Here is a 63,194-nt window from a genome sequence, read left to right on the forward strand (position 1 = left end):
GTGTGTATGTGTATATATATATATAAATAAATAAATATATATATGTAAGTATATGTATATAAAAGTATTAAGAATTTAAATATATTCTTCGTTTATTTAAATATTTGTAATGCATAAGAGTTTATTAATATGCAATATTTTATTTAAGTTGTACATTTTTGTACATACTAGCAAACTGATTATACCTAACCAATAAATGCGCACGTGGCTATTTAGAAATATACTTATCAAGGGTTAAATTATTTCGTCATAAAATAGTCAATGGCAGTTTTTTAATAAGTGCGTTCTGAGACAAGTTGTGCACATCCCAAACTGAAGCGAACTCGTTGATGGAGACTTCAACACTCAGCAGTTTCAGGAAATGTTGTATTTTCTGACAACAGGAAGCAACTTCCTGAAAATCATTAGCTTGGACAAACAAGTGGTCAATAGCCGGTACATACAATTGATGAGAATGGCTAAAAGTAAATTTGAATATGTAAAAGAATTTGAACGTGATGACTGTTGTTTGCCAAATTGTTGGATTGTGGTTAGAATAGATGGAAGAAATTTTTCGAAGTTTAGTGAAGCGCATCAATTTACAAAACCGAATGATGTAGCTGCTTTGCAATTAATGAATCGCGCGGCTATTACGGTTATGGAAGATTTTAAAGAGATCATTTTAGGATTTGGTCAAAGTGATGAATATTCTTTCGTCTTTCGGAAAGACACTGAACTTTACAAACGGAGAGGTATATATATCTTAAAAAATAATTTATAATTTGATAAATTTAAAATAATAAATAAATAATATGTGAACAAAGAATGCATTAGTTTATATAGAATTATTAATATTTACATATTTGATATTATTTATTTTCTATGATGTCTAACAATATGGATATATTATTTATAACATTTTCATAATATTTTAGCTTCAAAATTGATGACAAATGTGAATTCTCTGTTTGCTTCATCGTATGTTTATCATTGGCCTCGTTTCTTCCAAAATAAAGAATTGTATTATCCACCATCTTTTGATGCCCGTGTTGTATTGTATCCCACAGATAAAAATTTAAGGGATTATTTAGCATGGCGACAAGCTGATGTTCATGTAAACAATTTATATAACACTTGCTTTTGGAATCTTGTATTAAAAGGAAAACTAACTCCAACCCAGGTAAACTTAGGTTCTTTTAATTTTGTCTATATCAAAAATGTACTACAAATAATATATATCATGAATAAAAACAATAACTATATAAGTACATAAACAGTTATACATATGTATATTTTGTATTAATTTTTTAACACAAGTAATTTTTAATTTTTTTTTTTTTTTAATTATTGTTATTTATTTATTTTAATTTTTAGGCAGAAGCAAAGCTTAGAGGTACATTGGCATCACATAAGAATGAATTACTTTTTCAAGAGTTTGGTATAAATTACAATAATGAGCCACCACTTTTCCGAAAGGGTACTACTCTTATAAGAAAATTAGTACCTGATGGGACAGGTAGACTAAAACCTGCAGTGGTTCCATTGGTAGATGATATTATTGGAGATCGTTTTTGGAAAGAAAATCCAGAAGTACTTGGATTAAAAAGTTTAGCAACTTATCAACCTCCAAATTTAGTTAATAATGTTACAACAAATCCAATTAGAACAACAAAACCACCATCACCAACTGCTAACATGAAACATATTAATAACACTCCACCACCTTCAGTTGCTAATGTAAATTCTATGAATGAAGAAGTACATCCAGCAAGAAGTCGAGAATCAGATGGAGAAAGAATGCAGTGTGAAAATGAAAGAATTTGTAGAAGATAAGCAGTGTTTTACATCTTTTCTTTTATAATAAATTTGAAAAACATCCTAACGGAAAATAATGAAAGTTTATTTCCAGTAATACTAAGAATATTTTAATCTCGTTTTATCTGAAGCAGTAGTATCATAAAACATTAATTATTGGTGAAAGAATTACAAAGTTCAGAGTTAATAATTCTGATCATTGTAATAATTTCTTTGTAAATTTTTCACTTGAAAATTAAGTTTTATTTTACTACTTTTTTAGAAATTATATTATATATTTTTATATGATAAATTGCATACTTATGTATATACGTGTACTTTCACATATATGCATATGTACATGTATATATATGTTATAAAAGTATTTTACAGAAACAAATATGTATACATATATATTTGACAAATATTTTTCGTTAGGATTTTATATTTTGAAACTCATTCAACTTCAGTATCGCATTTTCTAATAGAAAAAAATTGTATTGAATAATATTAAATTATTTATGAACTGAAAGGCTGCTCTAGAGTAAATGTACTAAGATTTTTATAAGAAATCTTGTTCATAAACCTGAATGGTATAGACTGTAGGCATGTTTCATGTACTACAAAAATTTGTATTCACTTCTGTAGTTTACTGAAGCATTTTGAATTAATTTCGGTTATAAAATTTTATAATTTTGCATGTGTATGTTTAGTAATAATCGGTTAGTTTGAATATTATGATATGATGAATTAATTTGAATATTATTACATGATTTATGAAATTAAATAATGCTTTGTTAATAGAAGGAACATCATGCAAAATGTAAGTATTTTATAAACAAAAACATTGTAAGTATTTTTCTGAGGTATTTATCTTCTTTGTTATTTGGACACCCTTATTTACTCAACTGATTAATTAAATTTCATTTTTGGAATATGATTGATCATAAAAATGACATGTACATGCATAATGTAAAACTTTTAATTTGTTCTTTGGATAAGAATGAAGAAGAATGAAAAAGTTCAATTTAACATAAGATATTATTATTTGGATTGAATGTTTTAAATTTATGGAATGCATTATATATTATTTTATATTACAATAGAATCAATAATTACAACATCGGATAATATCAAACATAATATATACTGGTCTACAATAAAATACACTATGTACATCTATATGATATAAACTCTTGTTATGTATGACAATAATACTAAATAATAATTTTCAATATCATTTGTTTAGTTTGGCTAGACACATAGTCATCTTTTTACTTTAATTATTAATTAAATAATTATATTTTATTTTCACGCTTTCCTTTTTTCCATGATGCGAGATACTATAGAATTATTAATTATTTGTGGTTAAGAAATAAAAATTAGGAGGAAAATTTACTTTTTCGTGTGATACTGTTGCATAGTTAAATATAAATGATCAACAAAACATCGCGAAACTTATTAAAAGATTGGAATGTAATTATCTATTTTAGCACGATGTTTTTGTGCAACACATTCCGCTATCCATACGATATTACGACATTCTTGTTCCTTTAATTTAAGGTAACTGTAAAATACTCCAAAGTGGAATTGTTGAAGAAAAGCATGAACGTTTAAGCGAACCTGTGGTAATAACATTAAAATTAATAAGATTTAAAGATATTTTACTACATTAATTTTTGTGATAGTATTAAATTTACCTCATGCTCAAAGAATTTATCTTCTAAAGTTTTATCACCAGGATTGTTACCTGCACCTTCAAACAAGGCACTATATTCCTACAGAAATGATTGAAATGTAAAATAATACACTCATATAAATGTATGTTGTATATGAATTTGGAGATATAAATTTCTTAAAAAGTATAAGTTCTTATTTTTGAAATACACTTACAGCAAAATATTCTGCTACAGCTTTAACCTGTTCATAATCATCAGCTCTTGCTAGTGCAGCTAATCCATCAGGATTCAATTTTCCACAGCGTGGATACAATTTTGCTCTATCATCTTTACCCAATTCAGTTCCAAATGAATTGATAGTTATAATAATTGCTCGCCTATCAGCTTCAAACTATATAAATAATTTATATTTAGTAAACTGATTCATCAATTATTTTATGAACTCTATGAAATTTAATACCGCAAGTATTTCACACATAGTATCTGCAGTTGTTCCACCAATTTCTTTACAGAATTTATAAAATGCTTCTAAATAAGCTTTGTATAATGTATTCCTGATTATTTCAATGTTCATTTCGTCTAAATCTTGTTCAGAAATGCAATCCACAAAGAAAGGTGCTATAATATTTAATATTATAAAAATACAATAAAACAATATAGCCTATTTTATGATTTTAATACTTTGTAGAAAGAGTTTAAAATACTTTTTATTGTATTTTATACCTAAAGGAGTAAAATTAATAAGATGATATTATCAATCATATAGCTGTAAGTAATAAAATCCAAAAATTGTGATAAAGGTTCTACAGAATGATTACGCATATGTTGAAATTCTACAACAAGCTTTTCTCTCAATTTATCATCGATTACACTGACAGAGAGTGGTGATGGCTCATTAGCTAAGAAACTACCATAATCTGTACCAGCTAAATGTAGTTTCAAATCTGTAAAAGTAAAATGACATTAATAGCATTACTAAAGAATAATAAATAAAAAGGTAAGTACTTTTTAAAATATAGATAACTTCTATTGTTTTTAAAAATGTAATGTAGGTATTGAGCGAAGTTTACCTTCAAGAGTTTCGCATTGTACAAGATTAAGATAATCACTTTGTTGAAGAATTCCACATTTAAGTCCACGACAAAGACCTTCTAGATATCCTCCATCAATATTAAATATACAACCCTTCATTTTGCAAGATCGTTTATTGAAATGCCTTTACTTCAAATACGGATCCGTCAAAGTTGAAATCGGACTCGCCCTTTTTCGAGTCGATCATATGACTATCTAGTGAGAAGTTTGCTGCATGCCATGAAAAAGTAACTAAAGTTCCAAGTAATATCGATCTTGAATAACCATCGAATATTTGATTAAACTGTTTTATTCAAATTTGATTTTATTAAAGCTTTAATTATTTTCTAATATAAATTATTGTTTATTTTCTAATATATGGTAATAACAAATATGTATTTACTATAAATTAAAGATTGTTGAAATAATTGTTATCGTAGGTAAATAAGAAAATGCTTTTTATGTTTTTTAATATTTTTATAAATTATTCTAAATTTAAGATAACACTTTAATATAGTAATAATATTAAAATACTGTTAGTAGATTATTAAATAATTTATGAAAGATTAGGTACACTTTAGCATTCAAAAAATGATATATTTAATATACTTTAAAGATTAATTTGAAATAATAAGTCGAATTAAAAATTGTATACGTAAGAACGTTCAGAATAATTCTGTAATTGTGCAGTTGAGAACAATAACATTTCTTAACTGTTCTCTCTCTTTCTCTCTCTCTCTCTCTCTCTCTCTCTCTCTCTCTCTCTCTCTCTCTCCCTCTGTGTATATATATACATATATATATTTAAGATATGAAAATCGTTTGCATCATCAGGAAATATATGTACATCCTACGTGAAAACAACATACTGAAGTGTATGAACTAGCTTTTCTGTATTGCAGGGTAAATGACGCATATTGATATAGAATGCTGTTCTACTGCGATACGCTCTATACCTATGATTCATAATATTTTAATATTTTAATTGATTTGTGATAGTATATATTTCGTAAATTAACATGTTTGCAAAGAAAGAGAACTCAAAACGACAAACACGAGCTGCTGATAGTCTTATACAGGTATTATTTCGTAGTATTATTAACCTTACTTTTTTAATCAGTTACATATTTTTAAACAATATTTCTTAATAGTATGGAATTTTCGATGTACCAGAAAATTTGGATGATATAAGTAATAATTTTATGAATGATGAAGATGATGATGATTTAGAAGCTGAGCTAGCAGCTTTAACTAGTGATAATAATAATGGCAACTCTAGACGTGATAGTAAATAAATATCATTTATATGTCTACTGTTGATTAATATTACAATTAATTAAATTTTAAATACATTAATGATATATTTTATTTGTACAGCATCGCGTAAACAAGTTCCTAAAGAAGATTTAGATACAATGATAGCTGAAAGTATGAAAGATATAAGCCCTGAAGAGTTATCTGATGGAGAAGATGATCCAGAATTATTAGTATAAATATTACTATTTATATTTTTATTTTTAATAATTATGTAGTAGTACATAGTAACATAATTTTTGATATTTTATATGTTAGAATGAACTTAAGATGATCACAAATGAGGAATCTTCTGAGCAAATATCTTTAGAAAGAAATGAAACTTCAGTAACTGAAAGAACAGAACAACCGGAGATACAAACTCATGATATATCTATGAGATCTATGATAACATTATTGCAAGAAAGATTACAGCTTTATCAAATAGCTGAGAAGAAAGCAAAACAAGAAAATGAACTAAGTCGAGCAAGAAGATTTAATAGAGGTATTAGAACACTTAAGGAATTGTTGAATAATGCTCAAGCAGGGAAACCTATTAATGAAAATGAGATTCCACCACAGTTGTCATCGTATTCTACAGCTGAAACAAATGAAAAAGCACCAGAAACTAGTATAACACAATCTACAGGTATTGTATAAGAAATAATTATCTGTTTTATAAATATTTTTTTGTAGCCATTAAATATTATATTTTTTAGATCAAATTACTACTGTAGCTGAGGTTGATACTACTTTAACCCTGGAAAATGATACTGCTGAAGAACTTGCTCTTACAAAGGGTATAGATGAAGAAGCATTAAAATTATTAAAAGATAGACAACAAGAATATAAAATAGCAGCAATAGCATGGAAAAGGGCTGGTAACATGAAAGAGGCCCTTCAATATTTAAATATAGCGAAACATTTTGACATAGTTATTTCAGCAGTAAATGCAGGGGAGACCGTCGATTTATCAGATATGCCACCCTCTCCAAATATTCCAGAATCAAATAGTACCACATCACCAACAGAGAAACCAGAAAAAATAGAAAACGAAACACAGAAAAAATGTTCCATAGATACAACTCCAACTGGTATATTTTGACAATAATTCAATCGATATTAACTAAATTTGGTAATAGTAATCATATTTTTAATATTTTGAAAATAGAAGTGAAACCATCAGATCCAGAAAATTTAGAAACTGCTTTAAAAGAACGTCTTGAAGCATGTAAAAGGATAAAAGCAACTGCAGAAAGTGAAGGAAACTCATCTAAAGCTCGTAGATATGGTCGTATTTGTAAACAATTTGAAAATGCTATTGAATTACATTCATCTGGGAAACCCATTCCTCTTGATGACTTACCAACCCTACCTGGTTTTGAACCTCTTACAGTTACTACACAATCTAATGCATCTGATTCAACGATAGAAACAAACGAAAAATCGTCAGAATCACTACTCCCATCTGAAAATAAAATTTCTTCAGACCCGAAAACTCCTGTTTCTCCTCCAAGAAATCAAACAGGTAACAGGTTTTATGAAGAAACATCATAATTTATATAATAATGTATTATCGTTATAACACCTAACTGACAATTTATTCTAAATCATAGGGAAAAAACAAAGACAAAAAATGTCACATGCAGAGAAACAGTTAGCTTTATTACAGCAGCGTCAGCATGAATTAAAACAAGCTGCTCTTAATGCAAAAAAAGATGGAGATATAGAATTAGCTCGTACTTATCTAAGACAAGCAAAGGGAATTGATCCATTAATTGAAGCTAGTAGAGGTGGCTTACCAGTTGATATGAATTCTATTCCATTATCTCCTGGAGCTAAAAAAGAACTTAATGTAGATAGTATTATAAGTCTATTGGATGATAATTTTACAGTAGTTAACACTGAAGATTGTTTAGAAGAAGCAACTGGGACAGATGAACAAATTTATGAAAATCTTGAATCTCAGTTAATGAAACAAATTAAGGTAAATAGAAAACTTATATAAACTAAATTGTATTATAAATTTCCATTAAAAATTGTACAATTTTATCATAGTGGTGTTTATGTACGAGAGATCATTGTAAAGCATTAGGGGATGTACCTGGATATAATAAATGGGAACGATTTGCATTGAATTATAAACGAGATTTAGATATGCTAACAGTTCGAAAACGAGACGCACTGCCACCACCACAACATCACTATGAGGTGAAAACACACACCATAGTCCAGTTAGTATAACAATATTTTTCTTTTTATTATTTAAAAAAATTATTACTTTATAATTGTAAATATGTTATTTTGTAGGAGTTGTACAGATTTAAATGATAGTGATATAGAAATTTCAATAATTAGGGGAGTAAGTTACTCGAAAGAAGCAGATACTTATGTTATATTTGAATTTCCTTATCCTTCGGATAACCCTCCAACAGATAGAACAGCAACTATTAAAGGAACATGTAATCCAGAATATCAAGCAATATTTTCACTGACTGGAATAGATCGTGTATCAAGACAGTGCCAACGAGTATTTAAAAGACATGCATTAAAATGTCAAATTTGGGCTAAAGGGTAATGAAAAAAAAACGATGTAATTGTAGTATTGTAGTATGATCTTATGTTTTCATAATATTGTGTCATAATCATTCTTATGATTATACGTTTTTGAATATATAACGTTAAATGTTTTTTATTGTCAATTTTTAAATATTAATTTGTAATAAGTTGCTTTCCTGCAACACAGTTCATTACAGTTGAAGACATTGATAATAATATTATATTATTATCTATTCCTCGTAAATAATATTTTTAATATGTTGGATAAAATATTCTGTTAGATATATAACTGATATCATCACGATACCAAAAATAGTAAATAGATTAGTACGTTGCTTGCAGATGCTCGCTGAATCCCATCCAGTGTTGCACTAATCCAAGGTATGAAAATTTCGAATTTTTGTAAAGCACTCAACTATTAAATTATAAGTGATAATGTGCTTTTATCTTAATTTATCTATCCAGCTGCTGATTTTTTATCTATTTATTTTTATTTATTTCTTTTTTCTTCTTTGAAAAGTATTTATTATAAAGCAAAGAAAAATTAGTTGTTCGTAAATGTTATCGCGATTATTTATTGTGACTTGAAACTTTATTTCTCTTTTTAAGAATATATTTAGGGATCAAATGATTAAATACGTGATTTATAAAGCCTTCATATTTGCACGAGCAGACTGTAGCAACGTAAATTTTGTTTTTACTGATTTTAGCTTTAAATTATAATAATTGTTTCTTTTCCTTTTTAATTTTATGTAATTTGTGTGTTTTGGTTTGTAGAGGATTCTTCAGAAGCGATAATCTCCTAGGTACAGTAACAGCAAAATTACAACCTTTGGAAACTCAGTGTGTACTTCATGATTCATTTCCGGTAAATAATAAAGACTATTTGTTAAATATTATTTTCTACTTCATAAAGGTAAAGATAAAAATAATTTGTATTATTTTAGTTAATGGACGGGAGAAAAGCAACGGGTGGGAAACTTGAGTTAAAAATACGATTGAGAAATCCGATTCTTACAAAACAAATAGAGAATATTACAGATAAGTGGTTAATTATTGATTATTGATTATTGATGTAATATAATGAAATTTCGATTTTGAATTTACTTTGCCAGTGATTACATCATTGAGTCCTTGGAAATGTATCTTGCTAATCGTGATGTGACAGAAACATTTATTTTGCTTTATCCATAACTTTAATCAAATTAATGTGAATGTGGATATCAACAAAATAATCTAAAGTACATAATATGAACGTTCAGTCATTACAAAAGTATATGCGAGGATAATTGCATAAAATATGTACAGAAGCATAATTTAATATGTAAATATTGGTACACAATATACAGAAAATATATCAACATTGTGTATACAATAGCTGATAATTACTTTTTTAATCTTAATATATTAGAAAAGAAGAGTGCATTTCTCTTCTTTGTTTTTGTATCTAAAATTATCACCTATTACAAATTGTAATAAATAATTTAAATTAATTCATGAATAATTTTAAAAATATTTTTTATCGTTTATTGTTTAAAGAAAGAAGCTGAAAATTAACCGAAGTAGTAATTAATACTACCTAAATTTATTAAAATAAAAAAATTATGAATTATATCATTAAGTTACTGAAGTAATTAAAAATTTTAATATTCTTATAATATATTAGGTAGTTAATTAATTAGTTAATTAAACAAATAAGCTTTAACTAAACTATGTGTAATTAGCATGCACGTAAGAGACTATCGGTTGTACATATTGAATGATTTAAACGTGGAGAAGGAACGATTGCGGGCTAAAGCTGAATCCACATTTCCAGAGAACAATGCAGCAGGTGAACCCCACTAACAAACTATTGTCTGATAATCGTTCAACTCTGTCTCCTCCCAGTTCGTCATCCTACTGTTTCAATCTGGTGCAAGTGATTCTAACCACCAAATCCTTATAAGCTACATAATATTTGCGAAATATACATACATTTATTAGAATGTAGAAACATCTATTCGATTTTATAAAATAAATATGAAACATAACTTTTAATGTTAAAATTATTATATTCAATTTAAATATTTTTTAATTATATTAACTGTATTTTATTTTAACCACATATTTATTTTTATGCAGAAATAAACAAAATTTTGTCTGCAAAATGTAAAATCGAAAATATATGGAAAATTATGAAATTATTATAAATAAACTAAAAAAATTTTTTTAAATATTTATCCTTTATTCGTAGTAATTATTAGTCTTTTATAATTATTGAAGTTTTATTTCTAAACAAATGGATTATTATTGAAAAAATTGATACTAATTTTCTTTCAATTCTTTTTTTTTCCGTAATGCGATTTAGTTTAAATAGTCCGTTCTTGACTATAATTTTTCACAGAACTGAATAAAAAAGATCTTTATAGCACGTCGATCTTTTGTAGTCTATACTGGTAAGGGTCATATAGGCACTATAAGGGGATGCTTTAAAAGATTGGTACATAAAAGCGGTTGACACCCACCGTGTCAAACACTGGTGTCTAGTGGTTCCCGAAAAACTGCTCGATTATATCGCCGGTCGATTTACATCGGCTAGACACAAAAGTCTTGTGGTGCGCATATCGATCTCGCTATTGGAAAACAATGGGATTTATTTGCCAATTAGTCAATTAGGTCGGCTGAAAGGGCGCAGGGTAGCACAGACAACCTAAACTTCGACGTACCGCGAATCTGGATTATACGGTCCAGTGCAGAGTGTTTGACGAGCATATACATACCGCGGTTAATGTTGACCTTTCGGCCTCAGCCAGCGGGATTCTGCGTGCAAATTAACGATGTTTGTTCTCAACCCTTTGGCTTGCCTTGATTCACCAATCTCGTTGCTTTGCCCTCCCCGATTGTTAGCTACGCTAGTTCTTTTGTGCACAATTTAATTTTAACCTTTAAACGTTTGCAAAATGTTGAAAAATTGATAGGTTATTTGTGTATTTTTTAGTTCATTTTATTCATGTTCGTGGTTCTTGGTGTATGTACATGTTTGAAATATCTGTTTGGGGTTATGAATTAGGTTAGTGATTTATGTGGCGTGTAATATGTTAAGAAGAGAGAGAAAGAAATAACTGATAGAATGATCGAATATGTGATATATTTAGATATATCATTTTGTATAATAGAAATTAATGATTAAAAAATATATGAACACGAATGTTTCCGAGTGTTAAAATTTTCGAATTGTGGTTTTTAAGATTTGTGTATATGAAGTGAAAACATCTTCTAAAAACCATACATTTTTAATAGTTAGATAAAGGAATAACAGGAAAAACGAGTAAAAAATAGGCGTAAAAGTTATAACCAGAATAGTGTAATTGTATTGTATACATACAAAGTATATAAATATATTTTAAGTGAGGTAAAATACAATTTATCACTTAAAGAGCATGTTGTACATGAATAATAATTACTATTACTATTTTCAAATGTAAAATCACTTGTGTAGATGCATAAAATAATTTAACTCGTTGGTTTGTGATTTTGGTTAGTTTACGAAGTTATGCCACGCCTCTGTTCGTTTCGCGGGATACGTGCTTTATGTCGACGGGGCTCCTTCTTTTTCGAAATCGTTTCTTGCAGATAGAGTCCGGTTACACGGTTTCTGCTTATTCGGCAGATGGCCGGACGTGACGTCACTGGAACCATGCGAGTGTTGATTGCAGATGCCATATGCGATCCGATACCCAGCTTCTTCTGCCTTCCTTCGTCTCGCAAATCCACCTCGAGCACCGCGCCGCGGCTTCGCGTTACGCTTTAGTTTGGTCGTCTTTCGTGTCAAAATCTACGGCGTATAATTTTATGTTGGTATACTTTGGACCCTAGGCTAGTTAGAAATCTGCGTTCACACTGAGTCTTGAATCGAATTTTTTTTCTTAAATTTAACGTTTCTTGTGATTGAAATCTTGAACAAGTTGAAATTATGTTAAATAAATGAAATATGAATATTCATTATTACGTATAGGTTAATATTAATTTGTTTTCTATCTTCTTTGATGATTCTATTATTAACATTTATTATGTATCAATATGTAACAATAACGAAGTGATTAAAATTAAAACATCAGTTTCGAATCTATTAAAATAATACGAAAAAGATTCAAAGAATATTATCGATATCAAACAATATCGATTATTTCAGTTCCTAATGATCGAAATAATTTCTAATGTGAACTTTGTTAGTTAACCTCTATTACATCGTATGTCTCTTGTCACAGATTGTTATATGATTGATAAAATATCTGTTAAATCATATCTTATTACATTATTACTTTTCATTTCAGATGCAATTTTTTACAATAATTCACTTAGATAAGCTTATAGCATTTAATCAACGACTTCCACGAATATATATTTTTTTTTTCTATAACGGTAACATTTATATTATCAACTTAATTTTTGTTCATAAACAATTAAATAAAAGAAATAATTACTACAACTTACTAACACAAACTGTTCCAAACCTTTCCAGTGCTCTATCACACATCAATTTCCAACCTTCAACCACTTCGTCAAGCCTAATTCAAGATTAGGAATGAATGAGCAATATTCGTTCTTGATCACTCTCAAGGAAAAGAAACCTCCTTTTCCTTGAAATTTCCAAGTTTGTACGTACAAAGTTATATAATCCTAAAAATTACTTCGCACCTATTCTTTGATTAACCAATTTTCTCGTTACTGAATGTGATCGAGTTTCTCGGCTATCAAACTCGAAATTAACTGGATGCCGTTATCGCTTTATAGTCCGAGGGAACAGAAATATCGATGAAATTGCGTAGACAATCGACGAAGTACGAAGGTCGTCGTTTTGAAGTCAAGGCGACAAACATCTCGCAGTTTATGGATCGCGCGATGCAACACGATCAGTGTACGACTTCGTTGGTCAGCTAAACGAAGACAAGGGGCCTCGTGGTGAATCGTTTTATTAATAAGACGTTACCTGGAACTACGTCTGATTTCGAGATGTACAAACCGAGCCGTGAGTGATTTCTTCGTGATCTCCGTATCGGTGTCTTGTACAGGATGTTGTTACAATCTTTCTTCGTTGTTCTACACGCTGCGATATCTCACGGCCCGATGACGGTACACTGAGATGTCATTTAATGACTATGTTCTAATGATGGGTTATGAAATGATTGTATTCTGTTAAGGTATTTCATTTAAATGCTTTATTTTTCTTTCCTCTTTTTTCCATATCCTCTTCAGGGGTATTAACACGTTTAGTTTCTTTGTTTTCTAAATTCGAGTATGATTCTAATAGATTGTTTCAAAATAATCTTGGTTATTATTTATAACTATATTTTAAAAGAATACAAGCGGAAGGTAAAGAGTAATTTGCATTTTTTAGTTTTTATTTATTATTAAGTTTATCCCTGAAGAGGTTAACATAATTTCAATACAATATTAATATATAATCTTTCTGTTTATTATAATTTATTGTTTATGGGGTATTATTGAATTACCATGCTAACATTGGAAAGTGATATTTTGGTGGATTTCATTGAAGAATTAAGTATCTAAAACACAAGTCAATGTGTTTATTACAACAAATGTTCAATGATAATTCCATTGTAGATATTTTATAATTAATTTTTACATATTCTTTCCATAATTTGTCCACTCGAAACATTGGTCTGTTTCTTTTAGTAAACTATAAGGTTAAAATTTTATTAAGTTATAAGGTTAAAATAAAATTCTGAATTCATAGGTTCGTTGACGGAAAATAAAAAAAGGAGTCTCTTTAAAAAGGATGTCGGGGATATAGCAAGGATCAACAAATTAGGAAGGATTGATGAAACTAGTCGTTAGAGAGAATCAGACAAATCAATGTTTACTTATCTTGAAAGAATCGCAAGGAGATAAAGCGCATAAAAAGTGCTAGCAATAGGGGAGATATTGGCTATTAAATTTAATAGCCAGGGAAGAGAAGCGATAGTTCTTCTGCTCTCTTCTTCGTTCGCTCTCCCCATCGACTTCGTTAAAACAATAAAAACCTGCCATTAATAATGGCGTGGTGACAAATATGACGGAACTTCCGACGTGGTCCGGAAGTCGCTAAATGTGCCAGCAGTTAGTTTCATCCCCTTGCGCGGACCTCGACCCCTGGACTCTTGGTTTCAACCGGCTGCACGTTTTCCCCGATAAATTTCGTTTTATTTCTTCTCTTCAATGGACTGCTTAACAAAAAATCAAATTTCAAAACGTTACAAAAATTGTCCACGATGAAGACTTTAGGAGCGAGTAAATTACTTTGATATTTCTTCACAATTTTAACATTACAAAGTTCGATCGGATTATACATTTGGAAATAATCATTCGACTATGGGAGAAAGTAATATATATATATATATATATATATACGAACAACGTAAGAGAGTCGTGTGGCAGATGCACTCTACATGTTCGACACAGTACCCCTCTATTTCCGGAGAGCGACTTATCGCTCTGCGAAACGGAACATTATGTTTTTAATCACGGCGACACAAATACCGCGATTCGATTGTTCCCAGGCCGATACACAGCGATGATCCGAGAATAATTGAGGCACGAACGGCAAACAGATCTGCATCCTAACTACCGTAGGCGGGGTGCTCTTTTCCCCCTTTCTCCACCGCCACCGACCCAGGCTCTATGACCGTGGCACGATCTCTACTTCATTGTCATCTGTCATCGCGCCGCGAACAAATGAGCGTCTCAACAGCCGGCAGACAAATGACTCCAAGGATTATCCGGCGAACGTTCTTCGTCTTTTTCCCTCCACCCTCTCTTCGTCCCACCATGGAAACTTCCTCTTTCACCCTTCCCAATTCGTCTCTCTTTTCTATCGTCGCTACTATTTCTTTCTTGCTTTGTACCCTCTCCACCTCTTCTTCGCTCTTCTCCACCCTTCATTTCGTTTCGTTTTTTTTCATCCTCTCATTGTCTACCCTCTTTGTCGTTATCGTCGGTCGGAACGTTCGTTCCTCTCGTTTTCTTCCTATGAATGAATCCAGAGATATTCTGGGATACCGTGGGCGACTCTACCGACCATCGTGGATCAGTTTGTTTCGCGATGCTTGAAATATCCTCACGAATGGATCCCTGGATCCTTCAGGAATTGATATTAGCATGGAACGGGGTTGGTTTCGACGGTGCAGCGGGCTACGAACGATTTCGTTGTAGGTTCCTCTGTTTCTCTGTTCCATTCGGTCGGCCGAGTTCCACTGGATGACTGATTGCGGTGATTGAAGCCGTGCACGGATAATTAAAAGTTCGATAACGCGCTGATTGTTTTGTAATTGTGTCGCGACCTGGCACTGGCGAATTGTGCGCGCTTGTCCGCGCTGGAAAATTCATTTTGTTCTATTGGTAGTTGTAACGTAATCGTCGTGAAAAAGTAAGCCTGGCTGCCGGCTTTTTCAGATAGAAGAGTGCTTCGTGAAAATTTAACGATGAGTGTTTTAAGCAATTTTATAAATTCGTATCATAATTGGTTTAATAATTCTCGATAGTTTAGATAATTTACAGGTTTATCAAACTTAAGAGGATATAATATTGATAACGAAAACTGATCCGAATTAGTTATAAATAATTGTGGGAAATTGTACAATCATACTTTACTGCTAAGCTAGATGTTGAAAACTGTATTTAAATTTGGTTCATAGGTATATGCTTTATTTAGACTGTATTAATTATAATTTATTATTGGACAAGATGTAGAAAAATATATTTCAATTTGTTCGCTAGCGATAAGTCCCAGTTGGCGAGTGCGTCTGCTCAAGATGCGCTGCTTTCACTGTAAGATTAGTGGTACTGAAAACCACTATTTGCGTCGTAGCATTCTTCCACCTGTATCACTTCGATAACAGTCCAAGCGAAACTGCAGTGTTCCACAAAACTTGTTACATCTCAGAAACGACCACACGGTCAGTCAGAATTAATTTTATTTTTATCGTTCAAGGTAAACATCGAGTAGAACGACATTCGAAGAAACAGTACTATCAGCTTTCACTTTTACTATGCTATTATACCTCTTTCCACGTGAAGAATCGATCCCTATTCCTCGATATTACTATTACATTAACATATCAAATAAAAATCACTCGTTCAGTGAAATAATACAACCAAAATTCAATTTTCCAAAGTTATGGCTTAATACCAATCGACTAAGTCGCATATAGTGAAGACACCATCCTCGAAAAAATCACTTTCTAAGCATAATAAAATCAAAATTTAATTTTCCAAAGTTTAATACTGCCATAATTAAGTATAATAATAGGAATATTCGTATGTGACTTGAAATCACATATAATACAGATATCGTTACTACTATACTACTAATATTAAAGCAAACTCTTGATAGCACCAGGTCACTTAAGAGGTATACATCTGCAAGTATCAATCAGAGTGCAGCGATTTCGAAAATCTGGAAAATTTTCAATTTGCCTGGAATTATCGCATATGTAACGTTTCCTCGTAAGAAAAACCTTTCTATCGACTGTAGGTGGGTTCATTGGTAGGTTGGCTTGCTGGCTGACTGGTTGGTATCGATGTGCAGGCTGGCAAGCCGGCTATGCTGGCTCAGCACTCTCCCTCGTTCCTCCTCTTCTCTCCGGTGCCAGCCACCTTTACTCTTGCTCCTCTCTCGTAGTCTTAGCCCCGGTCTCATCCTGAAACGCGTTCATAAACTTAACCTCCTTAATGCCACGGAGTCCGTGGCTGATGACTTTTAATTTGCATCCGGAAAGATTAGCGCCTGCCAGACCGTTAGAGTTGCCCTCCAATCGCATCATTATACTCGAAATGCATCGAGAACGGAATTAAGATCGATCGACCGGTGCTTCTGATTTTATTGTGGGCTGGAGGAGAGGATAACGGAGGGAACGGAGAATGGTAGAGGTGAAAATTCGAGGGAAAATTGAGAAACTTTTCTGGTACACTCGGTGAGGCTTCTTCAACTGGAGTAGGATGGATCTGTTCCAATTATGAGTTATGATGGAAGCACGATTTTATGCTTCGTGTTTCGGGTGTATTTCATAAACGGTTTTCGAGTTGAGAGTGTGGATAGAAATGGACACCAATATCTTCTGCATCTTTTAACAGCTAGATAGATTTAATAGTTAGATACGTAGGATCTTTTGCTGAATGAAGCCTATGCGGACAGAGATCTGCGTTAATAATCTAATAAACAACTCCTTTTTAATAGCAAAACAGGTTTATTTAACTAAAATATTACACCAAGTTCCTCTCAATTCTAACTCTCAAACACACGATCCTCTATTCACTGCGTCTCGACTACGCACACTCTGCCTTCTGCCTTCTCTGCACCCTTGCACCCTTATTTAACACTAGAACTACCGATCTTTAATGGGTACCTAACTATAACGTGCATAGATTGTAGTAATTTCAGCGATACGATGAATACGAGTGAATATATTGATTACAGTTCTTTCTTAATACGAGTTGATACCAATTTTATTCTTAAAGCAGATGTATGTGTTCGGGGATTGCAAAAAGGAAAATTCTGGGACCAGTTATTTTGACTGGGTTGGTAGTTCTAGTGTTAGTCTAACACTCTCTGTTTTCATACACAAGTTCTTTTCGTTGATCACTCATTTCTCACGCAACATCGCCTTTAGTGGATCAGGTACTTCAGACTTTCCTAGACTTTCGTTCATTCCTAGACTTTCGTTCATTGCTTGCACTCGACCCAGTCATAAATATCTCATCCGTGCAATCTTCGCACGTGGTCACTCATTCGTCCGCGCGCATCGGACGATCCCCAGGCATCGTCCTAAACGCCTAAGTCGAAGCCGATTCCAATAGTTAGACGTAAGATTCACACAATCGTGAAACTGGTATTATAAAAAAAAATATTATTCCAGAATTATAATACAAGAAAAATTGACTGGTTCTGTAGAAACAAATTAAATCAGATAGACTATTTTAGTATTTCCCTATCTTCTTTAAAAATCGATAAAATTGGCAATTTTATCACACCTATCAGAATCGATGATAAGCAATTATCCACAACATTTTATCCACTCGTTATAAGACAGTTCTGGATAAGCATCCTTCGCAAAATCTTCAAAATTAATCGACTTATCAGAGTCGAATCGATAAAATCGAATTATTTATTATCCACCCAGCGATAATATTTTTTGATCGATTAAATTGATCTATCGATCGAGTCCGATCATTTCCATCGCACGTTTGTATACTCACCGTTTGCGGAAACTTATAGCGCACTTTGCATTAGCGAAATAGATCGGAGGACCCAATGTCCGAGTCGATACACCGTATTAAAAGTTCCGGAAACGCGGTGGTACCGTTTTGGCAAGGTCCTCATCTCTCGTGAATCATTCGGTTACTATACGTTCCATCGGGCAAAGAGATTCGCCTAAATTGAATCGAAACTCGACGCTCGAATATTCCTGCCATTCGCGCCGAACGATCTCTTATCGACGCACTTCCGGTGGGTTACTTCGTTAACCGTCGCGGTGATAAACGGGATCAGAAGACGAGACTCCAGGAGGACCAAGTATAAACGATAACACGGAAATCACTATAAATGAAGAAAAAGAATGGAAGAAAAAAAGAAAAAGGAAAAAGGAAAAAGAGAACGCATGCTTATGCGACACCTGAAAATCGCATAATTGCAATAAAATTGCTTTACTTCGCACAATCGAGGAGTTAGGCTCGTCATCATAAATTAGTTCTAATTATACTTCTAAATTAATTATAATTTTTATTTACTTTTATTAAGTATTATTTAGTAATATTTATATATTATAGTTCTAATTAGTATATGTTTTAATAATTATAATATTATAATAATTATAATATCTAATATTCGAAGAATTTCTAAAATTATTTGTCCAATTTTACCCTGGATTGGGTACCATAAACGTATGATGGTTAACTGACAATGAGATTAAATATCTCTGCAATGTATAATTTTTCATAATTAAAACACAGTGCAGGGGTACTAGAATTACCAAATTTGTTAAAATTACAGGTTTCAAATTTGTTGGAATTTGAATTAGGGGAAATATACAGATGTTTTTGAAATTTCTTGATTTTGATTTTTGCTGTAAGGTAGGAGCACAATTGTATACACTTATTTTTATATTTTATTTATTGAATGCAATTGTTGCAGGGTTTTTATTAACATAAAATATTCAGAACTGCACGATTTTCTTGCAAAGTCATCAAATTTATCAAAATGACAGGTTTCAAATTTGTTGGAATTTGAATTAGGGGAAATATACAGGTGTTTTTGAAATTTATGGTGATTTTTGCTGTAAGGTAGGAGCACAATTGTATACACTTATTTTTATATTTTATTTATTGAATGCAATTGTTGCAGGGTTTTTATTAACATAAAATATTCAGAGCTGCACGATTTTCTTGCAAAGTCATCAAAGTCAGTGACCTTGTCTTTGGAGTAAAAAATAATGATGAACAATTTCCATAAAAATTGTTAATGAGATACTGTTGTCTTCTCTGTTAGTTTATCAATCTTTCCCATTACTTTATCGCATTTATTCCAAATTTATTCTTTTATATGGTTTAAAAATATGTTTATTCGATAATAATATACAACATTACATGTTACAGTATCTAATTGAATAAGATGCTCTAGTAAATGTATTTCTACATTTTGATTTACTTTCTGCACAGTTTGTATTCTTCAAAACAACTTGCATATATTTTTATTAATCAGTATACTTGCACAACTCTTCCCACAGAATTTTCTTTTATACTAAAAGGGGTGTCACGTATGATTACAATAATTTCTTACACTGTCTCGTATCTTTTGTACAGTTATCATCCTTTAAACCAACTTTCATATACTTTTATTAAAATTACATAAATCACATAGCTTCCAAATTTTCTTGCATCTTAATCCTCCGGATTATCCTGTAATCCTCAGCTTCCAACATCTCTGGTAATATTTTCATTTGCATCGAAGTCATCAGTTCGCGAATATGTTACACCACCTTGCAAAAAATTAATATAATAATACAGTATAATTTCGCAATTATTTTTACAAGAATTTCCTTCGCCAATTAATTTCCTTCTATTCCAAAATTTCAGCTCCAAGGTCGGAGATATGAAGAAATTTGCGGGACGCTATAGTTATGCGTCGCACCGATGGAAGCATGCTGTTGCCTCATCGTCGCAATGGGTTATCGGTTTAATACCGAACCTCGTAGCCTTTCGTCTGAAAACAGTAACACGCCGATCTCATTCTTGTGCTTTCTTCTGATTCGTCGATCATCTCCACGTGCAGCTTTTTTATTCACCCTCAGGGTCTCGTTTATCGCGCCAAGAGGAAGACGTAGAGGACACTACGCGGAGAGAAGATCGAAAGGGGTAGACCGGAAGAGGGAAGACCGATTGCGTCTAGAAAACACGAGAGAGAGGAGAGAAGGACGATTGGAAGAAAGTTTTGGATATATCGGTAATTTCTGGTCGTTCGTCTGAACGACTGGGAATCCATGGAAGATGGATAAATGGCCGAGATTGGCGTTCGAGTTAAGATCAAAAGACCCGTCCGACGGATTCGCCCTGGAAGGGAGAGCAAAGGGAAAAAGAGAGGATGCTGGAGAGCTGGAACTTCCATGCTTGGCTTTCGAATGCGATTGCTCGTCGTAAATCTCGCGGTAAAGTTTGTTGCGCGCCAAACCGACTGGGATGTTTAGATCAGATGCGATAGATGAGTCGCTTGACCTGTCGGTGTGACGGTATGATAACAAGCAAAAGCCACTGTCGGCCAGGAAGATCGGTTTTGTCTGCCTTTCTCGACCCTTGTTTCGTGTTTCTGGATCAAATGGCAATTTATTCTTGTCCGGTGGCTCGTGCAAGATCGAGATAGTTTACAGTTAGATACACAGTTGCAATATTCGCTGCATAGTTTATAGAAGGGGTAAAGGTCAATGATATGTGCACGTAACTTGTTGCGTTTTTAGATGTTCCAGAAATTTTTATTCGCGAGAGGAATGTGGAAATCGGTATTTCGTCAGGAGATAACGTAATTGATGGAATTATCTGGCTGGACGAGGAGGTACGTCTAGAGATATCTGCTGAAGGAAGATTCAGATTCAGCTATTTTCAAGCTTTCAGAACGTTGGTTATCAATTAACGTATGCAATGTATTTTACGCTAAACTTACCAAGGGGTGTCAAATGATCTCTTTCAAAATTTACTTTATAAATCGTGCATTCATTGTTATTTATTTCGCTCATCTGATTTTCTGTAAATTCTCATATTATCTGATTGTTTAATTTCTCGCTTTTCTCTTAACTTATTTTTTAGCGAGAAAAATTCTTTGCATACCTTATATATCATGAAGGATCATTTGACCCCTTATGGTAAGAATAGGTGTGTGTAAAATACCGGTACGTTTAGTGTTAATTATTTAGTGATAAATTAGTTTATATATAGTTTATGACTGAGTGTATAGGGTGCTTCGTAGGTTTTCATAGGAATTTTGCTGTATGTAGGAATGTAAGCTTGCGAATGCTTTATTAAAAGCTGATAACAATAATAGAGACACTGTATATTACAATAGTAGAGGAAAGTATAGCTATGCTTCGTTACTTCATGCAGTGTCTATTCCATAATGCAAGTAATAACTAGACGTATCTTAATACTTTATGCCATTTATTAAAATTTCATGGAACATGAACACAAAAGTTGAACATTCCATCTAGACATCTCCACTGCATCTTTACCTACAAAGAAATCAGTATAACCATATTATACTTATCTTCTTTGCAATCCTCAACATTTCATGATTAAAAATTTTTCCCATTTTTATTATTCTTCCATGAGATAACGAGGATAAAGAGAGTTGGTTAGGCACCCTGTACACAGATTCTGTATACATAAATCACAGCATTCATAGACATAACATACTAAATACCTAATACACCTCCGTTCTGTTTTCATTCACAGAACACACGTGACAAAAGTTTCCCTGTGAACCCGTGGAACTTTGGTCCCCTGGAATTCCATGAAGAATTTGTTCCCGTGGAGGTGGCAAAGATTACTACAGTTCCCTATGCGCAATCGATCCCGAATCGTACAGGTGCAGCGTAACCGTTTCTTCGAATCGGTTCAACCACGTCGTCCACCTTGGCGGTGGAAAATTTGTCGGATTCATTATACCGAGAAACTGTGAGGTCGCGTTTGGTATCGAGTACAGAGCGAACGACGAGGAGGGAACGGAAAGAAAACGGCAGGCAGAGGATATCGAAGTGCAGCGTCGACAAATTCCTCGCTCAACAAAATGGCCAATCCTATCCTCGTCCTCCGTCGTTCTATTCCGGCTCTTTTGCGACACTTGCCGTCTAGACCAACAAAATTCTGTCTGTCCTGTCACCTTGGCCCGCTAGGTTAAAGCAAACGGATAGACCTTAAAGATTCCTTCTTTTCTTCCGACTTCTTCTCCGCGTATCTGCTTACACCGTTCCTCCTCGTTGCTCGTTATCCATGTACCCCATGTAAACGGTTCATGTAACCGGCTAGCCGGCTGTTTGCACTCGCCGATGCGTATCTCGAGGTACACGTGCCGAACTGAGAAAAATGCGTACTATCGAACGGCGTTCGTACGGTCACTGGTTCAGAAATTACGAAACAGACGACGCGGAGACACTGGTATAATAATACATTCGTTGTAACGTCTTCTTGAGTTTCTTGGCTTCGGCTATACCTAATTGCTTGCGTTGTGGTTTAATTACGAGAAACTGCGCATTGTAAAATTATTTCATTTTAGTCAGTCGGTATACAGGTGTCTTGCTCGCGATAGAATTATAAAAATTTGTAGGATTCGAAGAAATTTTGAGCATGTTAAAACACGGTACGTGTAATTTTAGTTTGATACGAATGTGATTCGTTTTTGCGGAGTTTAGTATGAGTTTGAGCTTCGAATTAAGGTTCTTTATAGCGAAAATAATCTTCGAGCATAGAGGGTTGATTTTTATTGTACGACTCTGATTGATATTTAGATCCAGGTCGATAGTCATGTTATCAAATCGTATTAGTGCTTATCAGTCTAGTCGATTTTATCGTTTCACGACATTTATAATATCTAGGCAGGAAAAAGGAAGGAAAGATAAATTGTAACATAGTAGAATTTCATATAAAGACGTCAAGCAACGTGTTAATTAAACTTTATCATTTGAAAGCACTCGCGGTAATATTCATAATTCAACGTTAACGTGATACTTGTGAAATAAGGGGAAAGAGAGAAATATTTTTAAAGCGAATAATGTATTTCTTTTGAAATAGTAGAATTTTTGTAATCGCATAGAGAACAGCGTGGCGTAACGCTGTAAAGGGGAGGCGCTTATTAAAACTTTGAAAAGTGCATCGTTGCATGCAGGACAAATTTGTTTCCAAGCGCGGCGAACGGGTGGAAATGAGAAATAAAGGAGAAAAAACGAAACCTAGTAGGGGTAGACAGACAGGGAAAAGAGAGGGTGCGGAACGAAAATTTGATATTCATGAAGCATTTTAAAGTCGTGCCATCCGGGAAATGGGTATAGAATATAGACTGCTAAAGCGGGGTAGACTCGTAGACATTTGTGGAAACCTATTTAGATGCGAGTTCGTGATTCGCGCCCGCCATTCGCATTTTTCCTTGCAAATACTCGTACGTCGAACATTTGTTTAATAAAAGGGAATAAAACGAAGAATCGATAATGAAAACTCTGAAACTTGTGAGGAATATTTCTCGATGATTATTTATGAATTCATATATTATACATTTCTTTTTTAGATTCGCGAAATGGTAGGGAAGAAAAATCGTAAGAGACTATTTTAAGTTTAATAATGATATCGATACGAATATCGACACGAAATTTGTATAATTTTTGATAGGATAAATAGATTATTAGTGGTAATTATTATTAAGGACAGTAATGAATGTACGAATGTACGATAGTAGTAATAACAATAACAAATTTTAGTATAGCACAAGATAATTTTTAGCATAAATTTTGTTTATTCAAAAGCACGTGTAGCTATTGCGAAACGCATGAAATGTGTAACAACAAAATATTTCGAAAATGAGAGCGATAAGAAATGTAGTTCATGAAAGCATATACACATATATATATATGTGTGCAAATGCAGTGCACTGGAATACAAATTGTGTGAGCTTATTCCACTTGTAAGAAACCAGTGTATATTAACTTGTCTCTCAACTGTGCACCAGAATTTTGGAAATTAAACAAATTCAACGAATGAATGCATCGAATGGACAAGTACAATCTTGACACCCTATAGATATCACTGAAACATTAAAAATAATGTTACTCAGAAAAGCAATAAGTTTGGAAAATGGTTCCTGTACATTACCTGCATCGATGAAATTTAAACCTTGGACAAAATTCTGCAAAAAGTAATTAAATCGCAAACGTAAATCTTCTCAACCGTCTCCTGTGCATTCTTAACTACTTTGCACTCCAAGAACCTTTTAACTCGATCAACCAACAGGTTCAACATACTTTTTCATGAGAAACTCCTTGAAACGAGAAGATTTGCTTGGGAAAAAATGAAACTTATAAAGATCTGTGAATTTATTTATATAGAAATCTCACCTTCCCATTTTATCGGTGAAAACAATACTAAACGACAAATTACAAGTTATATATATCTCCGTAATGACGACAGTGGACTGCGAAGTTATCTGCAAAGAATTAATTCGTATTTAAAATAAAAGGAATCATACGAATTATCTTCAGAATTTTACCAGGTACACTTTACGTGGTTATCATAAGCATGAACGAGGAAATAATTAATAAATAATTAATAAAAATTACAGAACTATTCGATGCGCTCGATCCACTGAATTTTCGGCCACGTCGATCCACCAAGAAACAAAGAACGCAGCCAGTTATCCAACCCTAACGAGAATTTGTGCAGACCATCCTATTCGAGACTCGGAATAAGGTCACGCATTTAATCTCCGGCCGTTTCCCTCTGAAAATCTGGATCGAACCCGAAACCTTTTTCCATTCACGATCCCGTGGAAACCGGCCTGACATCCGCGTTCCCTAATTTCGGTCATGCGACCGTCAGCATATTTCATCGACGAGCATCGTCGCGTGTTTCAGATGCGTCGGTGTCGCATAAGCCGTGCAGCTCTCCCGCGGAAAATCGTGCCGTTTCCGATTTCGAGATCGTGGACACACGATAACGGGTCACCTCTTATATACCGACCGCCGCTAAATTGAAATCCCGAAGAAAGAGCGTATACGCTAGCAAGGACCGGGAGACGGGGTGCGCGCGTACGACGCTGGCGAGTGGTGGTGGTGGGGGTGAGCGGAGAGGAGCAACGCGTCCGCTGAAAAATTATAATAATCACTTTAGAAATTAATGGTACCTCCGCGGAGGCACGGTATCCGTGCCGGGAGTGACAAGGTGCTCTGCAGATGGTGGGGCTAAGAGAGAAGCGAGCAAATGGCGACTCCTTGCCGCCTGGCCAATCGCTGCATGCGACAGAGGGCCGAGTAACAGCGGTTACGCCTACTTGTGACATCACTGTGTCCTGCGCGTAGCGCCACTCTCCACCACACTCGACGGACCAGTCACCACTCGGACGACGTATCCAGCACCGCTTACCACGCGTCTTCTTTTTCTCTTTTCTGCCGGATCCCGGCTACACGAATTATGCACACAGCCCCCGAACCATCGCCTAGTTCTTCTACTCGAGATCGATACAGTTCAAACTCGAGGATTGATGGTTGTGTAACGGACCCGTTACGGGGACCACTTTTTGGCGGGAACGGGTCACGGAAAAGTGTGCGCGGGTGACAGTGTTGCCAGTGGTTCGCCAGTATCTCTACCGACGCGACGGACGTCTAGAACGTGGTCTGACCAGTGAATTTCGGTTTGCCGACTGAAACGATCAGCGTGCGACGATGGAGTGGTAACATATACTTACGTGCTTCGCGGAGAGTGACCGACTGCCCTCTCGTAGACGCCGTTGTTATTAACTACCGCTTGAAAACATCGAGCCTCGCCAATCACTGTTTATCCTACTACCTTTTATCGCCGCATCTATCTATCGCTGTATACATCACGTCGTTGCGACGGTTATCGTATAAGAGAGTTTTTAATACGTCCAGGAAATTTATACGAAATTACAAAATCGTATTCCAATTGAATAATAACGATACATAAGGACAACGATTGTAAAGTATAATAACGAACGGTACGTAAATCTTTCATAGATATCAGTGAATCTGGGGTGAAAATCGAGGGTATTGGCTCACGTGGCTGGTTGTAATCGGTGTCACGTTCGCGAGAGATCGGGAGTCGAGGTCTCGCGTCGTTAGGCGGAGTCGTGTTGAAAGGTGGTTACGACGCAACAAACGGTGACGAGTTGTCCAGGAGGTGGCGAGGGCGGCGGCGGTGGAGGTGGCGGTGGCAGCGAGAAGACGCTCCCGTATGCGGCCACAACGAGCACGGTAGAGGAGGTGGAGGCGCAGGAGGTGGAGGTAGAGGTCGACGAGGTTAAGATGGAAGCCGAGGAGCATCTCGCGAGGGAATACGTACAGGAGTTTGTTCTCGATCATCTCGATCCCGCCGACGTTAAACGGGAGGTTAGTGCTTGATTCTTTCTACTGGATGAATCTGGTAACGCTCATGGTAACATTTCAGATAATATTCCATTCTATTATATCGATCTTTTTCATTTTATTTCATTTTTCGTGAAATCGTGACCGCCATTATTATTCCCGGTTTTTGATTCGATTATGATTTGAAGGGAGAAATTGTTCGAGGTGTGTGCGTAATTGGCGATTTTATTCGATCTGCTGTGAATCGACGAGTCTGAGAGTAAGTAGAATTATCGAAATATGTTTCGAGCATTTCGATGTATCGCGACTTAATTTTGGCTTTGATTTTAGAATGTTGGTAACACGGAATGGAGAGATTGGACGTTTTAATGGAGAGATCTTGTGATTTTTTTTATTATTCGGAAAGGAAGTGATGGTTTGAGTGTGCTGATGGAAATGAATCTTGATGGAGATCAGTGATAGGATTTATCATAATTGCTATGTCATCTATGAATTATGAATTGGTTTTTCAGTGTGTGGCAAAAAGTTGTTGGTAGATGTCGAACGTATCGCATTATATATTATTTTTAACGGGCTAATTCATTTTTTCGCGGGATCATTGGAATTATGTTGTTAGATACAGTTTTTGATAAGATCAATCTATTCAATTACTTTAGTCGATTGAAAAATAATTTTTGTTATCGAATGTCTGTCGATTCGTTGAAAATCCACGTTAACGAACGTTCATTGAGGAAGATCATTCACGAGTTGGTTTTATCGTATATGTTCTCTTTTTGCCTGCTTTTTAGCGAACACACGACAAATTAATTCACGTGTATTATGATTTGTCATACGCAAAAAATTTCCACCGATATTGAGATTGTGTGTATAAATGGAATCACGTGCATCATTTTGCATTATATAAGCTTGAAATTATTACTTTGTATATTTGTATGCAAAAAACAAAACACGTTGAACCACGTCAATACCGGTGATAAATATTAAATATTTCGAGCAGTGTCTCGAGGTTTTGAATTTGCATAATAGATATCACACGACACTTTGTCAATCGAAAATTATTTTTTTGCAATTCACGTAAATTAGACTCATAGATTGCCATCGGTAGGAGTCTTGTTCTTTAATTTATTTGAAATCTAGCATTTTTTCTCTCTAATATCTTACAAATGTATCCAAGTGTTGTTTACAAAAAGTACCACTAAATTAATACAATGAATTTAGGTTATCTATGCTTCAGGGTTACATAATTTACATTTTTATTGACTTGAATATTATCGACGACATTAATTATTATTAATGAACTTGAACTTGTCACATTAATCATAGCTGTTACACACAATATTCAACACTGTAAGATATCTTATTTATTTCCAACAACTCCAGATACAATACAGATTTTCTATCATTATTCAATCTCACTTATGCAACTTTCATTCCTACCTCTTTACACGTTCAGTTCCAAAACTCCAATCTAATCACACAGGATTATACCTTAGATACATTAAACTAATATTTTACTCACATCATCATAAACTATCATTTTCTCCCTAAAAACATACAGTTACTATTGAACACAGTTAAACTTTAGATACGACACAAACTATTTCCTCAATTAACATTTCATTACAAACCTCAGTATTAGGTATTTCTATGAAAAAATATTTATACACACATTCTTTGTATTCCACTTATATTATATACAATAAGACTATAGTTCTACATTTCAATTTGTTCAAGTACAACAAATAATATTACTAGTACTGTAACTAGTATTCAGCCTCAAGAATACACTCCATAAAAATCCACAAGCCAAAATATCCAACAAACTAACACTATGGTTCTTTATGTTATCCAGGTACGAATCAGCTCTCCAATGATGGTGAACGGTAGCGTAGTGCAGTTACCTGGTCAGGTACAAACGCAAGGTCTGGCTCTGGCGCCTTTGACGCCGCCAGCGCACGAGTTAGAGCAGCCCCATCCGCTTTACGGGCAGCCGCACATTCAGGTGCAGCACGGTGTCCTGGTGAAGGCACCACCGGGTACAGCATCGCATCTGACGACTCTCTCGCATCCTGGAACACCGCCGGACACGCCTCCGGTCTCGGCATCACCGCCGCCGTTGCAGTTGCACCGGGGTGAGCGTGATTCCCGCGACAGAGGTTTGTTCCTGCATCTGCAACAGCCTGGATCCATCGTCCAGGACGAGATGCAGGCAGGTACCGGTGGTATGGGCTGGCTGACGCAGTCTCTCAGGCAGGAGCCGCTAGATCTCAGGCCTCATTGCCCTCAGGAGCAGACGCCGGAACCTCATCATGAGGCATGGCCCTCTACGCCAACGCATCATCATTTCCAAGACCTGCAGCATCTGCAGCGTCACCCGAGACATGGTAAGTGGAGGAATTTTAGGTACTCTTTGGACACACTTGGATTGGAATATTGGTTGGTCTTTGCGGCTTGGAGTGAGGATTGGGTGTTGGGAAGGTACAGTGGCTACCAAAGATGTCTGTCCAGTTTAGGATTTTAATGTATGAACTATGAGTTAGAGATGAAGTTGTTTTGGAAGCTAGTTTAACATATAAGTCTATTTTGAAGAAGTTTGTATTGGTTATGTAATGGGATTATCTGTTGGTTAGACATCTTTGGTGGCTGCTTTAGGATGTGGGTATGACTTGGTATAGGTATATTTTTATGCATCTTTTATTTGTCATCGCACGTGAGTGATTAAGTAATAGTTAAGATAGTAGATTAGAGATAGTAGATTGATATTTAGTAGTTTCTAGCAAAGTCTTACTGAAGAGTACTTCAAATAGTGTTTTAACTACCTAGGGAATCGCGGTTTTGTCTAGTTACCTTCAACAATACCACAGAATCAAGTAGAAGATCTAATATACAAATTAATACTAAATTATTCTTTCTTAATGAAGATTCATTTTTAATAACAATGATATCATTAATGATAGTAATAACGAGTTTGTTTATAATCTTCACGAGCACGTTGGAAAATACGATAAATTTTCGCAAAACACAAACTTGAACTCGATATTAATTCAGAAACAATTACGTAAGATCATGTGATGCGTTTCCAAAATCACGTTCCCAAACACAGACCTTGTTCGCAATCATGCTTCCACTTAACTCTTTCACGACGGCAGCATTGCCTGCCATTAGGGCAGCTTAGAGCCGTGAGATTTTATTATATGGGACGCAATGATGATTTCAATCTCTCGAATATTTCTCGAAAGTTGCCCGAAGCATTTAGATTCGATCGTGATGTCGTTTTTATCGAATTTCCAAAATTTCGAGGAAAGTGATCCTTTGGCATAAATTTATCACATAAAACCTCTTTGTACTATTTTCAAAATTACTGCCAGAATTTGTTTTAGGATAGAAGAACGTAAACGAGTGAAAGACAATTCAAGGATCACAGCAAGATACCTATGTATCATCATAGAAAATCTTTAAATCTGATTCGGTGCATAGGAGTAACGTGTATCAGGCTGCAGCTGTGTCATACATATAACATCGCGTTTCTCACTAGAAAAAGAAATATGTCAATGAGCAAATGAGAAATGAAGAAGGAGATCGCGTTTTTTAATATAAAAATTAATATTATGGTAATGAGAAAAGGAGAAGCAAATAACTCTCAAGCGATGTTTCCTACTAGATTATTATAGTAATTTATCGATTATTATGTAATGCTTTTTACTGGATTTCGTTGCCAGAGGAAACATTTATATAAACAGGGTAATTAAACATTGCAAAAATTCCATGTTATTATAAATTCTTCTAATTCAACAAAATCGCATACATAATTCTTCACGACGACGTACCATCTTTTTTAACTTTAGAGAAATACTTATTCATTACTTATTTATAATTTATTCATATGGTCTCCAGTTTGATGTAACATGCTTCACATTAATTTTATTAAAATTAGATTTCCCGAGCTTGTTTGCTTATGTACATATTTTAGAATACGTTATGTAACCAGACAGACACACGAGTATAGTCGTTTCATAAATAATAATAAATTTCATGAAAGGGTTCGATATGAAGACATTTGAGCGCAGCGAAGCTACTTACTGTGGCAGCTGACACGTAACGCTTCCAGTGAAGTAACCGCACGTGTATAATCAAAGCAATACGCAATTGGTGCAAAGTATTAAGTAAATATAAATATGCAATTACTGTAATGATCGATAAGGTTCGGTGCACTGAGGGTCACGCGCCAATATCACGTTCGCGTTCTAATAGTTTTCGCGTTCACTTTTTCCAATGTAAATGAGACAACTTGCTATCAGAAATTGCATCGTATATAATTTGAATACATCTTCATTCTCATTCATAAATATTAGGATACCTGGTCTCGTGCAAAACACAATCACAGACTTGAATTAAATCGAAATTCTTTCTTCTCTTTAAATTCGTTTAATTCGTATATAGGTTATGTCATCTTTCGATCTAAGGAAGGTTTATTATTATAAAATTTACCATTGGTAGAATCTAGTTGCGTTTCGTGGAAGACTTACAGTATACATGGAACCAAATAATAACAAATATAATAGGAAGCCTAATAATACGAATGTGGGAAGTCAACCGGTGATCGAGATAATTTAATTTTATCGCAAATAATCGATGAAATTTTTATTGTATCGAGCATACGGGTTCTTTACAGTTCACTGTTTTGAAGGAGATAATTTCTCAAGCTTCTAATTTTCCAATGATTTTTTAGGTTAGTTTTCACGATACTTGTACATAGGGCTTGTGCTCTGCTGAAATTTGCATTATACCGACACAGCTGTAGAATGATACTGTACAATAGTGAAATTGTTCGATTATATCGAGTTCGAAAGCATCGACATTAAGAAAATTTAATAAATTCTTATCTAAGTGGTCTTCAACCCTTTCGAAGTCACAGAACAATTTTAAGAAAATTTACGAGAAAGATTCGTAGAGTATTAAAAATAGATATTCGTTAATTTTTATATCATCGCAGTCTCCACTGTATTAATCAAACTTAGAACCCTTAAGAAATCTTTTGCGGACAAACGGTATAGCAAAATGTCGTAATTTCGTATGCAAAGTTACTTCTGACTCCGTGCACCCCTAAGATTAAAATCACGACGTTTAGAATCCACTCGTGAAATTCTACGACTCGAACGAGATAATAATTTCTCAAGCTTCTAATTTTCCAATGATTTTTTAGGTTAGTTTTCGCGATACTTGTACATAGGGCTTGTGCTCTGCTGAAATTTGCATTATACGACACAGCTATAGAAGATACTGTACAATAGTGAAATTGTTCGAGTATATCGAGTTCAAAAACATCGACATTAAGAAAATTTAATAAATTGCTATCTAAGTGGTCTTCAACCCTTTCGAAGTCACAGAACAATTTTGAGAAAATTTATGACAAAGATTCGTAGAGTATTAAAAATAGATATTCGTTAATTTTTATATCATCGCAGTCTTCACAGTATTAATCAAACTTAGAACCCTTCAAAAATCCTTCGTGCACCCCAAAGTTTAAAATCACGACGTTTAGAAAATTGACTTGTGAAATTTTGCGACTGGAACGAGAGAATATGTAAAAATTCGGTGGTCCAGGGAACGAAGGTTTAGCCTAATGATAACTAAGGATCCGTGTAGATTGCAATCCGATGCTTAAACGAGAAATTCCGCGATGGACCGTTCGTTAATAAGAAGGCTCGAAATCGTTTATTCTTCAGAGAGAAGAGAACTGGAAGTCGGGAAATGTTGTTGTCGCAGGTGGATACATCACGATGTCGGGCCACATAGAGTACTATGGGGGTGCAGGAGCAGGCGGCGGGATGCTTCCCGCGGGCGGAAGTGGAATGTCAGGGATGGAAGACAGCATGCAGGGCATACCTATGCAACCGGGAAGGCCGATGAGCGTTTGTTCAGTGAGTTCTTGCGGCGCTGGTGGGCCTAGTCCGGCTCACCGACCAGGAAACGGTCTCTACCCGAACTGCGGGAGTAACAATCCCCAGGAAGAACTCATGAACGACGAGCTGCTCATGTCGCTTTCCGTGCGCGAGTTGAACAAACGCCTCCATGGTTGCCCGCGGGAAGAGGTGAGTCAGGTCTCTTACATTTTTAACGACACTTTCGCATAGGTAATGCCTTCGCTTTGCTTTCATTCTAAATCGTTTCCGGCTCTTTATTTCTAGTCTAATTTCTTCGTTTGCTCTGTGTGTTTTCTATATTTTTCACTTAATTTTAATATTTATTTTTATTTTTATTTTCTCTTTTTTTCGTTTTGCTTTTTGTTTCTTTCGATTGTTCCTGGTTAAGTTTGTTTTCACGTAGACGATACTCGGAGATCGGAGACGGAGTTGTGGATTGTTTGTGCTTATTGGTTTCACGTGTAGGGTGTAATTTGCCGGTAAAGAGGGTTTCAGGAGGGTTCTCGAAGTTGTGAGATTGGTAGGATTTGTTGAGATTAGAGGATTTTTAGAGAAGCGAGCGTGAATTGGTATTCGATGGCTGCAGTAGAACGAATCGGTCGTTGGTCAGACACCAGACTCGCGGATACGTGACACTAGTGTCTGTTTAATTTTACGTTCTGATGTACTCGGTGATTATTCGTACACGGACTGCTAATGTATCGTTTATAATTTTTGTAAGATTGTTGTTGAGAAATTTGATTAGTATTTACTATGTTATATTTGACTGTGAGTTTCAGCTTCGTTCCATTCTATCTTTGTACGGTAATGGCAACCAATTTGCTGTTTTTTAAATTTTCTTTGCCCTATATCGGTATTCTACATTCTTATTTCATTCGAAATATATTAAAAATATTATCTGATATATGTGGTCCAATTTGAAGCATTTTAGGTTGATGTTGAAATAAAATGAAATTATGCGAGTATAATATCGTAAATATCATAAGTACAAGCTATTTCGATACATTAACAGTCAGTGTATTTGAAAAAATTTGTCAATTATGAAAAACGAATTAATTCGTCAATCACATATATTTCCCACATTTTCGACACTCAACTAACATAACCGAAACCATTTTATATACTTCATTACATCGTTATATGTTCATTAAAAACTACATCACTATATTCGCATTGTATCATGTATCGATACTCATGTATCGATAACTAATATATTTACAAAAATCGAGTTGATTCGCCACCAACATTTCATTCGTAATACACTCACTGACAAAATTGAGAAGCACAAAGTGATAATTTACAAATTCGTTATATATCTTTTACTTTCTGAGATACACGGATTAAAATAATTAAAAAAGTACTCTTAATACAGAATATTTGAAAAAATACTGTAGCGATCATCATTCTCAACCTCGCCACTAGATGGATTCCGACTTCAAGGAGGTTCGAGGACTCTTGCAAGTCCTCGGAAAACCTCCGCTTCCTATACATATAACTTCCAGACCTTCCAATAGTGTCTAAGGCAGGACCTGCTAGGTAGCCTTACCGATGAGTCCACTAGCAGGCCCAGGTCTTGAAGCGTATCCTTTCCTTTTCCTTTCATCCTGATTATTATCCTTCATCTAGAAGGGAGGCCCAAGTGTTCCTATGCACTCGCTTTCGAAGCATAAAAATATCCTACATTTATATATTAATCTACGCCAACCATTACCACACACTGATGAGTCCTATCTACCCCTTTCATATATTTACGGTAGGGCCTCTGCCCCTAGGTTTGCCCTTGTCAAATGGTTGCAGGTATCCTGGATGTGGCGATGGTGCGGGAAGGAACGAAAGGAAGAGGAAAGGATGCGTTTCGTCCTGGACCTGCTAGTGAACTCATCAATGAGGCTACCTAGCAGGCCCAGGACGAAAGGTATCCCTTCCTTTTCCTTTCGTCCCTTCTGGCACCACTGCTACACGAAGATACCTGCGACCAGCCGACATCAACAACCGTGGGGGAGAGGCCCCCTTGCAATACTCATCGAATAACATATTCTTTCGTTCTATCTTCGATTTTAACCCTTTGCACTCGAGAGGTGCCCTTCAGTCGCCATTTGATAAAATTTCGAAGCTCCATATTCACAAATGTGTGAAATTTCAGATAATGTAACAGTGTGCGGGGTATCGAAATCAAATAATTCTACGTGTTAATTATCATACGATTTCTTATTCCTGCTCAGAAAAATATCATCAGCTTTGTAACAGAAAATGAAAATTTGAACTCCTATCCTTCTCTGGCCAAAAAATCCTCGAGTGCAAAGGGTTAATACACGTATCTCAGAAGACAAAGGATAGACAAAAATTCGCATGTGATTTTTCACAGTTTCTCAGCTTTCGTCAGTAACCTCATGTACACGTTCCAACACATCCTCCGCTTATCAAAAACACGAATCACACGTAGGAAAAGCCACACACACACACACATACACACCGTCACGTCCTCATTCCCAGATAACCCCGAATAAAACGAATTAATCGAGCTTTATTGATCTTAAACTCTCAGTGCCCAAGAGCAGTTTCCACGTAGGAAACGACTGGGATAACCGAGATAAGTAACGAAATAAGACAGTGCAATAACGATCGAGCAGACAGTACCGATTCACCTCCTATCAAATTGGTATACGCACCATCTTCCATCGAATTCGTTCGTAAAACGGATCCTCCTGTTCTGCGAAGGTCGTGCGTCTGAAGCAGAAGCGACGGACCTTGAAGAACCGTGGCTACGCTCAGAATTGCCGTAGCAAGAGGCTGCAACAACGTCACGACCTCGAGACGACGAATCGAAACCTGCAGAATGAACTTCAGCGGGTGAAGATCGAGCTGGCTCGGGTCCAGCAGGAACGCGATCTCTACAAGCAACGATGCGAGATCCTGAGGACGCGACAGAGCCATAATCATAATCACAACCACAACCATCATCAGCAACAGGCGTCGCAGCCGCAGCAGCAGCCGCAGCCGCAGCAGCAGCAACAACAGCAGCCACAGCAGCAGCAGCAGCCACAGCCGCAGCAGCATCAACCAGCGCAGAATCAACAGCAGCAACCACCGCAACAACAGCAGCAGCCGCCGCAACAGCAACATCAACCAGCGCCTGCCACCCCGGAAGTCTATCTGTGACATCGACAGCGCCGAGGAGGCGCTTGCTGGACCTGAACAGACATCCGTCGTGATCGCCAGGCTCTCGATCGGTGAGTGATCAGTCTATATTTATTTTATTTATGGTCTAACGATCATTTTTAAAAGTTACTTTGCTGTCCAGTCTTCGACACGTCTGTGGGAATCCTCTGAAAACGTGTTTCGGAGGATAAAGGGTTGCTCTAGTAATAATTAATAATTCTCCTGTTTTTAAATTGCGAATTTGTCAATTTGCTTTTTCTTTTATTTAACCCCCTTCAGGACTGCATCTGTGTTCACACGATTTTGATTTTATGTAGCTTTGAGTACTCTTGTTGGAGTTCTCTGAAAAACGTGTTTTAGAGGGTATAGGGTTGCTCTGCTAATAATTAATAATTCTCGTGTTTTTAAATTGCGAATTTGTCAATTTGCTTTTTCTTTTATTTAACCCCCTTCAGGACTACATCTATGTTCACACGATTTTGATTTTATGTAGCTTTGAATACTCTTGTTGGAGTTTTTTGAAAAACGTGTTTTAGAGGATATAGGGTTCCTCTAGTAATGATTAATAATTCTCGTGTTTTTAAATTGCGAATTTGTCAATTTGCTTTTTCTTTTATTTAACCTCTTCAGGGCTGCATCTGTGTTCACACGATTTTGATTTTATATAGCTTTGAATACTCTTGTTGGAGTTTTTTGAAAAACGTGTTTCAGAGGCTAAAGGGTTGCTCTGCTAATAATTAATAATTCTTATGTCTTTAAAGAGAATTTTTCTTTTATTTTGTCAATTTGTCAATTTGTTTTTTTCTTTGTGTAATTCCTGAAGGGGTTACGTTTCTGGTGTATCTAATATTTTTTAACGTTGGTATTGCTTTAACGAGAATCACTATATCGTACTCTTATAGTTTCGAGAATTAAGAATTTTCTTTAGATACTTTTTATACGGTTCGAAAGGATTTTGGGAATATGTAAGCTTATTTTTCGTATTTGAGTTTTTGGAATATTAGTTTGCAGCATCGTGACTATTTTAAAGACAATCCATTTCGTTTTGGAGTTTGTTTTCTTGTTGGACTTTCTGAAAAAGTGGATTAAAAATTCCCTTATAATACTTCTTGCACTTTCACAGAGAATTTTCCTTTTATTATCAGTCTATAAACTGTTATGTTTCTTATTTGAATTCCTAAAGCAATAATTTATAATAATATTGTAATTTTAATACAAAATTCTTTTTATTTTAATTCTTAAAATGATACTTTGAGAATCTGCAATTTTCTTTTCCACTTCGATGAGACTGTTTATTCGAATTTTGGTATAATACTTCGAGGATTAAGCATTTATTTTGAGCCATAATATTCTCTTTATTTTAACGAGCATTGTTATGCTACATTGATTGTTGATTTTGTAATTTGTTATATTATTTACTGTGTGTTATCACATATCGAGAATTCAGCATTTATTTTATTTGATATTCCATTCGGTATTTTATTTCCAATTGATATTCTATTGTTCCAAATTTTTAAAAGTTACTCTCTCGTTGAAATTTCCAGAATAATAAATTGGCAATTATAAATCTTACTTTTGCGAGGTTCATTTGCTTGTACGATTAATCCTTTAATTACCAATTTCTTGCAAAGCTTTCATTTACGAGTCTCGCCTTTTATTATTCCAAATTTCATGCTTCATTTCCGCTCTGCTAGCTATGATACATAAATCATATTTATTTCGATACGAGTATCCTTTATGTATCATTTCAGACATTCCATTTATATTTTCATATCGCAGAGTGAAAACGATTTTCCTCTTATATTTCTGTCAAGAAGAGTACAAAGTGATTTACGAATGGGATTAAACTTGCCGTTTAGATTTTCCATCGGATCAACTTGTAATCCCGCGTAAATCCTCGCATCATAATGAAAATCCTTTTGGCTTTACATCTCCGCATAACTATATTTATAATCCCAATTTTCACGAATAATTTTGCCAAAAACCTCGGAAAATTCGTAGTCGCTTTAAACAGCTTCACTCTCGCTTCACTTTGCAAAAATAATTTGGCAAATGCATCGCTATATAAACAAATGCATAACAAGTATTTTATTTTATTAAATCAAGAAAATTATTACAAGAAGTTATTTTTAATTATATTCCATTCGAATCTTCATCTTCTTTTTCTTTCGCTTAAAATTCGAACGAAATTTCCTAAATTTCCAAACAGCGAAATTTACAAAATTTCACAGACACGTATATAATTCGAATATAATTCGTATAATTCGAATTCTATTTCTTTCTTGTTTTAAATATCACACCTTTCGCTCAGTGTTGCAAGAGAGTCTCATTTCAACGCTATTCGAATTCTAAATGGAAGGAAATCGAGATCGAAAGCAAGAAACGAGAAAAATTATTATGCAGATAGCAAGGAAGATGAAAAACAAAATTATCTCGAAATATAGATCACCGGGACGCACTATGTCATTAACCCCTTGCACTATAATGACGAAACGACACGAGGATGAGCTACGCTCTTCGTACTAATAATAGAATTACACTCGACACGTTTTGGTATAATCCAAGTGAATTTCAAGAACATGTACAATTTTTCGAAATTAAAATAAGCGAAATTAAATACTTCTTTCAGTGCACAGAGTGTTTAGAATCGAATCGTAGTACAAGGGGTTGAAATTGCTTAATTAAAGAGACAAAGAAATAAAGGTGCACTATCGTCGCGAATGATCTAGTTTATTAGTCGATGCGACGAAAGAAAAGTTAAAAAAGAATACGGTAACGATGATTTTTCCAAAACTTTGTTCACAGTGTCATACCTGGCCGCGTGGGGTTGAAAATAATAGACCAGACAAGCGACCAGGGTATACCCCTCGAGAAGCAGTGTTTCTTTTCTTTCAACCGAGACTTAAGTCTTAAGCACATCTTTAAGCTCGTCTACGTGTATATAGCGCTCAGTTCTCCTTCGTTTTCCTTTATATAGCTTTGTTAAGTCACGGCAGAAAAGGGCCTTGACTGTTAAACCGACTTTGTAAATCGTGTATGGAGTTACCAGCGCAACTAAGGTATCATTAGATTAAAGGTAATTAGTTCTATTCTCATAGGTATATGAATATATCGCTCGTGGTAGACTGGACGTCTTTGCCAAATATTGTACCAAATTTTCCAAGATTTGGAGTGATGATAAAAGAGGAGAAAGAAAGTAGGACAGAGAGAAAGAGTGAGAGAGAGAGAGAGAGATACAAGCGAACCGTACTTTGTCGTAGCGCAGAAAAAGGAAGGAGCAAGGATGAGACCAGAGCCTAAGAGATTTCGCAGCGTTTTGAGAGGCTCATCCTGTTGTTTGTTATTTAATTTCTAGCCGAGATATCATTTTCGTAATATGTTCGTCGTAATTCGAAGGATCGGGTTGGATAGCCTTCGTTGCTGCTTCTTACCTCTTAATGTATTTCCTATTTCTGACGTTAATCAGTTGGTAGTCTTGGATCACAGATGACCGCGATGGTTTGAGGTTAGGTTACCCAATCTTTCGATATTTTATTTTATCCCGCATGTTTTGTAGATTAATTTTGGGAGCCTTCGTTGGATAAAATTCCGAATGCAGGATGAAATTAGGGAATTACATATCGAATGTTGAATCAATGGCGGATGAAGGTTCGAGGTTTCTGTTTTAACGCCGCACATTGGAAATGAAACCTAACACTTTAATTGGAAATGAAAGGAATTATCGAAATTGGCGAATAATAAAATTATTTTTAGTTTTTTTATCTTGAAAATTTTACGAGTATTACCATTCGTTTGAATTAAATAGCGTTATCGATCTTAAAATCGGCATCCAATATTAATAGTCTTTATCCCGTTGAATAAGTAGTACAGGATAAAATTAAGTAAAATCGAAAAATCGTGACTAATTTTCATAAAATAAAGTGTACAAAATGGAATTAGGTATTCGAAAAATTATTAATGACTTTTACAAAAGAATACAAAGTGAAATTAAATATCCAAGACACCACGACTAGCTTTTATCTCGCGAAATAAAAAATAGTAAATAGAACTGAGCGAGTAAAATTAAAATTCATCGACCTAACTGCATCATCATGGTCATCTATGAACCAACAACATAGGTCGAGGATTAATACATAAGTGTCTACCCTAAATTTATCGATTACGATAAATTTAGAGTAATTAATCATAGAGATTCCAGGGTAGAGGTCCTGGACACCTCTAATTTCCCGTTACTGATAGTTTCTTGTAAATAAGAAGTTTAGAGCAGTGCTGTTCACAGTGGAGCTCCTTAGTCTCGATCCTCCGTCGTTATAAGAAAGAAAGACATTTCGAAAAGAGATCAACGGATTTAACACCTTCCTTCGTCTATCTCTGGCGTTTAGACACCAGGCGAGACTTTTGGGTCGCGGAAAATCCATTTTACACGCGAGCAAGGCTTGAACAGCACTAGCTCGGTATTCAGGGTCCGCGAATCGCTATCCCTTTCGATCGTTCCTCCATTTCTTTATTTTTTACATCGAAATATCTATGCATATTCGCCACAAATCTTCGAGGCTTCCCTCGATCGAGCGAGCAGCCATAGACCTGTCTCTACATAGTGGTCACGTGACCCGTCGGCCATGATTGCTCGGTCGACTCGCTCGATTGTAACAAACGACAACACAGTTCGAATCTATCGTGCATTCCTGATATGGTTTATCCTCCTCTTCTTCTTCCGTTTTTCTCCAACTTTCCCAACAGAGTCAAACACTCGCTTTTGCCTCGACCCGACGTTTTACGCGTTGCAAAATCCGAAGCGGGTGCCATTCGAGTCGCCATTATTAACACATTGGCGTCGGAGCGTTTGGAGTCACAGTGACGTAGACAATTTCGCGTACTTTCCTTCAATCGCGTTGCGTTGCAAAGGAAGTTTACGAAGAGAAATCGAGCCATTTGCGTATGTATAGTCTTCGATAGATTTATTTTAAGACAGATGTATGGAAATCTCGCTGACGCGGATCGTCCTTGGCGAAATTAAAAATTCGAATGGCGGATTTGCGCGTCATCCGACGCGAATGTGTTGAGGTTAAGAAACCACCTCGTGCAGTTAATGGGATTCTGCTTTTACCGTATCGGTCCACGAGCGTGTTCGACTTCGAAGGGTTCAGCGTTCGTTTTCGATGGGGTTGCGACGACGAAGACCCCGATGGATCTCAAGGAAATGCATAAGGACACGTGTCTGGTACATTTTCGTACCGGACACCTCACGGTGATATCGATTTTTAGTACTTATGGCACAAAAAATCTTGTATACGGTAGCTGTATAAATTATTGGCCGAATTTTAGATTTCTTTTTAGGGGATCCTTTAGACCGGATGGAAGGGGCTGACGTTGTAATTATGTACTTTTGCGTAAATTTTGCACAGCGGCGTAAGTTTTTGTGACGAGAATTTGTAGATCGTCGTCGATGTCGATGATTTGTAGTAATCGTTACGAATGAGGATTATTGTAAGAGGAGAATGAGATGAAGAAGTAAGTTAATTCTTTGGTAGGTGCGCCTTTTCTTTTGGTCTTCTTTTTTCTTTTCTTTTTTTTGATTGTTCGTTTAGGTATAATTATGCGGGACGAGATGTGTGTCGGAGAGTATAGCATCGATTTGATGCACAAAAATTACGCCACTGTCATATCGGATGACATATGAAGTTATATGTTATTGTTTCGTCGTGGTTGGATTACGTTGAGTCGTTTCCGATTCGACTTAAGAATGTTTTAATTCCCGTTACATCGTCTCATGTGTACATAAAATAATTATTATACTTCTTATTATAAATAAATGTCGATATCGGCAGTTTCAGATATCTTCTGCTGTGTTTTTGCACCTGAGTCTATGATCACTCCTTTCCTTCAGTGCACCTTTCTTTTTAGCGAAAAGAAGTGAGGGAGGAAAACGAACAGCTTTCATGGTAATTAAATATAAGACGATAATTAAGTGTAAGATTGGAGGCCTAATTAAAAGGAAGAATTGACATAATTTTTCCGTCAATATTGTGTTCGGTATTTTATTAAAATCTGACGTTTAATTGGGATAGTATGATTAACGCGAAATCAGATTATTTGGGTCACGATATTTTTATTCTTCGAAGTCTCTTTCTGAGTTTTTAACGTTTCGAAAGCTTCCAAAGTTTGCCAACTCTTTCATGCAGAAACGATTCTTCTTAGAATTCTTTTTCAAATTTATTTCATTTATTTTGATCAATCATACGAGACTAAATGCACAGTATACCATGATTAAATATTTAAATTCGAGTGTTCGAAAAATATTAGACATATTCAGAAGATATGGAAAAGTTAGGGACTCTATTTAATATTTTCACGTATAAATTAATAAAATTAATAAAATTAATAAACATAATTTTGGTTGTACCTTGTCTATTAATTCTTCGTCTATTATTATTTTAACGTCACCAATATTTTGGTGAATATTCGACTGTTATCCTATATCCAAATCCACTCCTAGAGTTGCTCATAAAAATCACGCTTGATACTGTAGAACATAGTATGAAACCCTTTATTTTTCACGAAATTATATTTTATAGTACATTCCAACTTTGTCGAGTAGACACTTATGTTAGATTTTTCACAAGAATAATATAATTCTAAACCTATGCTAAAAAATTAGATGCTACAATTACTATCACATTTCTATTCTACCACAATTACGTTCATCTCATTTCTTCAAAAAATAGGAAAATAACAAACAATAGTTATCCTCAATCCCAAATGAAAAGTTTAAAACGATCACTATTATTACCATTTCTATTATAATTACATTACCTAATCACGTTACTATTATATCACATCTATGTTCATTTCGTTTCTCTAAAAATCACCAAAATGGCTAACAATAATTGTCTTCAGCCCTAAATGGAGAACCAAAGCCAATCACTATCGTTACCATGTATATCACAATTGTATTACTTAATCACATCTCAGTTATCAAAAATCCAGGTGTTCCTACTTCCCCTGTATCAGATTTATGCTATTCACACTATTCACTTTTGCACAATTTGCATTATCCGCTTTGTAGGCAACGTATCTGGCCATTTAAACGAACATCGTTCTCCTTCTGGATCGATACGAAACTACAGAAATAGGGGAATAAAATTGCTTAATTAAACTGGAAGAGAAAGCAAAGGCAGAAATAAAGAGAGAGAGAGAGAAAGAGAAAATGAAGGATAAAGAAAGACTATGGAACGAAAAGTTCTGGTTAGCGGTGTGCATTTCGCGTGATTCTAGGTGTAACGTGCAATGTGCAGTCTCAGCGTTTCATTTGAGAGGCAGACACGAGCACTGGGTATGGAATCCCCTTCATTCTTTTATGCACCAACAAACCTTCTCCTGTCTATCTCTCTCTCCTTGCCATTCTCATTAACCTTACCGTAACACCGAGCAACAAATATTTGCAACACGTGCAACAGTTTCGAATTACGATGAATTTGATACGGTGAATGTTCTCGACCAATTCGAATTTCAGTCGTGTTCGTTTTCGTGTTCAGTTTCCTCCTCGGTATGGGTTCGCGAATAATTTTGTTATCCTTTTTCATTTTCCCTCCTTCTCTTTTTTCCCGACTGGATAAATCGGATACACCACAAAGCGAGAAATAAAAGAATTTTTATTGGAATTTTTCATTTTATTGGAATATTGGAAATGATGATCGCGTAATTTATGAATTTCAAGCAGCAATTGGATTGAAAAAATTGGCAGAGTTTGAAAAGTTATGTGGTATAGATTAAAAATAGTGTAAGATTAAAAATATGGAGAGTTTATAAATAGTACGAATTTGGAATAGGATTTTTATTTGTTTTTTGGGAATAGGTTTTCAGTGTCGAGTAAAATATCGTAGAGCATGGAATAGAATTTTGAGATAAAATATATATTCGCAATTTTATTGATAGAAAAATTTGTTGAAATTTTCCGATTTTATCTTTCGAGTTTAATAGATTTTTGGAGGGAAATTAATCTTCCTTTTTTGCTGATTAGAATCTCAATTTCGCATGACTTTAGAGTATTCTACGCTACGAAATAAACTTCAAAATGTTACGATAAATGTGGATATTAAATTACAACCTGGAAAAGAAAAATGGGAAACCCCAATAAAGAATCAATATAAAGTTTATCATAGCAATTTTTTCTCTCACACATATGGAAGGAATTTATTTTCCTCTATAACAGAATCTCGATAGGTATATAAAACCTTCGAATAATTTTCGAACACATAATGTGTCTAATTACGTAATTCATAATTTACCTAAATTACAATTTTAAAAGGATAAAGTGCACAGTTAAAAATTTAACATAATTCCAAATTTCTGAGATTTTATGGGAACACACAAAACTTTGAGACACGTAATTTATCCCAAATTAAATTTTAAAACAGGATTAGAAATCCATTGCATTGCAATAGAATCTGACTGGAAAGTTCAATTTTACTGACATTTTCGACTAATATCGTGGTGAGCAAACTTTTCTGCATAAATAAGGAGGAAAGATTCTATATTTCGAAACATTTTCTCACATCAAATCTCCTTTTTCCCAATTTTCTCAATTTTTCACAAATATTTCTTAATTTAATTCTCCTTTATCCAAAAATCGATTAAATTTCCTATAATACCTAACCCAAGTCGCAGAGTAATTTTTAGACACGTGACTAATCCCAGATTGAATTTCAAGACAGGATAAAAAAAATTGTCAAAATTTCCCGAATTACGTATCAAGCGGGGTCAAACAACCCTTTTCAAAATTTACTTTATAATCCTACATTTATTATTATCTCTTTCGTTCATCTGAGTTTCTGTAATTCTTATATTATCTGATTACTTAATTTCTCGCTTTCCGTATTCTCACACCGATTTCCCAATCTTCGAATATCTTTTAATTTAATTCCTTTTTATCGAAATATCGGCCAGATTCTCGATAATACGATGGCGATGGAAAGGATCAAGGATCCAGAGCTTAAGGTCCGTTTATCGCGTGCATTTTGGCTGGCTTCCGGTCTCGAGAACGCGAAACATTGGCACGCGTTTTCATGAACGGACGCGGCCCCGTCGTTCTCGCTTCCCTCACTTTATTTGCAACGCCGTTTCTGCTGACACCGCCGCTCGACGATGAATCCATCGAGATGGAACGTCGGTAAACAAAACGTTCACCTCTTTCGAGTGAAACCCGCAGCTCCGCGTGGAACGGAACGGTTCATAAGACCGTGCACCGTGTACACACATGCACACGTACTCGTGCAATCACGAATAATTCGTACATATGTAACACCGGTGCTCGAAAGTATGGAAAAGTCTACAGGACGATTAGTAATGCATATAGTAATGCAAATACACCATTGCAACGTGCTTTTTTCAGTTTCATTTGATTTTTGGCTCGTTCGAATGGATTTTTTTTTTGGAAATAACTGTCTGCTTTTCAGTTGGGATTTTTTGGTACGATAGACAGGGAATGTTGGATACTAGGACATGGGTATTTTGGGTTTGATCATAATCAAGCAGAAGGGAGTTTAATAGTCTGTTTCAGTCTCGACACGATTATGGTTATGTCGCATTTAGTTTAGTTTGTTGGAATTCTATTGTAACGAGTAGAATGAAATTGTGTATACATGAAGTAGATTTTTGGATCAGGTTAGGTTAGAATACGTGTTAACTTTGGAAACTATCAGGAGTATTATTCTAAGGTACTGTTTATATAATAGGGATTATAGGAGTGTTGCGAATATGCTGTTATTATTAAGTATAAATTGGAAATGTTATTGTAAAATAATAGGTATATATACATTTGTCAAATAATTTTACACGTGATCCTTCATGAGCGATGATCCTCCAAATCCAGTGGAAACCCTTGTCAGTCACAGTTGCAGGGACTATCGTCATGAGTTATGACGCTTGTCAGCATCAGCAAGCTCTTAAACGCGTAATTATGTCAATAATAGTGCAATATTAGTCGGTACAATAATAGCAATACAATTACTAAAGTAATAGTAATTATTACCATAATATTAACAGTAATCACTGCAATATTAATAATATAATTACTGCAATAACAATAACACCACTAGCAAAAGTATGCTAATAATAATTAAAGAAATGTTATTCTGAAATAACTAATGCACATTTACCTTCGCGAATAATCTCTCAAATCCTGTCTATAGCCTCGCCATTCGTAGCTATGTACCTATCCTCGTGATGCCATCAGCATCAGCAAGTTCTTAAACACTGAATTATATCTTACGGAAACTACTATCACCGCAATAATAATAGTAACAGTAGCACTAGACTACGATAATCACGTGAAAGTATGTTATTCGAAATTAATTAATACACGATAATTCTCTTCGAGAGTAATCTCTCAAATCCTAATCTCTCACGTGGACCTCGCCACCCACGTCTGCTGTGACTATTCCCAAGATGACGACTGTCAGCATCAGCAATCCCTCGTACCTTCTCTGATAATGCACGCTACCCGCACACTTGACCGATTTTACGTCTGACGCGAAGACTCGCATTGTTTACCCCGATCATGCAACATGATATTGACCCAAGGGATTACCGGTGTAAAACATCACACGCGAGGCGAGAAGTGATCGCGCTTGCAACGGCTGTCAGGCTGGAAGGTGGGTAAAGTTCTAACGAGGATTTAACTAACTTGTCCGCAGGGGTCGCTTGACAATGGGCTTGTCTTCGACCCTCGCCGACCCTCTGAACAGACGTCGCTCGTCACACTGACAGATTGACTGATCGCTACTTCCAGCAGCCTCGTTCCCGGTGTTTCGTCCTCGTTGTTAGCATTGAAACACTCGTAATAATGCTGTAATGCGTTTAACCAGCGATCAAGGGTGGCAGACATGACGATAGACTGATGCGATCACGTTCGTGTCAGTTGGACATTTCAGATATCATAGCTGTCTCGCGAGAGGTGCAATGGCGAGTTTAAATAGTCCCGTTTGAATAGGTTTTTTGACTTTATTATTTAGGGTAGTTCCGACAGAGTATTTTATGCAAATTCTGAAATATGAGTACGAAGGTATACTTATTTCGTTATATCATTATAGTCTTATTCTGATAATTTTTCGGGAAGAAAGTATATCATCAATCAAGGTGATTGTTCCGTCCCGGAGAGCGTGTTTAGGATATGATTTTATAATTAAGGCTTACACTTTTAACAGACCTAACGATTTATTTTATATTTTATACCGCGACTGCAATTCCGGAGGTTCGATGTGCCTCAACGCCGTTCTAGCGGATTAAGCTTATAAAGGTAAAGCAAAATTAGGAATTTTACTAGTACCAGACGCGACAGATGGGGCCCACTTGTGACAGACCCAACAAGCGACGGACGGACGGCACTTATAAATCACGTCATTGACCATCAGAAATCGGCTCCTTGACAGTTTCCTACTCCTTAGCCAAAGGTCCTTATGTCACACCCTCTGTCCAATTAAAACTCTTTACCTTTCCACCACCAACATCTATTTTACCCAATCAGAACTAAACTAGAGAAAACACCGGACCGAACACGACGAGACAGGACATAGAGCAAAACCGAGAAGTCAGTTCGTCTTCGGCACCGATCCTTCAAACATCTAAATTACACATACAAACGCGTGTTCGAAACGGTACTCCGTTAACGTCTACATTATAACTATTCTACACTTTTCTGTAAATAAACACTCTCTTTTGACCACACGCATTTTGGATCCTTATTATTACAACTAGTCACGCAATATTAATTTGGCGCGTGATAAGAGTTCTTGGAAATCGAAGAGATTCGATACCGTAGGACGCTACAGTGATTAAATTCAATTTTAATTATTATAGCAGATATTTACTTTCATTGTATCAATTCGTTCAATGTTAAGGGGTTATAATGCAACGAAATAGTAGCCAGTGGAAAAACTATATAGATGTTTATTAACACTAGAATTACCAACCCAGTGAAAATGATTGGTCCCAGAATTTTCCTTTTTGCAATCACCGAACACATACACCTGCTTTAAGAATAAAATTGGTATCCACTCATATTAAGAAATAACTGTAATCGATATATTCACTCGTATTCATCGTACCGCTGAAATTACTATAATCTGTGCACGTTATAGTTAGGTGCTCATTAAAGATCGGTAGTTCTAGTGTTAACCCCTTCCCGTATTTTCACGAGTCTGACTCGTGATGAAGCTTTTGGGCCAAACATGAATTTCACGAGCCAGACTCGTGAACAGAAAGTCGACCCAAACATGAATATCACGAGTCAGACTCGTGAACGGAACATTTTTCTACATATAGTTTTGAAAGTGTCATCTATTATAAAATATAATATATTTATAATATTTATAAAAGGAAAAAGGATTAGAATTTACTTCCACAACAGTAGTATCGCGTAAAACTGATTTTATCACACGTATTTGCATTTCGGTTCGTATTGTGACTGTTTTCGAGCATCAGTCTGGTCTGTTTACAGTGCTTTTCGTCGAACTAAGTGGCACGGGAAGGGGTCTAATATAAATTGTATTATAAAAATTTTATATATTTCTCTTTTCCAAATTTTATTATAGATAAAATCCATATAAATTAGTATTATTCTCAAATGTATCATTCATATATTAGGTGAAAGCAACATCCACCAAGGCTCCAGAGTGACCAGCAGCAATTACCAGCATCTGACCTCTCCCTTAACCTCTCCGCTAACACCGCAATTTCCATTCTCCGTCCTCTCCATAAACGCCCCTGCGACTGTCCACAGGTTCTCGAAAGCTCTCCTCCTCCAACAAACGCAATTCCTGCCGAGGCATTAAAGGAAGCTCGCGAGGGAATGGCTTTGATCGAACGTGTCAGCATCCACGTATACACGTGCATCTGGCATCGCTCCTAGCGGAGATAAGAACCCGGGGCCGTTGCAGGCTCGTTTCACGGCTCGAGTTTCACGAGTTTTATAACTCCTCCCGAACGCATTATAAACGTTTCGAGCACCCAGCCAGTTGGCAAGCGATAGCTTAAAAAGTAGCGAACGGCGAACGAGCCTGCATAGGTGGGTACCGTGTGCACCGTTGGGGTATCGGATGAAGCGGATGGACCGAGTGCGACAGAGGGTGAACCTCGGCACGAAGGACCAAAAAGGAGGCTGTGGAACGAGCTGGAGGTGAGACGAGCTTTATTGTCAAGTCACGCCGGCATCGTGGCCTATCTCTATCTACTGCCGTCACCCTTGTGCCGGCGTTCCTCCGTGACACCCCTTGCCGGGTGACGTAGACGACTGGCTCTTCGATCCGTGTTCTTCGTACGCCAGCCGTTCTCTACGTGCACCATCTCGTTCACCTACCTTTTGTATCTAGTATGTCAGTAAATCGTAGATAAACACTGCAAGGGGCGCGGAGCGACAGGGGCAGGAGGCTAGAGGAGCTTTCGGGTAGCAAGCTTCGAATCTGGAGACTTCGTTAAAACTTCCCGGCGATCTTCTCGCGTGGTCTTTTTCGAGAACGTTCGAAAACGGCTTTTGTTCTTTCAGACCAGCCCGAGGTGGGGTTTGCGGCACTTCTCGGGGCACGAAGGGGTGAGATATGCGAATTTCGGTGGAGATGCTGTAGTCTGATGTGAGTGTAGCTTCTGTTGCAGGTGGATGGGGCTGAGAGTTGATTGGTTGAGTGAAAATGGTGTTAGAACCAGGAGCCGAAGTACAAGCACGAGGTCAAGCCAATGGCACACGTTTTACCCTAAAGGATTTTATAGTCCAGGAGGGTAGGAGGGTCGTCTATGACTTGGGCCAGGCTCTTGCTCTCTTTTCGGGTACCAGACAGAGAGTGCTAAAGAGATCTTGACACATTCATTGGAAGACTCTTAGAGTCTTTACGTCAGGTTATATTTGGTGTACCAAAGAAGTCTCTATATTACTGTATATGCCAATTCCTTGTATCACAATAAGTGTTTATGCGTAAACAAATTAGTTTGCAGTTTATATAAACTGTATTTAAATAGAGGGTGATGACCAGGATTTTTTAATTATGATCGTCTTCGCTATGGTACATGTATATTCCTGAATAGGTTAATGGCGATGTATACTCTACGGCTAGTACTGGTTGATAGTCCCCATAATCGTTGCATATAGCGATATCTGACTCATTTACTGTAGTATTCATAAGAAAACGGTATATCTGTACTGCAATTACTATCAGTGAATAAATTCTGATAATTGTCGTCAAAAGATCTTTTAGAATTGTCGAGACTGCAGTGATTGGAGTTTTGCTATACCTATAGTCTACTATATTGGAATAAAATTAAAGAGGAGATATTGTAGAGATATTGATTTTTTAAAAATCTTCAACGACTATTTCTTTCATAGAAATACACCCTTCTAAGTATATAAAGTCGAGTTTCCATTGATTGCACGAAAGTTGAAAACGTAGAAATTGCAAATATCGACGATGTCCAGGATTTTTGAATTATGATCGTTTTTTCTAAGTAGCTATTTACTTTTTGGATTTTTGCGAACGAGATTTTTGAATTATTATATAGATGGCTATATACAGTAATTGTTTTAATCATTGCTAATAGAATACTAATGGTACCTGTAGCGATAATTGATCTATTCACTGATCCTTCTAGAATTGCTATAGAATTTAGATGATCAGTGAATAGACCATTGAATTGATTTATTGGCAATCGATAGCATTCTGTATACATAATTGTCGAGATTGAAGTAATCTAAGGATCACTGTGCTGGATCAGAGTTGAAGATAAGATATAAATTATTTCTTGAAAATCGTCTCTAACTAATCCTTTCATAGAAGTGCTCTTTAACTTGGTTTGTATTATTCTAATACCCGAGACATAACCTAGATAAGTATTTGATAGTCTCATCGATAATTCTGCTAACAAGATTTAGATTAAATAAACTGGTTCTTCCTTTTTCTTCCTTTTTCTTCCTTTCTCTTCCATTATTTTGCCTTTTCTTAATTATTATAGCATTCTGATAGTAGAAACATCGACCTATAATTTCAAATATAAATCTCCCAAAATTCTGCAATAATTCTTCCAAAATCTACGTACTTTCTGTAATGTTAAAAATAAAAATTCAGGAATTTTTTGGCATTTTGACAGGCTTGGTAGCTCAGTTGTTAATTGGAGATTGGAATTCTATCAGGTTCGTGAGAAGGTAGATCGATTGGGTAACAATTGTGGTTGTATATGTAATGAAAAATGTACTTGCAGTATTACACCTGAAATATGAACAACATTGGTGGTTGTAGAGTTGAAAATAAAAATATTGGATTAAGTGGAGGATATGATTGTATAAGGTATAAGGTGGAAGAGTGCTTTAAGATCGCGAATAGCGTGCAATTGTTTTCTTATGCATTGTTTACAACAATTAATCGCATTTCCTTCGAGGTATTGATATCACCGTTATTAATTATCGCGGACCACACACGTGCAATAGTATCGGAATTGTTCTTGTGTTTGCATAGCTATGTCGGTGGTCTGATGTCATTTCTTTGATCATACACAACAATGTATATGGAGATATCGGGCATAAAGTAACGACTCATTTATTACTCCCCATATATTGATCTCTTTCTATAACAGATAGGTACGAATGTAATACGAGATCATTTAATTTTAGAATGAGCTATTAATGAATTAGGAAAGTTAATGGACTATGGAATCGTATATAAAACTGCTCAATTTAGCATTAGGATACGTACACTCTACATAAAACTAGGGCTAATAGATTATTGCCAGTCGTTTGTATAATACACAGAAGAATATTTATGGAAATCGTCCTGAAGAAACTTTCAATAATAAGCTTTTTACACTATGATTAGCAACGATATTTCAAAGGAATATATTTAACATTTATTGCATGAAGTATAGAGTTTTTCGGTATTAGAATATGTTTGCAACAACAAGAATTCTGAAATCCTTATCTAGAATCCTTATCTGTCATCACAAACATCAAGATACCCCAAAGACGAAGATTAATTTCATCATTCACTATTAAAACTCCTCACCAACGACAAGAATCCCAAAATTCTCATCTAGACGTCATCCCAAATACCTAGATATTTCAAAGACGAAGACTAATCGCGTCAATCACTGTTAAAACTCCTCACCAACGTCAAGAATCCCAAAATCCTCATGTAGACGTTATTCTAAACACCAGGATACCCCTAAGACGGAGACCAATCGCATTATTAACTACTAAAACTCTTTCTCAAGACTTAGAATCCCAAAATCCTCATCTAAACGTCATACCAAACACCAAGATACCCCAAAGACGAAGACTAATCGCATCATTAACCATTAAAACCCTTTACCAACACCAAGAATCCCAAAATTCTCATCTAGGCGTCATCTCAAATACCTAGATATTTCAAAGACGAAGACTAATCGCGTCAATCACTATTAAAACTCCTCACCAACGCGAAGAATCTCAAAATCCTAATGTAGACGTTATTCTAAACACCAGGATACTCCTAAGACGGAGACCAATCGCATTATTAAGACTTAGAATCCCAAAATCCTCATCTAAATGTCATACGAAACACCAAGATACCCCAAAGACGAAGACTAATCGCATCATTAACTATTAAAACCCTTCACCAACACCAAGAATCCCAAAATTCTCATCTAGACGTCATCCCAAATACCTAGATATTTCAAAGACGAAGACTAATCGCGTCAATCACTGTTAAAACTCCTCACCAACGTCAAGAATCCCAAAATCCTCATGTAGACGTTATTCTAAACACCAGGATACGCCTAAGACGGAGACCAATCGCATTATTAAGACTTAGAATCCCAAAATCCTCATCTAAACGTCATACCAAACACCAAGATACTCCAAAGACGAAGACTAATCGCATTTACTATTAAAACTCCCCACCAACACCAAGAATCCCCAAACCCTCGTCTACAGGTCGTCCGAAGCACCAAGACACCTCAAAGACGGGGTCCAACCCGATCTCGAAGATGTCACTGCTTCGCAGGGGCAGCAGGGGCAAGGTGAACGAAATGAAAAGGACAAATCAATCGGTTCTTCTCATTTCGTCTAGCAGCTTTAAGCTGGTGACGTCACGTTTACTCTCACCGCGTACAGAAGGTGGAGAAAGGGAAGATTTGGCGACGCCAGCATCTTTCGCTTCTGATGACGGTGTAGGTTCGCGGTGGTTGATGACGCGGCACATAGGTTATATCCGTACCTACATACAGCCGTGTGGTATACATGTACACACGAAGGAAGACACGTGTATACACGTGTCGGTGCACGGCCACACGAGCGCAAGGGTCGGCCACACACGATCCATATTCACCGAATAAACGAATGAACGAAACCCGCAGTAGGACGCGGAACTAAGGAGATCACGAAGACGGCCACCTTGACCCAGTCTCGCAGACAACCGATCGACGATCCACGTTCGACGGTCATATCCTGGCGATGGTGTGCACCCTGTTTCCGAACGTCTGCGTACTTGGTCATCTCTTTGACGTCCTCATATTCCGGACCTTCGTTCGTTGACCGAATCTCGTGACGACGAAATAATAACACGCTCTCTGATCTTCAGCGTTTCTCGAGTAAACTCGTACACCTCTTCAAAGAAAATTCGTCGGAATTGTAAACGGGATTTGATTTTACTGGGAAAGGTTAGTACTATTCGAAGCAGGTGATAAGGAAATTGAACAAAAATACGAACTGTGGAATATTTTTGCGAAAATAGGAATATTCGATATTTTCTGTTACAATAATAACGCATTCTCTGATCTTCAGCGTTTCTCGAGTAAACTCGTACACCTCTTCAAAGAAAATTCGTCGGAATTGTAAACGGGATTTGATTTTATTGGGAAAGGTTAGTACTATTCGAAGCTGTAGAATATTTTTCCTAGGATCTCACAAGTTATATGTGTACATATGTAATAGGTATTTAATTAGTTTCAAGAAGTACTGAAAATCATAAGGTGCTCTGTTATTTTGTCGCGTGTTGTAGATAGAACCATGGTATAGAATAAAAATGTAATATATTATAAATATAAACTTTCATTTTTTTTTTTTTTTTAACGCGAGTTTACATAAATTTACATACGTTTACATAAGTAGAAGTATACGCATCACGTGTACATATCTAAATAAGTGTAGATAAAGCAGGTAGTGTCCTATGGATACTATGATACGAGTGCTTATAATTACAAGTTACATAACAGTGTATAGAGTGGTATTAGAAATGATTAAAAATAGTTTCGTAACTTTTTAACATTTAAATTATTTCTTTTCTAGTTCAAGTTTACATTGTGCATTAATATTTTAACTCGAGTAAGCCTGAATTTGTTATTCCACTAACATGCTTTGTCTTCAGTTTCTTAAATTTATTTAAAATTTATTATTTATATTTATCGATTTATTTATATTTTCTCCTTTTATTTCTTGCGTGGAAGTAAATTAATTATTGTATATACTATAGTTCGTAGTTTCTTAGATGTGTAAAAATCCAGCTGACTGGCTGCTTTTGTTTCGTATTCGATTGTTCTTTGAGAATTTTCGAAGAGTGTAGGTAGTCAGAGTGAGTTCCTGTCATATTTTCAATGGAATTTCGGTGAAATCGCGGCGTTATGTTAATGGAGGCAGTGTAATGACCCTGAAGAATGCCACCCTGACCCAGTCGGACAGTTGGGTCGTCAAACAGAATCGATACTCGCTAATCAGATCAAACCACCCTTCTTCTATTCTCTGGATGACCACGTGCACCATTCTCTCGCGAATACTTTAATCAAAGCAGCGATGAGCAAAACCAAACGTGTGACAAAAATTGTCCAAAAAGATATTCGATCCGTATACAATGATTAAAATCAACATTGTAGATTACTTGCTTCTACTCATAGTACCTATAAAAGATTTTCGAAATTATTCAAATATATTCCCCTCTGCCTGCGATGCTAAATATTCGTGGACCACAATTTCGCACCTCTCCAAAACAGATCTGATTTATATAAAACACTGTGGATTTATACTATAGGCAAAGATGATATATATATATATATATCTTTTGGCTACCATAACTTAGGTTTAAGGGATGAATCCGGGTCCAAAAATCGTTTTCCAAAATGCAAAATAAAATTTGAATAAAAGGTAATTCACGTCTTCAACAAACCCCTAAAATTGCGAAAAGAATCCATTCTTCCCTAGATCACTTTCACAGCTACCAACATAAATGACAGAACCTTCGCATAACTGGCGTTCACGTAACAAAGCACCATACACGAGCTGATAAATCTCTATTCGTGGCATCCACGCTTCCATCGAACCCAACGACGTCTTAACTCATATTAATTCAATCACCGACGTTTCCAAACCGAGTGAGACGAGATCGGATCACAGGCAATCAAGCCAATAGCCTATTCATCAAGCGGAAACACGGCTGTGGACATTGTATCGTTTGCAAAGAATCGAACAAACGGTAGATATCCTGTTCGTCTGTCCTCGTTCGATCGATACTCCTTCCTTCGTTCCTCGTGCTTGGTCGTTGCGTGAAACATACGCCGGACCTTACGGCCGTCTTCCCGTAAAGGGGACCAGGGAACGACTAGTTCCTTCCTAGGCGTATACGAACGGTGATTTAGTGAGATCCGATCTGCGAGTGGAGACCAGAGACCGATCAGTTGGCCCATAAATATTAGGTGTTTTTTTCCACGCATACAGAGACGCGTGCGTTTCACCCTCTTCTTCCACCCTGAGGAACAGAAGTAACCATCTGACCGCCGCAGTCACAAGCTGGCCGACCACCGGGCTTACCATTCGTCTTTCCTCCAAATTTCTTTCAATTCCACGGGACCTCGGCAATTTATCCTTCGCGTTGCCGATAACCCTTCCGATCCACCCTCTTTTTCCTCGAACAACGCGAGAAAAAGCCTGGTAACTCCAAGAGAATTCGACTTTGTGGAATTTGGGTATGCAGGCGGACTTGGAGCACTGAACGACACCACTTCGCTCGGTCTCGATTTTAAGCAGCTGATTGTTGCTTCAATCGTTTAGGGTAATAAATTGACGCTAAATCTACCACGATCGGATGACCTGTGGATGAAATGAGTAACAGAAGAGGTTAGAAAATTTATTATATATTGGACGAAATATCACGAATGGTTATGTAAGCAATGGTAGGTTTAGCGTTGACACGTTGCGAACCAGACATTTTCTAGTCCTAGATTAACAGAGTCAGTAGTCAGTATTAACACATAGAACAGTCGCATTAGAAAATTCAATTACTACCGAATTTGTTAAATTATATATTATGCAAACAATATGACACAAGTAGCAAGCAAGAAATTGCATCATATACAATATCTACGATACTTTCATTGGAGATACGGGCCGTGGTGGCGCTAGTGAGTTAAGTTCAACCTGTCGTATATCCGTTGTACCGAAATTGATCACAGATAGTATACACGGGAAATTTAAACACGCGGGACATTTATATAAATCTGAAAACCTTATATAATACTATCACGAATAAAATATATGGGTATACATTGGATGATTAAAATTAAATAACATTACAATGCGCAGTTTCTCAGAATTAAATTGTAGTACAAGGGATAGCATTGGTGAAATCCACGCAAATTCCAGAAACTCTTTCAATTTCATTCTCAAGGAAATACCAAAGGAAGAAAATATACATATCGAGTGATCAAAATTGAACGAGCTTTTGATTCACGAGTTTCTGGACCGAAATCTTAGTGCAAGGGGTTAGTATTTAAATATCTCGAAGTACCAAGCGCCCTAACCTCGTCGACTACTTATCAATTATAGTTATTATAGGGCGTTTGGCAAATGAGGAGCGAGGGTGGTGGTAATAGGTGGCCCGTTTCCGAGGCGCTAGCTTAACTACACTTTTATAGCGCTTCTCGACTTTAAACGGATAATTTTTATCCGCTAAGCCTCCGCGGTGGATTCCACCCCCTGGTCGGCCAACTGCCGTCACAGGGAACGGAGGGGGTAGCTATACCGCCCTCGATGTCCCGAGCGACCCCTCATAAAATTAAGTCAAACAGCTACGGGGTGCCGGCACTCGTTTTTCCCCGTTCCTGTTAAGAGGAACACACCGAGGCGGCGCTGGCTGCGGCGACCAGAGGGAAGGGTGAGACTTCAATTGCTCGGGGTGACGTTGATGACGCCTCGCCGAAAGTCACCCGGTGGAATTCTCCAGGAATTATACATTTTTTCCCTGCTTGCGCTTGCTGATGCTCGATGGCTGTGGGGTGAGTTGCGGTATAATTCTCAACCGTAGTGCGAGAGAGAAATTTGGTTGAAATGTGATTTTCGAATTGTAATGGAAGACAGAAGATAGTAGGTGAAATACAATTTCGAATCGTAGTAGAACAGAAAAATTTGGTTAAACCGTAATTTCGAAGAAGAGAAAATTTGCTGGAAATAATTTACTTCCTGTGTAATTGGAAATTTAGCAGCCATAGTAGGATATAATAATAATATATATAATAATAATAGGATATATAGTAGATATAGTATGACCTATAGTAGTAGAGCAAATAATAGTTTGGAAACTTTTTTGAAATAAAATATATTTTTATATCTACCGTGGAGCATAATCACGTAGAGTGTTCTTGGTTTGCAAAGCAAATAAGTTTGCACATACTTATGAATTAAATGCAATGGAAGTATCTTTTAGCAAAGATATAAATCAAATTTCTTCCTTTTCGATTTTATCCTATTTTTGGTAGAATATTAACACGTATCGTCGATATCGTAAATTCTGTTCTATTCTGAAACCAAAGAAATACCCGCGGCGAATAATTCCCAAAAAACGTTGGACCGCATCGATTTTCAACCCTTGAGCCTCGTTGAACTTCGAACCAGAGGAACATCGCGGGGATGCAATGCGAACGTTTCTTCCCCGGTCCGGTCAAATGGAATTACTTTTATCGTCGTGGCAGACGACGATTCGATTCACGGTCGTTCATGCGAGTCACAGAGCCAGGGAGGACCGGCGTTGCGCGGCGCGTTCCGCTGAAGGCAGATTTGATCGTGTTTTCCGGCATTACGCCGTGCAACTCCTTCCTTTTCCTTCCTCCTTTGCCTCCTCGCGCATCAATCACCAGTCATCAGCGTGATTGACGAGTGATATCGTTAACGGTTTTAAGAACCCCCCTAGGAGGCGCGTGCGATCCGCCAGATGATCTCGTTAACCGTCACCCTTGCTATGCGTGCTTCAAACCGGAGTTCCATTGCGGTCTTGTATCTATGTACCACGATGAAATGGCTTCGATGAGGATGCATCAGATCGTGCTTCTTTACTTATGAATATTTCCTTACGAAGTGCAGCGCTGATTTTATATCTTATATAGGTCTTGTTATATAGGTTTCGTACATTTGCTACGTTCAGAGAGAGAAATATGTAGGTTAAAGTGAAATATTTAGAACGATATGATGAACAGGGTAAGAAGAATATGCGGAGATTATATTAGTAAAATTAGAAAATAAATCGGAGATGTATGCGATATTTAAATTACATTTATTGGAGATGTAGGCCGTGGTGGCGCTAGTGAGTTAAGTGGAAAATCGTCATAAGCAACGGAGGTGAATCAGCTTGCTATTTTTTAATTAGTGGAGTTCCTTTTTTAGTTGGATTTTATTCTAAAGATCTAATAATTGGAAATTTTTTAATTTTAAAAATAAATTTATTAAAAAATCTTAATTTATTAATTAGTACAATTTTAACAATTTCATATTCATTTCGAATTATTACAATTTTAGTAAAATTATGCGCTTCCTGTGAAATATTTTCACGAGTCATATTATATGTTTGTAATTAATGCATCACGTAGATACTATACACATCGTTGAATTATTTTCTAGTTTTACTCTTATAATTTAGAAAATTCCTTCGTGCTGCATAGATCGTTGTCGTTTCAAATATTTCAGTGTAACATGCTTATACTACTCTTTAAAAACAGTATATGTAAAATAAAATAAAATAAAAATAGAGTTCTTGAAGAAATTCTTGAGAGTTCTTAATTTTGGACTTAAAATGGTTTCCCTGAAGATTTTGTTTAATCTTGGCACTTGCTTGGAATATTTTTTCCAGGAGTGGTTTTCTATAGTAGACCAAACCGCGGTTCTTAAAGTTCTTGCTTAAAATTCTTATTCGTGTATTGTTCTACCATTGATTGAGTTTAGCACGTCTAGAAATGTGTTCCCGACGACCTTCAATTGCATTGTAGGTGGATGAATTGGAACTGGAGTGGAAGAATTTGTAATTAATAGCTTAATTGGGTAGCTACTTCAGGGATGGGTATATTTGAAGCTTTATTGGTGATCTATCCGTCGAGTACCTATCATGTCTGGGTAAAATCAAAGGGCGAAGATTCCCTAAGTGCCGTCGCTATTGTAAATGCCTATTGTCGGGTTACTCTAGCGTCGAGATTCTTTACAATTGCCTCGCTCGCCCGAATGTAACATCGCAGGCTACGTGCTTGAACAAATATCGTGAAAAACCTTGGAGTAATTCCACGTCGACTGACCGAATTCGAAAGCGTGGAAGGACCATATTCCCGCAGAGAGGCGCCGGAACACGTTGCTCGACGATAGCCGCGGGGGTGGTGACCAGGGGGTAGCGTTCTCGCGCCGTCGCTCTCCATGAGGTTCCCATGGCACGGGAATACCTATCCAGTTGTAGGGTCGGCCTCGTACTCCTCGTTGGAATCGAGGCGCCTGCCATCGGTGGCTCCGCCTACTCGCGATACAACCTTCAACCCTCGCACACCCCCAATGGCCAGTTATTATTATCATTGTGCAGCCGTTCTACCCCTTCCATTCTGGTTCTCCACCACCTCTCGAGGATATTCGACCTCCTCCGCATCGAGTCACGTCGAAGTCGCTCTCTGCGTCCTTCTGTGCGATTGCACAGCCTCGTTGTAAAACCGTGCGTTGGGTAAACACACGGGGGTAGCCGAAGAGCCGACGTTTTACGGTTTATCTCGCCGGCGCGTGTAGAACAACGCTGGTCAACGAGGGTGCAGAGGTTGGGCCCTGAAATTATGTCTCGTCGCTGCTGCGAACGTTTCGCGAACAAATTTGTGCACCTGCATAGCCACTGAGAGGGTTACGGTGAGAGGGTGTTAGGGTTTTTGGGGAAACGGAGGTTGGTTTTGCTTGGGATGAAGTTAGGGGTGACTTCTGAGAGCTTCTAAGGTATGAGTTAAAAATGAGGTGCGTAGGCAATCTATTTGTAATTTTTTCTATGATATATATTTAGAATTAGAATATTCGTAGATTGTGTATAATGTAATTTTGAATTAAAGAATCAGGTATACGAGTATTAATATAAAGGAAAATGGAATTTTAAATTTACGTAAATACTTGAGAAACTTCTAAGCAAGAATCTAAGATTTTTAGTGGAAATTTTAAGTTTTAGGAAGAATTATTTAAACAACTGTTTCACCTAAATATCTATCTCATAGATATACAGTACTAAGATACACGTAGAAGTAAATTCAAAATTTCAATGGGTAAACCAAGATTGAAATTCAAACTTGCCATAAATATTTTAAAGGATTTAAAAAATTCAAAATTTTAACAAACTGTCGATAAAAATTCCTACGTATCTTCCTCCTGAAATTCGTAATAAACCAACATACAGTGTTCTCATAGGAATAAAGGAACGGGTTAAAAATAAGGATTTGAAATTTTTTGGAAAAAATACGGAAAAATCGTGACACGTATTCCCTCTTGTTTCTCGTCCACGGTTTTTTCGTCGTTGGATTATGAAAGTTGGAAATTATTCGAAGAATGTAATTGGTTCATGGGCATCCCTTGCACCCCTGACCAGCGAGCTTCAGCCAGGGTTCCGAACCGTCCGAGGGTTAAATGTCCCGGCAATGATTTACAGGAACGAGAAGAGAAAGATAGGAATCTATCTCCAGTGCATTCATCAACGTGATAGACGCCAAGTGGTTGTCTCGTGTCCACGCTTGCATAACAGAGACGAATAGCGGAATCCTGGTTACCACCTAATAATCCACTAGCATAACAAATTTTCAACAAGTCTTTATATCACTCCAAATTAATTGAAATTTCACCTGTAAACTATGGTATAAAATCTACTATAAAACCTGCCCCTTTTTAAAATAAATATTTATAATACTTAATAAACAAATAGCATACCGTGATTAATAAAATTCACCTTTAATTAAAGTTACTCTAATATTTTTCAATCGTCGTTTTTATAGTACAATTTACAGATTTTACATTAAATAGTGGAATATAAAGTATCATGGATATTTATAGAAAATTTAGATATCTACTGGAAGTACTGGATGTATAAATAAGTGGTCTAAGTCATACATGGTTTGTTCCAAAATATTGTGAGCTTCGTGATTTAAATATTGACAAAATTAATTATGGCAAATCTCCAAATTCTTTGCTAGTTTTCCAAAAATAGCTATACTTTATTCTACTGCGAATGAGTGCAACCCAAAATAAGCCATAGGAATTTCTTTTGGACTTTTCACTCATTGTCAGACCATTTTCATAATCACTGGCACTTAATTCATTATTATGAAATAATGATTTAATGACACAGTGAAAAGTCGCCTTACGATTAATTATATTACTTAAAACTACACAACTGTATAGGGATCTTTATATAGAAGGTGTCTGATAACCGATGGTACCACAGGACAGAGGGTAGCTCTGAAACTAAAAGTCAAACGGTTCAGTTTGGAATAATAAGACTTTGATTAATCGAAAACCAGTAGATCGCATTGATCGACGTGGTTTGTACAGCAAGAAATTATTTACTTGTAATGGAAGTGGGAAAAATCTCGAAAGCAGTGAAGTCAAACGGCACAGGCTGTGGAACATCTGCAGGACACACGCAGGGACAATATGGAGCACGGAGCTCTTTAGCATTTTTATGCGAGCTGCTGCTGACAGTTTATTTTATTATATAGCTAGGCGGCTGCCCATCGTCCATCCTCCAGAAGAATTCATAAGTCAAGTCCTACACAACTCTGCCGCGGGCCAGCCCATTTCTTCGCGGTACCTTACGACTGCCAATATGAATGATCGATTAATCGAGTTCCTGTGCATGATCGAAGGAACGTTCACTTTAAAGAATAAATCTTTCGGTCTCGTAGGCAGAAATATAAAATTCCAATTTATATTTCGAACGTGAGATTTATTTGTAACCAAGAATATTATGTACAATTATCATGTTGTTATAGAGTGACAATCAAAGATACAAGATCTATACTAAATTGGAATTGGTAAGAGTAAGAAAGAATAATAGTCCCATTGACATTACCCAATTAACATTACCCAATTAATATTAAAAATTATACTAAATACATGACAGTCAAAGTATTCATCACTCTCCAATCACTCTGCATCGCACACTTGTCTATTATTCATCCCACAGTTCTCACTTTCCAAGAAATAAATCAAACAAAATTTTCAAAATCCGAGAAGGAATCCCTCATCACCGGACTCGTTATCTAAAACTCAGTGAAGACTTCACCGAAAGCCAGAACATTACACGCGTGTGGACAGCGATACTGACCCCCGTAGATCGGTAGCGGAATTTACGAGTAGAAATCCTCGCTCCTTCCACCGATTTCGCGTAAACTACCCAGCAGAGGTTGGCCAGTGTCCCGTGGACTTGCACTCGATTAGCATGACAACGCGTAGTCCGAGAAGTAGTTTGTTGCTCGCTTTTTCCCCAGCGCGGGGGTTGACTCGAGGGTCGGCCAGTGGCGAGAAGAAGAAAGGAAGATAGGGGGTGGTCGGCTGTCAGGCAGTATTTTTTATCTAGTCACGGTCAACTGGCTGATCGGCTCACCCGCCCATTATTAGCGCAGCACACAAACCTTACTTCGGGGTCGTGGCTGGCCATTGTGAACGCTTGCGTCTTCACATACGACCCTCTACATGTGTGTACATATATGTGTCTGATAAGAGGAGGATGGAAAGTGGAGTTGGGGATGAAAGAAGAGAGATGAAGATTGAGCATAATGGAGAAGGAGAGGGAAGAAGAAGAGAGGTGAAGATAGAGCAGAAAGGAGAAAAAGAGAGAAAGGAGAAAAAGAGAGAAAGGAGGGAAAGA

The 63,194-nt window shown here is 36.2% G+C and overlaps 4 protein-coding genes across 5 annotated transcripts; 3 read left to right on the top strand and 1 right to left on the bottom strand.

The window, feature by feature from the left end:
* The first annotated feature begins 178 nt into the window (after nt 1–178).
* THG (tRNA-histidine guanylyltransferase) lies at nt 179–1,812 on the top strand. The gene is made up of 3 exons (XM_017906236.1): nt 179–731; nt 915–1,159; nt 1,354–1,812. Exons 1-3 carry the CDS (start codon nt 362–364, stop codon nt 1,810–1,812), a joined length of 1,074 nt encoding a protein of 357 aa, XP_017761725.1. The 5' UTR covers nt 179–361.
* A 1,302-nt stretch (nt 1,813–3,114) lies between these two features.
* Nucleotides 3,115–4,720, bottom strand: VhaAC39-1 (V-type proton ATPase subunit VhaAC39-1). Its single transcript, XM_017906227.1, is given in 6 exon segments — nt 3,115–3,396; nt 3,474–3,551; nt 3,667–3,843; nt 3,913–4,179; nt 4,182–4,396; nt 4,523–4,720. Coding segments are annotated over 6 exon segments (1,020 nt in total). The 5' UTR covers nt 4,644–4,720; the 3' UTR covers nt 3,115–3,234.
* A 670-nt stretch (nt 4,721–5,390) lies between these two features.
* l(2)gd1 (lethal (2) giant discs 1) lies at nt 5,391–9,537 on the top strand. Of its 2 annotated transcripts, XM_017906224.1 has the most exons (11): nt 5,391–5,602; nt 5,675–5,810; nt 5,901–6,010; nt 6,096–6,465; nt 6,536–6,910; nt 6,988–7,344; nt 7,433–7,803; nt 7,875–8,050; nt 8,127–8,390; nt 9,153–9,243; nt 9,323–9,537. In XM_017906224.1, exons 1-11 carry the CDS (start codon nt 5,543–5,545, stop codon nt 9,440–9,442), a joined length of 2,430 nt encoding a protein of 809 aa, XP_017761713.1. In that variant the 5' UTR covers nt 5,391–5,542; the 3' UTR covers nt 9,443–9,537. The 2 variants fall into 2 exon arrangements, with proteins under 2 accessions (XP_017761713.1, XP_017761714.1); XM_017906225.1 differs by lacking the exon at nt 5,675–5,810 and having other exon boundaries at nt 5,558–5,602.
* A 17,380-nt stretch (nt 9,538–26,917) lies between these two features.
* On the top strand, nt 26,918–38,914 carry tj (Maf family bZIP transcription factor traffic jam). Its single transcript, XM_017906239.1, has 5 exons — nt 26,918–27,001; nt 28,830–29,361; nt 32,744–33,069; nt 35,620–36,131; nt 38,866–38,914. Exons 1-4 carry the CDS (start codon nt 26,918–26,920, stop codon nt 36,058–36,060), a joined length of 1,383 nt encoding a protein of 460 aa, XP_017761728.1. The 3' UTR covers nt 36,061–36,131; nt 38,866–38,914.
* The last annotated feature ends 24,280 nt before the right edge of the window (nt 38,915–63,194 follow it).

The sequence above is a fragment of the Eufriesea mexicana genome, unplaced genomic scaffold, assembly GCF_001483705.2.
Source record: "Eufriesea mexicana isolate 0111107269 unplaced genomic scaffold, ASM148370v2 scaffold5190, whole genome shotgun sequence".
NCBI lineage: Eukaryota > Metazoa > Arthropoda > Insecta > Hymenoptera > Apidae > Eufriesea > Eufriesea mexicana.

Bases quoted from the DNA above. Each gene is read 5' to 3' on its own strand.
- THG (XM_017906236.1), top strand. From the start codon at position 362: ATGTTGTATTTTCTGACAACAGGAAGCAACTTCCTGAAAATCATTAGC. The intron at 732-914 runs GTATATATATCT...ATAATATTTTAG, and splicing joins TGAACTTTACAAACGGAGAG to CTTCAAAATTGATGACAAAT. The intron at 1,160-1,353 runs GTAAACTTAGGT...TTTAATTTTTAG, and splicing joins GAAAACTAACTCCAACCCAG to GCAGAAGCAAAGCTTAGAGG.
- tj (XM_017906239.1), top strand. From the start codon at position 26,918: ATGGAAGCCGAGGAGCATCTCGCGAGGGAATACGTACAGGAGTTTGTT. The intron at 27,002-28,829 runs GTTAGTGCTTGA...TATGTTATCCAG, and splicing joins CCGCCGACGTTAAACGGGAG to GTACGAATCAGCTCTCCAAT. The intron at 33,070-35,619 runs GTGAGTCAGGTC...TGTTCTGCGAAG, and splicing joins ATGGTTGCCCGCGGGAAGAG to GTCGTGCGTCTGAAGCAGAA.